This window comes from Leguminivora glycinivorella, chromosome Z (genome assembly GCF_023078275.1).
Source record: "Leguminivora glycinivorella isolate SPB_JAAS2020 chromosome Z, LegGlyc_1.1, whole genome shotgun sequence".
NCBI classification, from domain to species: domain Eukaryota; kingdom Metazoa; phylum Arthropoda; class Insecta; order Lepidoptera; family Tortricidae; genus Leguminivora; species Leguminivora glycinivorella.
The window spans coordinates 1,487,659-1,548,606 of NC_062998.1; the positions used below are offsets into that span (position 1 = coordinate 1,487,659).

The 60,948-nt window shown below is 39.6% G+C and overlaps 2 protein-coding genes across 3 annotated transcripts; one reads left to right on the forward strand and one right to left on the reverse strand.

The window, feature by feature from the left end:
• The first annotated feature begins 4,179 nt into the window (after positions 1 to 4,179).
• LOC125241905 lies at positions 4,180 to 9,687 on the forward strand. 2 transcript variants are annotated; one of them, XM_048150610.1, is made up of 2 exons: positions 4,180 to 5,724; positions 8,115 to 9,687. In XM_048150610.1, exons 1-2 carry the CDS (start codon positions 5,695 to 5,697, stop codon positions 9,522 to 9,524), a joined length of 1,440 nt encoding a protein of 479 aa, XP_048006567.1. In that variant the 5' UTR covers positions 4,180 to 5,694; the 3' UTR covers positions 9,525 to 9,687. The 2 variants fall into 2 exon arrangements, with proteins under 2 accessions (XP_048006567.1, XP_048006568.1); XM_048150611.1 differs by having other exon boundaries at positions 4,180 to 4,671.
• Positions 9,688 to 20,914: 11,227 nt separating this feature from the next.
• LOC125241608 (NK1 transcription factor-related protein 1) lies at positions 20,915 to 59,893 on the reverse strand. Its single transcript, XM_048150169.1, has 5 exons — positions 59,801 to 59,893; positions 29,411 to 29,633; positions 24,170 to 24,327; positions 23,251 to 23,440; positions 20,915 to 22,091 (listed from the first exon to the last, which is right to left on the reverse strand). Exons 1-5 carry the CDS (start codon positions 59,865 to 59,867, stop codon positions 21,947 to 21,949), a joined length of 783 nt encoding a protein of 260 aa, XP_048006126.1. The 5' UTR covers positions 59,868 to 59,893; the 3' UTR covers positions 20,915 to 21,946.
• Positions 59,894 to 60,948: the final 1,055 nt, after the last annotated feature.

The following is a 60,948-nucleotide window of genomic DNA, read 5'->3' on the forward strand; positions in this document are numbered from 1 at the left end:
GATGGCCTGCCGTTATATCGGTTATTTCGCGACCATGCTTACCTGCCTGGTTGCGTAGAAAATATGCCAGTCGTTAGAAATCCGTAACTAATGAAACGCATCTGTTCCTGTCATACTAACCAGTAAGAATAAACTAAAAAAATATATTATAGGACATTCTTACACAGATTGACTGAGCCCCACGGTAAGCTCAAGATAGCTTGTGTTGCAGGTACTCAGACAACGATATATATAATATACAAACACTTATAATATACATGGAAAACATCCATGAGTCAGGAACAAATATCTGTGCTCATCACACACACACGTTAAACTTTGGTTTGGCGAAATTGTAGCAGTAAGCATCTTTATAGTGTTATTAGAAATAAATTAAAAAAAAAAAAACAAATAAATACCCTTACCGGGATTCGAACCCGGGACAAATAGATACCATACGCTAAAGAAAAAGCGATCAAGCCCACTGGTGGCGAAGTCGGGAATCGAACACGGGTCTCCAGCTATCGCGGGCCTCGCGGCTTACGTGCTTGGTCAAGCACAAATTCCTCGCCCTTAGAGTTGGCAAAGACATATGTAACTCCGTATAGACGGATAAAGTGGAAGAAAAAAACGTACCTCAAAGCCCTAAGAGAAAAAGGTACGGTGGCCTAGATGGCGTTACACCTTTAGGGAACGCTCGGCTAGATGGCGCTGATATTAATATTTGACATTTTAACATATAAATAAATAAATAAATTAATTAATTAATAAATAAATATCAACCTAACAATATGGGCTAAATTGTCAAAACTGAGGTTCAAAAGTTTTAAGCTCGTGCCGAGAGATGGCAGTCTATGCACTGTGATTACACATTTTACTTTGACAATAACTCTCTAACCTTCAAAGATACCATACACTAGAGAAATTTCGACGGGTACCTCGGCGGTCGAGGTGGTGTAACGGTTTAGCACGTCAGCCGCGATAGCTGGAGACCCGGGTTCGATTCCGGGCTTCGCCACCATTGAGCTAAATCGCTTTTTCTTTAGTATATGGTATCTATTTCAGTTTATAATATATTTATCCTCTTGCCGCCCAATGTACAATCAGATGTACATTTGGTTTCAATGGAATTTTAACTTTCATGTAAACAAATAAAGTATAATTTCTTTTGTTTCTAAAATTTTTCGAACAAATGCAACTCAACTCAATTTTAAGTACAACTAGAATCAAAATTCCTTAGCAAAAATTTTGTATGGTGGGCGTTACGAGGTTAAAGTAGTGTTACTACTTAAAAAAAAAAACAAATCAAAAAATATTTAATAAAATATTTTGATTTGTTACATACTTCAGTAAGAATAACTTGAAGAAATAACTGCAATAGTCTACTGATTTTAACGATTGACATTATATCTTTCCTTCACACATAAGTTTTCCCAATAGGCTAGTTTCCTATACTTAACATAAAATATTTTATGCAGTGCACGAAATAAAGCACCACATAATTAGAAGAAAAATATGGACTGTAGTTATGTTTAAATATAATTTCTATTTAATAAGTCAAAGAGAAAGATATATAAAGTAAATGAATTGACCGTGACGTCACTACTCAGTTTTTCGTAGTAATTCCATATTATTAAATCGTTTTGACAGTTCTTAAAAAGAAGCTGATTTGACTAGTAGGAAAGTACCTATTCTAAATCTATAAACATCTCGACTGTACCTGCTGCTTGAATGTTAGTCTTAAGCTTGGCCAACTGTAACAATAACATTTGTAGTATGTATATTAATTAAAATCTAATCAAATATTGTTATACTCTTAATCAAATTCGAACGTATTAGTTTCTCGCTTTAGCATGGATTTACCCAAGTACCTTTATTTTGTGATATGCTTTTTCATACGTGTAACAAATGAAGAAATGACAACTGATTCAGATAATATAAATAAAGCTAAAATAACAGATACAGTCAACCAAATAAATGATCCAAATTTAAAAGAGAATAATAAAAATATCGAAGAGAAAAAGGACTTAAAAGGACCAGCCCAATTCGACATGAAAGACTTCAAAGTTTCAACATTAAAAAGTCATCATTTTGTTGATGAAAACATTGAACATTGTTTAGCTAACGTGGATCCAGCAAAAATAGAAGCGGTCAAAAAGAGTATCAGAAACCACGATGGTAACCCCGAATACGTACCTGCTAACGACGAAGAAATCAAAATAGCCAACTGTCTTAAGAAAGAAGATACAGAAAAAGATAAACCAGAATCTAACAATAAAATAGAAACTACAGAAACTAATGCAAATATAGAAAAGGCTACTAATAAGATGGAAACAAGTACAGAAACTAACGCAAATGCCGATACTACTACACCAGTAGAAGATGTTAAAGCTGCAAATGATACAGATAAGGTAAATTTGAATACTGTAGAAGAAGACACAGCGAATGATAAGGCAGGTAGAAGAAGAGAGACGGAATATCAATTTGATCCTCTGGATTATTATGACGAAGACTTGGTGTTCGATAATACGACTTGTCCGGATAAAGTAAATGTTATAGAGTTACAATTGGGCGAAGTGAGGAATTATGATCTGGAGTGTAGTATGATCACTCGTTGGACTGGCTTGTCTGGTGCTGATCAGATGTATCGGCGGTAGGTCCGAAATAAATGTAAACATATTTGTTGACACTTTTTACTTCTTTCATCATCATCCTTGCGTTATCACGGCATTCGCCACGACTCATTGGAGCCTGGGGTCCGCGTTGACAAACTAATCCTACCTCTACAATTTAGCGTGGGGGTGTAAATGGGGGTGGCGCGAGTCATCGGAATGCCAACGTGCATGGCGACCCGGATCAGACAGTACACCACATTGTCTTTGAGTGTCCCATCACCAAATTTAGCGGAGAATTGGCAGATCTTAAGACCCTGTCGACGACTGCAATCGAATATCTGCAGTCTGAATTTTTAAACATTTAAAAGTAGAGAAACGATATATGCCATACGATAAATAAAATAAATAAGCGTAGACTCTAGTTTTTAGAAAGCGACTGCCATATGACCTTCCAACCCGAAAGGTAACTAAACCTTATTGGAATTAGTCCTGTTTCCTCACGATGTTATCCTTCTCCGAAAAGCAAGTGGTAAATATCAAATGACATTTCAGAAGTGAGTTTGGAGAAACTCATTGGTAAGAACCAGGATTGAAAGTCGCATGCTCTCATTCCTAGGCCACCAGCGTTTTTCCTTCTGACATCCCGTCCGGCGGTCTGATTATCTGTGAGCTCCCTTATGTCGACGACGCACCTTTTTGGAAGGATTTACGATAAGATAAGAAACACTTTTTATATATTTGAATTTTATTGTTTTTTATACCTATGTTCTTTTTTACTTTTGACTTTTGATTTTATATTCATTCTGCTTCTGATTTTCTGTGAATAAACTACCTAAATTAAACCAGCGCCTTTTACATCATTATCATTATTTGGCCTATCTGAGCCGTAAATTGTTTAGGTAGTGAAATAATCTATCGTAAGTAGAATCGTAAATTCGTGCTTCGGAGTGATCAGTTATGGTGATTACAAGATCCTGCAAAGGTATGGGTAAAAGGAAAGATACTCAACAAGGTAAGACCATTGCGGAGAGTGAGGCCGGGCCGTCGTATGCCCCCACGCCTCCTCTTGTCGATTCGACAACCGCACCCCCGGCGCCTTCACAATCCCAACCCGCGAGTGTGACATCAAGATCTTCGTCCACGGTAGTAGTAGCTAGAAAGTTAGCGGCCGAGGCGCAGCATGCGCGTCGTCTCGCTGAGCTAGAGGCGGAACAAATACGCCGCCGCCGCGAGCACGAGGCCGCTGAACGCCGCCGCGAGTACGAGGCCGCTGAACGCCAAGCTGCCGAGCTAGACGCCCGCCGGCTGGCTGATCTACAACGAGTAACCGCTGATCTCGAATTGAAAGCGGAGATCGCCACCATCGAGGCTGACGCTAGTCATCACAGCTCTAGGAGCAGCCAAAAGGTAGAGCAATGGCTGAGTAAATCAGCTGCCTTCCATCGCGAAGAAATATTAAATAATGATTTTTTCAGGAATGTGGAACCTAAAACCCCTTGCGCACATATCGCGTCCCCTGCGCGGACCGCGACTGTGCGCCGCAACTGTGGTGCCGCGTTAGAAGCGGCAACTCTCGAGCGCTGCGACCATGAGGTCGCGATGCCAGCGGCTCTCTCCGAGCGCCGCTACTGTGGCGGTGCCGCAACGCCAGCGGCCCCTCCTGAGCACCGCGACTACGGTGCCGCGATGACAGCGGCTCCCTTCCAGCGACCAGAGAGCGAAGTTCCGCAGTTGGTTCAAAGTTTAGGCGTTTTAGTCGAAAGTGTTAATAAAGGCATCAGTCACGCAATTAACCGTGTTCCCTTACCGCGCTTTGATGGAAAAAATCATATAGATTATCTTAGCCTGAAGAAAGCCTTCGAAAATACCCAAGGCTCTTACACAGCTGCGAATAACCTCGCACGATTGAACACGGCGCTGACGGGCGCCGCGCGCGAGGCAGTCGCCGCGCTGCTAGTGTCGGCGCGCGACCCTAACGTCGTGCTGCGCGCGCTCGACGCGCGCTTCGGGCGCCCAGAGATCGTGGTGGCGCACGAGGTGGCTGCGGTGCGGGCATTGCCGCGCGTGGGTGCAGAAGGTAAGGATCTAGCTGTGTTTGCCAGTAAAGTTCGCAACTGTGTCGAAATTATACGTTTGTTACATCACACAGAATATTTAGCCTCGCCTGAATTATTTCAAGCTTTGATTTCAAAAATATCACCACTGTTGCGAGCTAAATGGCTAGATTACGCCGTTCGGTATGAGGCTACAGGTTTGTCAAAGCTAGAAAATCTCGCTGATTTTCTAGCCAACGAAGTCGACCTGCAGTCTCGCTTCGGCTTACTCCCTGCTGAGCCGACTACTGCGCCACAAACTGTGGATAGTAGGCGGGCCAGAGATAATGTGCACGTTGCCGCTGAAAATCAATCTGTAAATTCAAATTCAACATCGCGGAATAACGCTAAATTGAATTCATCGGCGACTGCAACTAAAATAAAATCATGCGTCGTATGTGAAAAACCGCATGATTTAATTCAATGTGACGACTTCAAATCAATGTCAATCGATGACAGATGGACTTTGATTAAAAAGAAAAAAGTCTGCCATCGATGTCTCAAAGTAGGTTGGCATAGGTTTAATTTTTGTAAGGCGAAGAAGTCTTGTGACATTGACGGATGCACGTTCCGTCACCACGAGTTATTGCACAATCCGAATTACGAGCGTTCTGCAGCCGCGCATATTGAAGTGGAAGATGAGGAGCCGGCAGCGGGAACTTCTAGCGCCGTACCGCGAGCCCCTGCCGCCCACGCCGCAGCATCTCCTGTCACTAGCGAGTCTACATCATACGATGTCGACTCAAAGGAGATCCTGACTCATGCATCGACTTCAGTTGCCGCGGGGTCTTCAGCTCAGACGGTGCCTCCTCGTCCGTTATTGAAGATCGTAGCCGTAACAGTGTCCGGTCCGTTAGGTTCCGTGAATACGTACGCTATGTTAGACGACGGGGCTACGGGTTCGTTCATAGAACAAGATATCGCCGCGAAAATAGGTGCCATTGGGCCTCAGAGGCACATGAGGCTAGACTGTGTAGGCGGGTTAGGTAAGGATACGTCTGTGCAATATGTCGACTTCGAAATTAAAGGCCGCCATGGTAAGGATACGCACATTATCAGTAAAGCGCGCGCGATGAAGGGTTTAGGTCTCGCGTCTCAAACTCCCTATAGGTCTAGCGTGCTTAAATATCCTTATCTCTCAGATATCGCGGATGAGTTCTGTTATGGCAACATACAACCATCGATCATTGTCGGTCTCGATCATTGGTATCTTAGCATTCCTAGGGCTATACGCGAGGGTACTAAGACAGAACCGGTCGCTATCAAAACCGAATTAGGGTGGGTCTTATTTGCCTTCGGTTGCAGCAAAACCGCTTCAGTCGAATCTGTCAATCACGCACTTGTCAGCGAGCCCGCTGTCGCAGATGTCAGCGATCGTGCTGTTTTAGAGCAATTGATTCGGGAGCAGTATAATTTAGACTCAATTGGCATTTCGAAACGAGAAGCACGCAGCACCGATGACGAACGCGCTGTCCAAATTCTAGACCGTACCGCGCATCGCCTGCCAAACGGACATTTTGAAGTCGGTTTACTTTGGAAGTCGGACAATTTATCTGTGCCTGACAGTAGCAAGCTAGCCTTGTCTAGGTTTCTTAGTCTCGAAAAGAAAATGGCCCGTGACTTTCAGTATGCCGCTCGTTATCGAGAAAATATTCACGACATGTTGCGGAAAGGTTACGCTGAACTGTGTTCATCAGAGCCCAGCGCCAAGTTGCCAGTTTGGGTGTTACCACATTTCGGCGTAACTAATCCTAATAAACCAAATAAGCTGAGAGTCGTACACGATGCTGCAGCTAAAAGTCACGGTGTTTCACTAAATTCGCTCCTACTGAAAGGTCCCGATTTGTTGCAGCCTCTGCTCGGAATCCTGCTCCGGTTCAGAGAGGGGAAAGTCGCCCTGACTGGCGACATCCGCGAAATGTTTCCCCAGGTGAAGATCCGAGCAGAGGATCGCGATGCACAAAGGTTTTTGTGGCGCGACTCGCCCAAAGACCCCATCATGACATATCGTATGTCATCGATGATTTTCGGTGCCGCTTCCAGCCCTTTCACTGCCATCTTTATTAAAAACAAGAACGCAGTGGAATGGCAGGAGCGTTTTCCAGACGCAGCTCGAGCCATTATAGCTGATCACTATATGGATGATTGTATAATCAGTTTAAATGACGTTGACGAGGCCGCAAAACTTGCCGTCGAGATCAACGACATCCATAGAAATGCTGGCTTTGAGATGCGTGCTTGGACGTCAAACAATCCCTCTGCGCTACGTTTGCTGCCAAAAGAGAGCTTGGCTGACGTCCCTGTAGCTAGCAATGACGTAGATGTTGATCTTGGTCGACTCACTACACCTGTGCGGACACTTGGGCTTATTTGGCAACCCGTTTCCGATACAATCGGGTTTAATATTGGAATTAAGGGAGAAAGTATGTTGCCAAATAAGCTCACCAAACGAGAAGTGTTGGCACACGTAATGCGGGTTTTTGACCCTCTCGGTATTCTGGCACCAGTAGTGATTACGGGTCGCATCATGTTTCAAAATGCGTGGCGTCAGGGCATCGATTGGGATCAAGAGTTATCGCAAAGTGACAGCGCAGCGTGGAGACTCTGGTTTGAGGATTTGTTTTCAATCTCTGGTTTACAGATCCCACGCTGTTACTGCCTTAGCGAATGTCCAATTGATAAGTGCGAGCTTCATTTGTTTTGTGACGCAAGCGAGTCAGCTTACGCTGCGGTTGCATATTGGCGGTTTATTTTACAAAACGGATATGTGAAGCTAGCGCTTATTTGTAGTAAGGTTCGGGTAGCTCCTTTGAAGCAAATTTCTATAAATCGTTTAGAGCTACAAGGCGCTTTGATTGCAGCTCGTCTCGCTTCTACGATTTGCGAAGCACACAGATTGAAGCCCGTAAATCGTATATTTTGGTGCGATTCCATGACTGTTTTAGGATGGCTCAGAAGCGAGGCGCGCTTATTTAAGCCTTTCGTTTCACATAGAGTAGCTGAGATTATGGAGATAACGGACGTTAATGAATGGCGATGGGTGCCAAGTCAACTCAACGTTGCGGATGATGCTACCCGCATGAAACGAGTGACGTTATCCTCAGAATCGCGTTGGATATCGGGTCCTGAATTTTTGCTCTCTTCAGAATGGCCCAGTGAGCCCAGCTCCCCAGAGTATCCAGGCATGGAAGAAGAGAGCAAACGTGCAGCGCGCCCTGATTTAGTTCACCTCATTAGTGACGTTCAAAGGCGCCAGCCAGTTTCGGCCGATCCTAAGCGATTCAGTTCTTGGTTGAAACTGGTACGGACAACAGCCATAGCTCATAAGTACCTGACATTACTTAGAATCCATTGCTTATCTAGAAGGGGTCTTAATGTCAACAATTTAGTCCACTTGGAGGGGGGTGTGTGTACCTTTGTGTTTCAGCCGTCCAACCAATGGCAACAGTTTGCCACCCCCACCCCGCGCTCTGTGCGCGACTCTGTCACGGCACTGACCGCCGCAGACCTACGTCTTGCAGAGGTTCACATTCTACGCCAGTCGCAGTTGAACACATTTCCTGAGGAGATGGCCAGCCTAGATAGCCATCCCGCCCAGCTCTTGCCACGCACCAGCCGTTTATCGAAGCTTTCGGTGACAATGGGAGACGACGGACTTATGCGTTTGTCCGGCCGTATAGGAGCAGCGTCGTGCGTCCGTGACGAAATGAAAAACCCCATTGTGCTAGATGGCAAAGATCCAGCTGTGCGCCTGCTTGTCGAGCATCATCATCGCAAGGCTGCCCACGGGAACACAGAGACCGTAGTTAACGAGATGCGACAAGATTATCACCTTCTGTCCTTGAGAAGTACCGTCCGCAACATTGCCTACAACTGTCTATTTTGCCGAATACGCCGGGCTAAGCAGTTTCAACCCGTGACGGGAGATCTTCCAGAAGCTCGCCTTGGGCATCACAAACGGCCATTCTCATTTACAGGGCTGGATTACTTCGGCCCAGTACAAGTCTCCGTTGGTCGAAGGCGTGAAAAAAGATACGTCGCCCTTTACACCTGCCTCGTAGTTCGTGCGGTCCACCTGGAAGTGGTGGACAGTTTGTCAACTGACTCTGCTATTATGAGCCTCCGCCGATTCATCGCTCGAAGAGGTACCCCATCAGAGCTGTGGTCAGATAATGGGACTGCATTCGTCGGCGCTAGCCGTGAACTTCGACGTTTATATGACGATGCTACGCCACAGTTCGCTGCTACGCAGAAGATCAACTGGAGATTCATCCCGCCGTCGGCACCTTTCATGGGTGGAAGCTGGGAAAGGCTGGTGAAGAGCGTGAAGGCAGCACTCAAGGTTACCCTGACCGAACGAGCTCCAACGGATGAGGTGCTGAGAACCCTGCTGGCTGAGGCGGAGGCCCTGGTAAATTCTCGGCCGCTCACTCACGTTTCCGTGGACCCTCAAAGCGAAGAGTCCCTGACGCCCATGCACTTCCTGCTGGGTTCTTCATCGGGACGTCCAATACCAACGACATCAACTGAAACGGATTTACTGTCGCGATCTAGCTGGCGTAAGGCCGTCAGATTATCGGAGTATTTTTGGCGCCGTTGGCTAAAGGAATACCTTCCGACCTTAACACCCAGACGTGGTCGAGGTGAAGTTCCACAGATGGCAGTTGGTGACCTGGTGCTCATTGCGGACGGCAATACTCCCAGAGGTTCCTGGCCCCGTGGGCGCGTAACAGCAGTCTTCCCTGGTCCTGACGGGGTCATTAGAGTTGCGGATGTACACACTGCGGGAGGCACTTTGCGGCGGCCCCTGCGGAAGCTGGTGAAGCTCCCTCTTTAATAAAAAAAGGGGGAAATGTCGACGACGCACCTTTTTGGAAGGATTTACTTTTTTATATATTTGAATTTTATTGTTTTTTATACCTATGTTCTTTTTTACTTTTGACTTTTGATTTTATATTCATTCTGCTTCTGATTTTCTGTGAATAAACTACCTAAATTAAACCAGCGCCTTTTACATCATTATCAGTGATTGCTTAAATTAGGTATTGCTTTCAGTTTAAATGACAAATCGTAGCTTTTCATTAACACAAACAATCTAAACAGGGTGGGGGCTAGGCAATATGACAATCGTCTACAGAGAACGGAACGAAAAATTAGGACCAACTTAAATAATGCTTGAAAAACTTCCAAATATGGATTTAGTCAAAAATGTATTAATCCATATAGGAATAGCGTATTGTTTTTGGCACAAGTATGAAAAATGAACCTACTAAGGGGTTACTTTTCCGCGTTTCTACACTTTTACGAATAAGGTACCTACAGCGGGGCAAATCTCGACTGGGAGGCAATTGTAACTAATCCATTTTTTCCATTATTACACTACAATGTTGAGATCTACAGGTATCAACTGAACACGCCAACCATATAGAACCGGTGGACACTCTATTTAATAATGCAAACATTGTAAAACATGGAAAAAATGGACCAGTTACATTTCCTCTCCATATTTCATGAACTATTGATCCCAGATAAAAAGTGTACATACTTTTTTTGTAGAGAATTTTCTGAAGATTACTTGTGTCTTAGAATATTTTTGCTACGTGGCACAGTTTAAGAGGTATTCTCGAAAAACTAAAAAAAGGGACCTTTACACCCCCCTCCACCCGTTATCTCCACCCCCACCCCCGAGTACTTTGAGTATGTGGATTAAGACACCATTCCCTACAATTATACCAAAATTCGCTTATACACGAATTATTTCCGATGAGGTATGCTTCGTTGAGTGTGCTATTTAACCTAAAGATAATGATTGTTAGAAGTACATTGGCTCTATGCGCCAGAATATATGTATGTATGTATGTAAACACTTTATTGTACATAAGACAAGTTAGGACATAGAAATACAGTATAGTTATGGTGTACAAAGGCGAACTTATCCCTATAAGGGATCTCTTCCAGTCAACCTTTGAGCGAATTGAGAGGAAAACTAATTAAAACATGATAGACAAACGAACACTATGTACAGAAAAGAAAAATGTATAGTTCACTTATCACCCCAGTAACCCCAGTCCCAGTACCCCAGTATATAGGTCCATAACATACTAACGGCTCGGCTGTACATACACGCTATATAACCTTTCTACTATAACGACATTATTACCTACTTTAAAACATTGTTGTAAAACTGCCCTAAGATTCGTCAAAAATAACTGCCTAGTTAATCATTTCCAATTGCCCCATAACAACCGAAATTGATACCTTTTGTGTGCAAATCAAAACATCCAAAACGCGGGATTAAAATTTAAACAAGAGCTAAGGGCAATTGTCGCCGGCAATCAGAGGCGCATTAACATTCGGAGGGCATTATGTAGATTTGTGCCATTTGCTTCGCCGTCGGCGCTTGGCTGCTAGCTAGTTAGCGTTTTAAGCGCTGACTTTTGTAGTAAGTACTACAACTGACGGTCAAAGTAACAAAATAATGCATTATAATGCATTTACATTTCAAGCTGTGCGGCTTTGGAATTCCCTACCTCTCAATATTAGACGCGCTCAATCTCCTACTTCTTTTAAGACACTTCTCAAGCTTCACTTTTTATCTGATCAATGATACCTTTGATAGACTATAGAGGCATGTCATTTGTTATATATTATGTATTTGTATGTTTATGTATTGTATTTTATTTTTTGTGTGGGATCCGGTCACTTAGGGCCACTTTCATTTTTAGGCCAAGTTTTATGAACGGCCACTTCCCCGATAGGCCACTTCCTTTAAGGGCCACTTAGTGACAACGTTCCCCGAAGGGCCACATTTATCTAAAGGCCACTTCTTCTTATGGCCAATTCCTTTAACGGCCTGTTCCTCTTATGGCCACTTCCTCTCATGGCCTTTTCCTATGATGGCTACTTCCTCAAACGGCCTGTTACTCTTATGGCCACTTCCTCTCATGGCCTTTTCCTATGATGGCTACTTCCTCAAACGGCCTGTTACTCTTATGGCCACTTCCTCTCATGGCCTTTTCCTCTGATGGCCACTTCCTCAAACGGCCTGTTCCTCTTATGCCCACTTTCTCTAATAGGAACTTATGTATCTGACAACCTTCCTCGTAAACGCATTCTCAACAGGCTTTTTAATGACCACCACCACTAAAAACTCTTTATCATAAAAAAAATAAAACTGCCTTCCTGCCTATGGTTATCTGCGTATGGTTGGGTGGGGCAAACAGGCAATAGCAAGGCGAGGAACAGGGCTGGTACCGACTACAAAAATAATTGATTTCTTTACAATTTGGATGTTTAGATTATTGCAATCGGATAAGAAATCTGAATAAGAAATTTGAGGAGTTCCTTTCTGACCATCATTAGCAGTTCCACTGCACCAAATGTCACTGTTCCGTACGTAAATGCATGCTTTTCCTTTAAAAAAACAAAAATCGCCATATGTATGCCTTTCAGATTTGAGGAGTTCCCTCGATTTCTCCAGGATCCCATCATGAGAATTGGGTCCTGAGAAAAATGGGACCAATCTGTATGCATATACATTCAATCAAAAAAAATTTTTCAAAATCGGTCCAATAACGACGGAGATATCATAGAACAAACATTAAAAAAAAATAAAAAAAACATACAGACGAATTGAGAACCGTCCTTCCTTGAGAGATTTGAGGCGGCGGTTAAAAAGTAGCCAATCGGGGAATAGGACAAACTAGTAAATGTTGTAGTGGCCGATCGAGGAATTAGACAAACTGGTCATTTTAACGATGGTCGTTCCGGAAATGGGTGGCCCCACAAAGAATTTTCACAGTGGCCATTCGGTGAACTGGACGTAGAAAGAATTCCAACAGTGGTCTATCGGGGAAATGGTGGGACAAGGAAACGGCCGAACCAAGAAATGGCCCATATAGGAATTTGCATGGTGGTCGTTCGGGGAATGGGGCCAACAAAGAATTTTCACAGTGGCCGTTCCAAGAACTGGACGTAGAAAGATTTCCAACAGTGGTCTATCGGGGAAATGGTCGGACAAGGAAACGGCCGAACTAAGAAATGGCCCATATATGAATTTGCATGGTGGTCGTTCGGGGAAGTGGCCGTAGGTGACCGGATCCTTTGTGTGTAGTATATTGTTTTGCGTAGTATAGTTTGTGCTACATTTCCTCTTAGTCTACATTTAGTACACCTACTTACAAGGTTAAATTTATTATTCTCCACTATCTAGGTTGTCTGGAAGAGATCGCTCTTTAGCGATAAGACCGCCTCTTGTTTTACCTCTTAAGTTGTTGTTTATACTTACTATGTTGTTTCCTGTGTTGAGGTGTGCAATAAAGAGTATTTGTATTGTATTGTATTGTATTGTATAATGTAAAGGAATATTAGTAATATATAAAGGAATAATATTACTTTTGGTATCAGGTTCTTTCTGAAAACGTGTAAAAGGTGTGTGTAGTCATGCCAATCAGAGTCAATTTGACTGCTGCGGTGTTTGGATAATAAGCGCTTTTAAGCGCTGAGTATTATTGTAAATATACAAGTAGGTAACTACTTAGGTAGTAGCTAGTGACGGAAAGAAGTAACATAATCTTTTTTCACAACAGCTATGGTGTTTGTTTCGTTTTGTGGTTTTATTTTAACTATGTCGCAGTCGGGGTTTTTTTTTTAATTTTTAATTTTGTGGTTAGGTTTAGGTTATAAATCATGGCAATCAGAACCGCATTTAACATTCGGAGGGCATTATGTAGATTTGTGCCATTTGCTTCGCCTCTAGCGTTTGACTGCTGTGTTGTTTGATGATAAGCGCTTTAAGCGCTGAGTATTACCGTGGGACCCAGTCAATCTGTGTAAGAAGTCCTATTATATTTATTTATTTATTACTAGCGTTTTCCCGCGGCTTCGCTCGCCTACTAACCATTTACAGTTAGCTACAGATCGTGGGTGGTGATATAATAAGGTCAACTAATGTTTTATTAGTCATATAATTTTGCTTCATAGTTAAGTTGGTAATCCGTTGACGTTCAACTGCTAATCGGTTTGTCCTAAAAGCGCTGTAAGTATATTTTTTCGTACAAATAACCTAACCACAAAATTAAAATTTTGAGTAAAAAACCCCGATATAGTGGACCGATTTTCATTAAACATAGCTAAGAACACTCCCGACTAACTCAGCTTTCAAACAAAAAAAAACTAAATCTAAATCGGTTCATCCGTACGGGAGCTACGATGCCATAGACAGACACACACGCACAGACAAACAGATAGATAGATAGATAGATTTATTGGTACTAATCATACACCGTCAAACACTGTTACAATTATGTAAAAAATAAATAAAAAATACAATCTTTCAAATAAAATTCCAATAAAATGATGTCTAGTTTTATCAAAGGAACTTGATGCTATTTTATACATTAAAATATAATAATAGTAATGATCAGAAAAGTGATATCAATACAATAATTACAACACAATTCGAAAATCAATGAAATTACAATTAAAAACAATAATAATAAATAAGAACACGTCAAACAAGATACGTCAAACTTAAGTATCCTAACAAAGGTTTTATTTAGGATCAGTCCGGTTATCTGTTTCTCACTTGCACCACCGAAAATGGAGGGGTAACCCGAGGTTAACCCTCCATTTTATATGGAACTAGCTTTTGCCTGCGGCTTCGCACTTACAAAGAGACAAAAAGTAGCCTATCCCACTCTCCATCCCTTCAACTATCTCCACTTAAAAAATCACGTCAATTCGTCGCTCCGTTTTGCCGTGAAAGACGGACAAACAAACAGACACACACACTTTCCCATTTATAATATTATAGTATGGATTTGACAGTTGACAGCTTAATAGTGGCCTTGAGTTAAACGGGTGGTACAAGTGGCCCTAAGAAGTAAGGTCTAATAGTTAACAACAACTTCGCCTTCCTTAAAACAAATAACTCTAGTATGGGGTTCTTCAAAAAAAGAGTGTACACGTTTCTAATGGGTCGGCAACGCGCATGTGACACCCCTTGAGTTGCAGGCGTCCATAGGTTACGGTGACCGCTTTCCATCAAGCGGACCGTATACCTGTTTGCCACCGACGTAGTATAAAAAAAAATGTTGTCTTTGGCAGTGCGTCAGCAGCTTAAAGCGCTGAAAGGGGAGAGCGGGGTAAGATCACCCACAATCTGGCGCCCTACTGTATATTAAAGGCCCGTAATTGAGCTGTTTCTGGCGTCTCCTCAATTGCCCCTGATTAGCGGCTTCTATGCGAACGCTGTTGTCCTTTAAGTCAATTTGAAAGGGAAAATTTTGATTGAAATGACTCCGACATTTTAGATAAGCATAGATAATATATCTTGGAGCAAGAATATTTATTTTCACCACACCAACTGGTAGAGGCTTTCCTTGCTATTCGAAAACACATAGCAAAATTGCATTTTATCCACAAGGGGGCAAAGTAATTTCATACAAATTTTAACACGATGTCTTAATCTGGCTGCTAGATTTTTACCTATAAATGATGATTTTGAATCATAAATATTGAATAAATTGATGGATTTGATTTATTTTGATGTTTTATAGTCAGTATTTTGTTCACCGTGTTGGTGTGGTGAAATTTAAACGTTTTTGTACAATAAAAAAGTACAAGGTGGACTTAATGCCTTACGGCATTCTTTAACAGTCAACTATATGGAAAAACAGAAATATACATACATATTACACACTTTTTATCTTTTTAACCCCCGACGCAAAAACGAAGGGGTGTTGTAAGTTTGACGTGTCTGTCTGTCTGTCCGTCTGTCTGTCTGTCTGTCTGATGTCTGTTTGTATGTCTGTCTGTGTGTGTGTCTGTCTGTGGCATCGTAGCTCCCGAATGGATGAACCCATTTTGATATAGTTTTTTTTTTCTGAAAGCTGAGTTAGTCGGGAGTGTTCTTAGCCATGTTTCATGAAAATCGGTCTACTATGACGCGGTCGGGGGTTTTTTCAAAATTTTAATTTTTTGGTTAGGTTATTATTTTTGTTCTATCACTACCTGTGAGTTCCTGTAATTGGCTCTTTGTTTTTTTATGTTTGTTGTGTTATCTGTGTAGCTGCTGGTACTCTTAAATAAATAATAAATATAATATATTATAGACAACAGATGACGCTGCAGCATGCGTTTGAAAATTATCTTACTTATTAGAATACCAACGTATTGTAAAATACGACCAAAAAGAGGGTTTAAATGTGGGCAAAGAGGATCGAGTATTACAGAGAGTTACTGTCAAAGAAAATGTGTAATAATCACAGTGCATAGACTGCCATCTCTCGACACAAGCTTAAAACTTTTGAACCTCAATTTTGACAATTTGGCCTATATTGTTAGCTTGGTATGTATTAAAATGTCAAATATTAATATTAGCGCCATCTAGTCGAGCGTTCCCCAAAGGTGTAACGCCGTCTAGGACACCGTACCTTTTTCTCTAGGGCTTTGAGGTACGTTTTTTTCTTAGACTTTATCCGTCTATACGGAGCTACATATGTCTTTGATGTGGGTGGGCTACTTCTAGTACAGCCACCGGCATAAAATCGCCGTTAATAGAAATTGTCAACAATGTAAACAAACTATTATATAAAATATCAATATTTTAGCACAATTTTATTATTTTAAAGGTTGAGGATCATAAAGTGATATGAATTGTTTAAATAACACATGGATTTAGCCAGTATATGATGAGTTAGAATGGAAATTAAAGACATTTTGACTACAAGGTTTGTTTACATTGTTCACAAATTCTATTGATGGCGACTTTAAATATGTGATGATTTCTATATACCTTGTCACATTAAGGTCTTGTTTGAAATGACATACGAAATTATCAAACGATTAAAAGCGACAAGGTACAGAAATCATCACTTATTTATGCCGGTGACTGTACGTTCTTCACTTTCCTCAGACACCCTATAGGTATAGGATATGCAGCAATATTAACTCCTAGCTTTTTCCCGCGGCTTCGCTCGCGTTAGAAAGAGACAAAAAGTAGCCTATGTCACTCTCCATCCCTTCAACTATCTTTACCTAAAAAATCACGTCAATTCGTCGCTCCGTTTTGCCGTGAAACACGGACAAACAAACAGACACACACACATTCCCATTTATAATATTAGTATGGATGAGAATACTCGCAAAATATAAAAAAAAAATAGGCTGTTTCATTTTGGATGTCTGTCATGACATTTTGAATGAGAGAATTTTTTTTTCACGTCTTCGGGTTGGCATTGCAGACATTGCTTTGTTATGATATAATCTATACCTAACTATGGGGTTTCAGTGGGTAGGTAATGGTGATACCGTGAGCTGTATAAGTGCATGGCGAATTTATCAATGAATTCATTCTTAAGAGCGTTATAACATTTCGGCGTCGGGCGAAATTAGGTATTTTACCCGCCGCGCGAGCCCAATATGCCGACCCTTTCTAGCACGTCTTATCACTCGCTCGCACTACAATAATGGGCAAAACAATCTTGATCCTTCCTATGGAATTTTCATAACAACCACAATCTACTATCTCGATATTTTAAACTTTTGATTTCTAATAAACATTACTTTGTACGAAAATACTAGAATATAGCGCAAAATAATATTAATTATGTTAAAATTTATTTAAAAATTTAAAGTAATAATTATAAACTATGACAAGATCTTTGACAAGAGGTGGTACTCAGGGTCTGATAATGGAGCCAGATGGTGGTCACCAGTACCGATGAACCATGGAACTAAACCAATTCGTATTTAGGCTCATTGGAATCGTCTCAATAAGATCTTTGACAAGAGGTGGTACTCAGGGTCTGATGATGGAGACAGATGGTGGTCACCAGTATCAATGAACCATGGAACTGAGCCACTTCGTGTGTAGGCTCGTTGGACTCGTCTCAACAAGACCTTTGACAAGAGGTGGTACTCAGGGTCTGATGATGGAGCCAGATGGTGGTCACCAGTACCAATGAACCATATGACTAAACCACCTCGTGTTTAGGCTCGTTGGGTTCGTCTCAATAAGACCTTTGACAAGAGGTGGTACTCAGGGTCTGATGATGGAGCCAGATGGTGGTCACCAGTACCAATGAACCATATGACTATACCACTTCGTGTTTATGCTCGTTGGGTTCGTCTCAACAAGACCTTTGATAAAAGGTGGTACTTAGGGTCTGATGATGGAGCCAGATTATGGTCACCAATACCAATGAACCATGTGACTAACCACTTCGTGTTTTTTAGGGTTCCGTAGTCAACTAGGAACCCTTATAGTTTCGCCATGTCTGTCTGTCCGTCCGTCCGTCCGTCCGTCCGCGGATAATCTCAGTAACTGTTAGCACTAGAAAGCTGAAATTTGGTACCAATATGTATATTAATCACGCCAACAAAGTGCAAAAATAAAAAATGGGAAAAAATGTTTTATTAGGGTACCCCCCCTACATGTAAAGTGGGGGCTGATATTTTTTTTCATTCCAACACCAACGTGTGATATATTGTTGGATAGGTATTAAAAAATGAATAAGGGTTTACTAAGATCGTTTTTTGATAATATTAATATTTTCGGAAATAATCGCTCCTAAAGGAAAAAAAAGTGCGTCCCCCCCCTCTAACTTTTGAACCATATGTTTAAAAAATATGAAAAAAATCACAAAAGTAGAACTTTATAAATAATTTCTAGGAAAATTGTTTTGAACTTGATAGGTTCAGTAGTTTTTGAGAAAAATACGGAAAACTACGGAACCCTACACTGAGCGTGGCCCGACACGCTCTTGGCCGGTTTTTTATGTTATTCACATATGCGAGTTGATTTTTTGGTGACCACCATCTGGCTCCATTATCAGACCCTGAGTACCACCTCTTGTCAAAGATCTTATTGAGACGATCCCATTGAGCCTATACATGAAGTGGTTTAGTCATATGGTTCATTGGTACTGGTGACCACCATCTGGCTCCATCATCAGACCCTGAGTACCACCTCCTGTCAAAGGTATTGTTGAGACGAACCCAATGACCCCAAACACGAAGTGGTATAGTCATATGGTTCATTGGTACTGGTGACCACCATCTGGCTCCATCATCAGACCCTGAGTACCACCTCTTGTCAAAGGTCTTATTGAGACGAACCCAACGAGCCTAAACACGAGGTGGTTTAGTCATATGGTTCATTGGTACTGGTGACCACCATCTGGCTCCATCATCAGACCCTGAGTACCACCTCTTGTCAAAGGTCTTGTTGAGACGAGTCCAACGAGCCTACACACGAAGTGGCTCAGTTCCATGGTTCATTGATACTGGTGACCACCATCTGTCTCCATCATCAGACCCTGAGTACCACCTCTTGTCAAAGATCTTATTGAGACGATTCCAATGAGCCTAAATACGAATTGGTTTAGTTCCATGGTTCATCGGTACTGGTGACCACCATCTGGCTCCATTATCAGACCCTGAGTACCACCTCTTGTCAAAGATCTTATTGAGACGATCCCATTGAGCCTATACACGAAGTGGTTTAGTCATATGGTTCATTGGTACTGGTGACCACCATCTGGCTCCATCATCAGACCCTGAGTACCACCTCCTGTCAAAGGTATTGTTGAGACGAACCCAATGACCCCAAACACGAAGTGGTATAGTCATATGGTTCATTGGTACTGGTGACCACCATCTGGCTCCATCATCAGACCCTGAGTACCACCTCTTGTCAAAGGTCTTGTTGAGACGAACCCAACGAGCCTAAACACGAGGTGGTTTACTTACATGGTTCACTGGTACTGGTGACCGCCTTCTGGCTCCATTATCAGATCCCGAGTACCATCTTGATGTGTCTTATCATCTTGACCGTATTGTAATTTTCACATATTTATCATCAGAACGTTGTAATATACTTTAACATTCAAACATAACAAAATATTACAAAAGCAAATATTTACGGATCTAGGATCAAATTCGTTGGTCGCTGTTTACACACACACAATGCGAGGATAGCCCGTGTATAAACAAGGTGTCCGACCCACACAACGATAAATATTCTCGACGTTCGCGATGAAAACTCGGAGAGCGAAGCGACATACGTCTGACCTCCACGAGCTCCGACGCGGCACTGAAATCGCAGGCGTCCGTCGCCGGTAAAATAGCGACAGGAAGGCTAGTTTTCAAAAAATTGGCAAAAAATCATTATAAAATATTATAACGACAACTGGATAACAGAAATTTAAGCAGATTGTGCAGATTATTTAAATACTAAAATAACTTCGATAACATGTAGATTTTCGGAGAAATGATCACTTGTTTCGATGTATTTTCAAGACATAATTGAGTTCGTTTTACTCTCAATTTCTCAATTTCAAAGGATTAAATGATAAATATTGTTTAATGGGCCTAAAGTACAAGATATTAGGAACTTAAATTTACCGCATTTATGAGAGTGAGCTTATCAAATTGTACATAATAAGAGCTCCGAAATCAGTGCTTCACGCGGTTTTTCCTAAACGAGCATCAGAAAAAAAATCATTACCAATTGAATAAGCTTTTTCTTTCATATGTTTTTTGTTTAACCTACGGTTAATAACATGTTCTAACTGCAACAATTACTTTTACTGTCTTTTAGTATGGGTAAAGTGTACAATTTTATCGTTGAATATTGCGAATTTTACAATATATCGCCATTTTTTGTCATAGCGCTCTTAATTTCTGCAATTTTTCTACATACAATTTCGCAGCTAACTGTACTCCCTGTAGGTAACAATATGCTACTTTTAATATGTATATTATTATACTATTCAATATATAAAAATAACGACCTTTTCTTATTCATTAGAGGATATAATAATATACAAGGAAAACAACAATTATTGAAAACCATTTTAATTCAAAATTTCTATGCCTATTTCTACAATTTTACAATGAGATCTACTTACATTTTTCAAAAACGCTACTTACAACTAAGATAATAACCTACGCTAGTGCAAAATCGACCTAAAGTTTTATTCTTATTATTATTTACACTTAATTGCAATAAAATCGGTTCATTAATTATTTAATAGGCATTGTCAAAATGTGCCTATGTTACGAAGATAAGTTTACTATTACCTATTACATAAACATTTTATATTGAAATAAAACTTAGCTCTTTCTTTTGGACTTACAATATTTTTGAAACCAAATTATACGAGTATGTTACCTGAGTACGTAGCCGAATGGCACAAACGCTCACGAAACAAAAAGATCGCTCTTGCGTATTGGCGCTACAGAGCCAGACTACCTTTCGCGGCGCTTCGTTTTCGTTTCTCGTCGCAGAAATGCCATTCGACTACGGCACCTGTACTATTCTTTCATTCAGATGATATATCGGTATATGATATATTCAAGTTATATTACTACTGAATTAATATAACTAATTACATTTATAATATACATATTTCAGGTACCTACTTGACTAGACTACAGAAAAAATTAAAATTATTTAAACAAAAATATGATATTGCACAGAAGGCTTGAAACTCTAATAAAGTCTGACCAGAAATTTAATATATGACTATCGTCAAAAGGGCGCTGTTATTCGAATATAAGTACTATAATGTACGTTTTAAAATTAAAATACTATAAAATGTCATTTTTATAACAAGTAATTCACGTCCTAGCTGTAAGGAGCAATGTGAGACGGTATGACCTTTACTAGACTAGAATGTTTTTCACTCATATGACAACGTTGTTTTCCGTGTGTCCATTTTGACCCATGTTCTTGTTTAACCCACCTCACTTTACAGTCAAACTAAAGACTATCATAACTTTTTGACGTGTTAGAATATGTTACTCGATATCTTAAACGTCATAACTGTGTATGGAGAAATTAAACAGCACCACCAAATTGTTACTTGAACCGAGAATTACATAGATTTTTGCGACTTTTATGCTTTCGAGCAACGTATTCTAACAGACTGGCCACGACATTGGTCTAAGGCGACCAGTGGCAACGGCAAGCGATAAGTCACAAAACAACAACCCAGAGACGCGTAAGGCATGCTACGACCCTCGCGCGAGTTTTACGGGCTTATTTTGCTTGCGGTACCCCTATATAATATTATATATAGGGGGTATCTCAAGGCGCGGCAGGTGAAATGTGACGATTTCTAATATTACAAAGGGCTCGTCTAAATCAAATAATTCAAGTCATGAATCATAAAAACCGAAGTTTGACGCATATGAGAGCCGAAAGCTGCCGGAATCACCCGATCGGACCCCTGGCTCATGTTAGAAGTCCGTTCACATGTGACAGTGCATGTAGGCAGGGTAGGACGGGAGGAGTGCGCACGCGAGAGGCAGCGATCGGACGTCCCTCTCGCCCCCGCCGGCGGCTTGGGCACGGAGCTGTTCCAGGCGCAGCTGGTTCTGACGCTTCCATTTTGTTCTGGAAGGGGAATGGTGGTTTGAGTTTGTGGTCTTGTTGTGTGGGTTAGGGAAATATACCTAGCAGTAGAGACGAAGGCGCCGACACACAGTTTTAGCAAAATAATGGGTGTCGGTTGAACACAAACAAGACAGACGCGAAAGACTTGAGGTTTCCCCAAACCTAGCTCTAGCCAAGCAAAAATCGCTCGTGAGTGTGAAGACGCTTACGCGTCGGAAAGCCGAACGCATGCGTATACGCATGTTCAATTTAAGTAAACTAGCAAGCGATTGGGAATGGTCCAGTACTTTTGCGTCTTTCACTTCAGATATCCAAGCTCTGCGTGAGATAGAAGTCAGAAAAACAAAGGATTAACTCACCGTCCAGGTTTTCAACTACATCTTGCTTCGACTGAGCGTGTCAGGAATATCACCACGATCAGCTACGGCTCAGATACTTCATTTTAAGGTACCCAAGCGCGAAGAAAGAAAAGACAGGTTTATTAAAGGTTGACTCACCGTCGGTTCTGGTTTTAACCTGTGTCTCGCTGAGACTGAGCGCGTCAGTAACATCCCCGCGGTCAGCTACGCTCAGATACTTCTGACAGCGGAACATTCGCTCGAGATAGGCGAGCTGGGCGTGAGTGAAAGATCCGAACGTTCACGAAAGAGAAGACAGGTAGACAACAGACTTACCGTCTGTTCTGATACCATGTTTTAACCTGTGTCTCGTTTAGACTGAGAGCGTTAGCAACATCCCCGCGGTCAGCTACGCTCAGATACTTCTGACAGCGGAACTTTCGCTAGAGCTACGCGAACTGGGCATGAAAAAGAATGCAGCCAAGGATATACTCACCGTCTGTTCTGATATCAGGTTTTTACTTGCGTCTCGCTCAAACTGAGCAAACAGCAACGTGTCCACGGTCAGCGACGCTGAGGTACTTTTACAGCGGAATTTTCGCTCAAAACAAAGAGGCTTTACGCGAGACGGAAGACAGCTAGACAAAGATTGACGTGCCTTCGGTTCTGATACCAGGTTTTAACCTGTCTCGCTTAGACTGAGCGCGTGAGCAACATCCCTGTGGTCAGCTACGCTCAGATACTATACTTCTGACAGCGGAACTTTCGCTAGAGCTACGCAAACTGGGCATGAAAAAGAATGCAGCCAAGGATATACTCACCGTCTGTTCTGATACCAAGTCTTCACTTGCGTCTCGCTTAGACTGAGCGCGTCAGCAACATCTCCACGGTCAGCGACGCTGAGGTACTTCTGACAGCGGAACTTTCGCTCAAGATAGGCGAGCTGGGCGTGCGTGAAGGCGGTGCGACGGCGCCGGGGCTTGCGGGAGGAGCTTGCCCGGGGCTGCCGGTCTAAGAGAAACGAGATGAATATTAGTATTAAGTATCTGCTTTGCTTTCAACCGTATATCTAACTAGAGGCCTATTTCATAACAATTTACAACTCATATTACAAGCGGTAGTCACCATCCATTTCCAACAAGAAAGAGAGTTCCACTTGTGATACAAGGTGTAAAATTGCTTATGCAACAGGCTCCAGGCTGGCAATTCATTTACCATTGAAAATTTCCAAGTACTTAGACGAATACGAGGTCAGATGGCAAAACGCCTCCCAATAAAGAATGCAGATCAAAGTAAGAAAAGAGCAAACCGGGTCAACAGAATCTGTGCGGACTCTTGTGTGCGTAGCCGAATGCACAAACGCTCACGATAATATCTCTTTCGTATAGCTATCTGTCTCTATCGCTCTTGCGTATTGCCGTGACAAAGACTACATTTCTCCGGCGTTTCGGTGGCGTTTCGCGTCGCAGAAATGCCATTTGGCTACGGGGCCTGGACACAGAGAAGGATCCAAGAAATTTGGCGCTGCATTGTGTGGACCCTGAGCCAATGGAGAAAGAAACTAAGTATGTATGGCTCTCACCTACTGACTCCTGGGTTTCCCTCTGAGACCCACCAGATATGGCGGACGCTAAGCCATCCAACAGTTGGCTCTGAAAGGAGCCCTTAAACAAGTTCAGGAACCAGCCTTATTATGCGGTCTCCTACAAGCCTGTTATGAGTGCCATATAAACTGCTCACCTGCTGACTCCTGGGTTTCCCTCTGAGACCCACCAGCCATGACTGACGCGAAGCCAGCCAACAGTTGGCTCTGGAAGGAACTCTTCGACAAGTCCATGGATCTTCCGTAGATGCTGTCTGATATCACGAAGTTTTCGTCCTCTTTACCCGCTTCAGGCCTGATAAAGACAAACAGAGTTAATTTCCTCAATTCTGAAGAATTCATACCCGGTGAAATTATCACAGATTCACAGACGCTTAATGATGAACGTTATTATAGACGGTCAACCAAATCTTGGCACTAAAAAAGGTGCGAAATTCAAATTGTCTATGACTATTTTAAATGAAAATGAAATGAAAATGAAAATGAAATATTTATTTTTCAAGTAGGCATATTACAATGCGCATATGAACGTCAAATAAAGCTACGCCGGCTCTAACCCTACGCCTCAGCCTCGAGAAGATTTCAGTCCCCCCTCAGTTGGGAGGGGGGTATCCACTATGGGACCGGCAAGAAACTCGGCGGGCAACTTCTTTTCAAAACATTACATCTTATAATTAACATGCATTAAATAACAACATACAATTTAACAGCAAAAGTATTCATCAAAGAATATGAACAGACTAGGTACTCTATGGAAATCAATTTCAATAAATTATATTATTGCTTAATAATACGTCGTTCTTCTTCAGAGAAAACATATCAAATTGTCATAGAAGAAAAAGATAATATGAATCTCAATATCATTAAATATGTAATTTACCTACACAACATAAAATATAAAATATTTGATGTGCTTTCTTATCTGAACTGTGTCCTCTATACATAATACAATTATTTTAATTGCTATTCGTTTTTTGTAGTTTCTGGTTCGGGCCATGCATGTTTGTCTGTCAAATAGTCCTCGACTCTGTAATAAGCCTTTAACATCAATGATTTTTTTAAGTAGTTCTTAAGAGCTGGGAGGGGTAATCTCAAAGCAGTGTCAGGTAACTTATTATAAAAATGAATGCATTGCCCAACAAATGACTTCTGTACTTTACGGACACGAAACTTCTTTATGGCAAGCTTATTTTTGTTTCTAGTGTTATAATTATGGATATCAGAATTCTTAGTGAAACAGTCTAAATTCTTAACAACATAAATTATACTATCATAAATGTATTGGGAAGCTACAGTTAAGATATTAATTTCTTTGAAGAGTTCTCTTACTGATTCACGTGTTCCTAAGTTGTAAATAGAACGAATGGCTCTCTTTTGTAATACAAAGATAGTCTGTATGTCAGCTGCTTTGCCCCAAACCAGAATACCGTATGACATTACACTGTGAAAATAACTATGATATACTAGGCGAGCTGTCTCAACATTAGTCAGTTGCCTGATTCTCCTAACGGCGTATGCGGCTGAACTTAATTTGCTTGCTAGTTTCTTTATATGAGGACTCCATTGTAGATTTTTGTCCAATGTTAAACCAAGAAACAGTGTTGTATCTACCATCTCTAAGCATTCATCATTCAAAAGTATTTTTGTATCGATTGGTTTAACATTCGGCAGAGAAAATCGAATACATTTGGTTTTCTTAGAATTAAGAAGTAAATTGTTGACAGTAAACCACTGCAGTACATCAGCTAACGTGCTATTAATTACATTGTAATCCGTAGATTTTCGGTCAACATTAAAAAGCAGTGATGTATCATCAGCAAAAAGTACTATTTCACAAAAGTTTTTCACTATACATGGCAAATCATTTATATAAACCAAAAACAGGAATGGACCTAAAATTGAGCCTTGTGGCACTCCTAATTGGACTACAGTCCCGCTAGAGCGAGTTTTGTTAACAACTACTGTTTGTGTTCTATTGCTAAGGTAAGAAGACATAAAGTTTAGGGCATTTATAGACAAACCATAGTGTTCTAATTTCAAAATGAGCGTTCCATGATCCACACAATCAAAGGCTTTTGAAAGATCACAAAATATGCCAATTGCATTACAAGAATTTTCCCAAAAATTATATATATGTTTAATGAGTACCGAAGCAGCATCGGTCGTGGAACGGCCCCTTGTGAAACCGAACTGTTTGCTTGTAAGTAATCTATGTCTGTTGAAGTGTCCCAGTAGATCATTTAACATTAGCTTCTCAAAGACTTTACTTAGTACAGGAAGTATTGATATGGGACGGAAATTGGTTATATCACTCGAATCACCCGATTTAAAAAGCGGTATGACTTTGCTACATTTCATAAGATCTGGAAAGGTGCCTTGTGAAATTGAAATATTATATATTACGGCCAAGTAAGGTGCTATTATATCTATGACATGACTAATTACTTTAACTGATGTTCCCCATAAGTCTTCCGTTTTCTTTAAATTGAGTGACTTGAATGTTTTAACAATATTTACAGAGTCTACTTGACTAAATTCAAATGAATTATTACATTTCTTAACATTAGCACAAAGTAATGAATGGACTTGAGCCGCAGAAGAATGTAAACATTTTGTGGTGTTAACGGCTATATTTGAGAAATAATCTTCGAATGCCGAGGCAACATCGCTGTTCGACACTATTTGTTGATTATCTGATACAATGTTGACTTGACAATCGCGTGATTTACATTTACCAGCTTCTTTATTTATAATACTCCAAGTTGTTTTCACTTTGTTGTCCGACACTTTCAATTTAGAACTAATAAAGTTTTTCTTGGCAGTTAAACACACTTTCTTGAAGATTCTTGAGTAGTTTCTTACATAGTCCAGGAATTCTGAATTCTTGTTCAGCTCTCTCTCACCATAAAGTTCATAAAGTCTTTTTCTACTTTTGTGAATACCTACAGTAGCCCATTCACTAAACTTTGTTTTAACTTTTGACCCACTAATAGATTTCACTTTGAAATTGTTATTAAATTGATTAAGAATTACATTGAAAACATCTTGATACAAATGATTACAGTCATAATGCGAAAATGGTATTATAGACAAACTATGTAGAATTTCATTTTTGAATGATTCCAAGCGAGATCCAGTAATGGGTCTATATGTTATTGTTTGTGGAGTATCATGAATAACGTTTAAGAAAGCTGCCCTTTGGCCGCTGTGATCGGAATGAAAACAGTTAAATAATTTCTTATCTATACATTCACAGTTACAAAAAATATTATCTAGGCATGTTGCACTAGTCACACCTACCCGGGTAGGTTCAAGAAATAAATTAAATAAATTAAATGATTTAAACAAACAGAACATTTTAACAGTATTACTAGATGACTCGAGCAAGTTAACATTAAAATCTCCACATACAATAACATGTTTTTGGCCCTTGCATACTAAATTCAGAACATTTTCCATTGTAGATTCAAATATGCTGAAGTCAGCTGATGGTGGTCTATAAACACATACAATAATATATCTGTCTAATTCAACACATGAAATTTCTATAGTTCTTTCTATGGAATATTTTACAACATCTTTGCGCTCTTTACACTTCATACAATTTTTAACAATAATAAGGGAGCCACCATGAGCAGCAGATTTTCTGGCAAAAAAACTAGCTAATTTAAAATTAACATAATCAAATATCAACTGTTCTTGTTTCAACCAATGTTCAGTAATACACATAACTTCAACATTATTACTATCTAAAAATAATCCTACTTCTAATTCTTTGCTGGAAAAACCCTGAATATTCTGGTGAACAACGTTCATATTCAGGTGTTTTTCCGCTGTCTTACAATCTAGTTTAAATGAGGCATGGGGTCCTTGGCTTTGTCAGCTGACTGAGACTTATATATAACACTATTACATCTATTTGGCTCAATATTGAAGGCCAATAACTCCACTAAATATACAAATAATTTCTTTGGCAAAAATACCTTCCGTGGAGCTAGCATGAAGCGCTCAATGAATTTATTTAAGTCAAAGAAATGGTACTTTTTATTAACAGCTATGGCATGGTACATTAAAGAATTATAGTAAGCTATCTTACAATTATAGTCATATGATACATTTTCTGCATAAGGTAGTGCACATAATATAATTTTCCCCACACCAGATTTTTCAATAACATTTAGTGTGGACATCAATTTATCTATGCTAAGCTTATCTACATTAAGACTATTTCCTAATAAAATTACTAATGTAGTACTGCTATCATAACATCCCTTTGAAATAAGGTCACATAAATGAGACAAAGTAATGTTTTGATAACAGTAATTTGTCACTTGTTGCTCTAACTGGTAGCTTAATAATGGGCCCATTCCTAACCCAATCTGATCTGAAAAAACAACAGTCTTACTGACTGCTCTAGGGGGCTGTTTAACTACTGCCGCATGCCTAGTTGTGTCGTGGGCCACATCGGCTTGAATAATCTTTGCTGGTGGCATTTGGCCACAATTACAATGTTTTCCATTTAATAATGCCTTACACCGCTCCTCCAAATCTCTATTTTCTAGCAGCAATTTATTAAAAGCCTGTATGTGCTCCTCAACTTGTTTTTTAGTAGTCTCATACATGGTGGATACTGCCAAAAGCTCATCATTCAGCCTGTTAATGTCGGCATTTAATTTCAGAAAATTTGATTCCTTTACTTCCAGCTCTGAATGACAGTCTTGAACCCTATTTTTCATAACTGTTAATGTATGTTTTAATTTACTATATTTTTTAATACATGCCTGGCCTTTGATCAGCTTTTGGGTTCTCCTAATATACCTATTAATCCTATTAATCTATTAATATTTAATTTTTAACCCTCGACGCAAAAACGACGGGGTGTTATAAGTTGTGTGTGTGTGTGTGTGCTGTCTGTCTGTGGCATCGTAGCTCCCGAACGGATGAACCGATTTAGATTTCGTTTTTTTTTTTGTTTGAATAGTTAGTCGGGAGCGTAATGTTCTTAGCCATGTTTCACGAAAATCGATCCACTATGTCGGAGGTTTTTTCAAAATTTTTATTTTGTGGTTAGGTTAGTTAAGTGCGATAATTCCGTCAACGTCAAGGTTTATCAAGGCGTTTTATGCACTCTGCATGACTACATTTTTCAAATTCGCCACCTTTTTTTGGTGCCAAAATTTGGTATGTTTAAAATCAAATTAGATTACGTCACTACTTTGAAAAAAATCTCGTATCTCACGCTGCTCCTCAAAGTTAAAATGCAGTAAGTCTATATGCATTCCATACATACTTACTACAATTTTCTTTTCATTGACAGACGAAGATACAAGTTTTTTTTTAAAGTAGTGACGATATGTAACTAAAAAAACTGTACCCACCTGTACATATGAAACAGATCGCCATTATACAACTTCAAACCCTCGCTCCTCTCAAACTCCTCCTTGAAATACTCCGCCCTGTTGAAATCGACGGGCGAGGACCTCGCCGTTTCGGCCTTGTCCTTGTCGTACTTGGAGGAGGCGTCGCTGCGGTTGTCGCCGACGGATATGTCGTCGTCGTTTTCGGACGCTTGGCTAGCGTCCGGGTCCTCTGTGGCGCCATCTAAGGAATAAATATTGAGCTAATTTAATGGTTAATTATCCTGTCGGGCTATGATGTATTAGTAGGAGGTAGGGTATAGCGAATGATATTCCGCTTTGTGTGGTACCTAGGGCACAGCACAGCGGATATCATCTCGCTCGAATCTAGAGCAGAGCCCAACTGGGGAAGTACCTCCGCCTTACAGAAGACCGCAGCCAAATAGCACTAGACCCTACTCATAGTGCTGCCAGAGCTCAACGAGGGTGCGGTGTGCTGATGACGGGAGGACATACGGAACTAACTTGTTCCGTTTATTAGTCGTCGGCAACCCGAACCCTCCTTATTAGGCTACTTAGAACTTGTACACTCCTTTTTGCTGTGTACTTAAGCCATGTACAAGTTTCTAATGGGGTGGCAACGCGCATGTGACACTGTTTGAGTTGCAGGCGTCCATAGGTTACGGTGACGGCTTTACATCAGGCGGGCCGTATGCTTGTTTGCCACCGACGTAGTATTAAAAAAAATAAAAAAAAGATGGACGGCTGTCTATCATTTGTCACCATGTCTGTCACGTTCTAACAAGTATGTATGTGCGAAAGTGACGCATGATATGGCAAGTGACAAAAACACAATCATACTCGTAATAGACGAACGCGACCACTGAACATTACTGGATGTGAGTTATTTCATCCTCTTTGCGTTATCCCGGCATTTGCCACGGCTTATAGGAGCCTGGGGTCCGCTTTGACAACTAATCCCAAGATTTGGCGAAGGCACTAGTTTTTACGAAAGCGACTGCCATCTGACCTTCCAATCTGAAAGGGTAAACTAGACATTATTGGAATTAGTCCGGTTTCCTCACGATGTTTTCCTTCACCGAAAAGCGACTGGCAAATATCAAAAGACATTTCGCACATAAGTTCCGAAAAACTCATTGGTGCGAGCCGGGATTCGAACCCGCGACCTCCGGAATGAAAGTCACACGCACTTACCGCTAGACTACCTGGATGTGAGTTATTTATAGTTAGTAAAGTTATCAACCTACCTATACATATTACTATTACTTAATTAATTTTACATGAGTTAACCGATTTTACATGTTTAATATGTCAGTGTCTCACTGTAGTTTTATTATTAAAAGTAACTGTACCTTTACACAGGAGTTATCCTTATTGTTGAACGAATTTTAATAAAAATTGTAACAAAACACTTTTTCAAAAATTAAAAAAACCTAAAATAAAGATTCCAAATACGGATAAAAGGAATGTTAAACCGCATCAATGGCAGAAATCCAAAACCGTTCTCAACCCTCATTACTTACGTAAACTCAAACGTACCCGCCCTCATTCACCGTGTTTATAACAGCGCCATCTAGCTCAAAAGCGCGGTACCAACAACAAAGGACCGACACTCGAGCACAAAGGCGGGAATTTAAAAAAGGAACGACCATAGACACGGTTCTCTAATTAAGCCCGCGGGCGCCCTGAATGGTGTTTTACTCGCATCTTGTATAGCGTCTTTTAATTTGTGGAAAAGTGTAGCACAGCCTGTGTGAGTAATGGTCTTTATAAAATCTTTTATGAGCTTTAGACAAGGATAGCATTCGTTTGCGGGACATCGCACTTCATGCGATGGAAAGAGACGAGGCGAAACACTCTGTTTCCTTCTAGTGAGAAACGAAGATAAAGCTTTGGTAAGGGGAACCAAAAAGTACTTAATTTGTGGCGTAAGTACAGTAAAAAAGTCAGTCGACCAAATTAATGGAGGAGGGATTAAATTTCTACATGACTGAGTTTATTTACATGGTAGGAACATTGCCATGCGATTTTATTTTTAATGATAAGGATGTATCAATTGACCTAATGCCTTGTAAATTATGAAGTAAATTCCAAATAAAAACGTGAGTCTCTATTACTTAAAATTATTTAATTGGTAACAATAGTTGTATCGATACAATCAAATGAAAATTACAAGATCAATAGTGACAAATATATCCAACGTAACTTTTTTATAATCTTAATTGGCGCCAACGCCAACTCACTTTTTAATTAAAAAGGTGTCTAACCTTTTTAATTCTTGTTGTCAATGAAATTGCCTAAACTCGTAATAAAGTAAAAACAGCTAAAATAGCATCATTAACAATATTATAAATATGCTTAAATTAATATAAATCTAATTTATTGAATTAATTAAACATTTGCAATAGTATCTTATTTTTTTTAAAAGCAACACTTACAACAATGGCATAGACTAGACTTTGATATCTTCTGCTAATAACATTGATCTCTATTGTTAAGACATTAAGGTTGTTTTCACAATGACTCAAAATAATTATGAATAACATACGTTTTTACAGATAAATAATGCAAGATCTATACTCCCAGAACATAAATTCCACCAAATCTTAACATGTTATTTTCATGAATCTTACAATTACTTGTTGGTCTTGAGTCAGGCCTCCTGACTTTAATGACAAATATATGACACAATTACCGAAGGCTTGTGGCGCCCTCTACCATCCCTGAGGTTAAACAGTATGGTTCGGCTTACTGGAAAATCTTTATTAGGTGTAGGTAGTAATTTAGTTAATAAAGATTCACAACCATCAACCATCACAATTTCGCGAGCGTATTATCCATACTTCCATACTTAATATTATAAATGGGGAAGTGTGTGTCTGTTTGTTTGTCCGTCTTTCACGGCAAAACGGAGCGACGAATTGACGTGATTTTTTAAGTGGAGATAGTTGAAGGGATGGAGAGTGACATAGGTTACATTTTGTCTCTTTCTATCGCGAGCGAAGCCGCGGGCAAAAGTTAGTTTATTATATTTATTTAATTATTGTCATTAATTAAATGGGTTTAAAAAGTGTACATAGGTTCTTAAGTACGATATTAAGTGTTTGCAAAGTCTTTATGAAATGAAAAGAGTTGTGAGGTGCAACGGACGCACGGCCGGTCTCCATCCTTACTTGGTGGATATTCCACGAATCCGCACGAAGCGCTTTGCTTCTTCTTTTCTTATGCGCACTGCCAAGGAGTGGAATTCCTTGCCGTCGGCTATATTTCCGAGCTCATAAATAACCCGGCAACCTTCAAATCAAGAGTGAACAGGCATCTTCTGGGCGAGCTCACTCCATCGTAGACCACGTCTTTGCCTTTGGCTAGTCTGTGGCCAAGAGTAAGCCCATTTATAATAATAATAAAAAACCGGTCAAGTGCGAGTCGGACTCGCCCACCGAGGGTTCCGTACAAACTTTCAAACTCTCCAGTTAAAATAATCTCATGTTTTCACATAACTCTAACAACTTGACTAGAAGACAAAAGTATAGGTACTAATGAGTATTATTGTGTATAGCGCCATCTCTCGGTGAATTCGCTAACTAATTTGCGCGACCATAGTATGTTGGTTTTTCAGGGATTATTCTTTATAATGTTAACCGATTTAAACAATTTTTACTTTACTGGAAAGAAGATGATTTAGGTAACATCTCGTATTAATTTGAAGTACTATATACATCCGCAAAGGTGGGTAAATTAAAAGTAAATATCTGAAAAGTTTTTGTGAATGAAAAAAAAAAAGTTTTCAAGATACAAATACGATTATATTTTTCCTGTAATCTAAATATATAAAAGAAGAAGCTGACTGACTGACTGACTGACTGACTGACTGACTGACTGACTGACATATCAACGCACAGCCGAAACTGCTGGTCCTAGAGATTTCAAATTTGGCACGTAGGTTCCTTATTAAGTGTAGAGGAGCACTAAGAAAGGATTTTTCAAAATTCACCTCCTAAGGGGGTCAAATGGGGGTTCAAAGTTTGTATGGGGAAACAAGATTAGTTTGACTATTTTATTCGAAACTTCACAGGAAGATTCCTTAAGACATATGACTGAATACGTGTTTCAGGTTTTTTGAAAATTTAACCCCTAAAAGGGTGAAAAGGGGGTGATAAAGTCAAAAAATCAATATGGGTATCGTTTTTATGGTTTATCGGGTCGCTGATCACGATAAATACAACGTTTTTAAAATCTAACGAGGCGGAAGTGAAATAGCTTCTCCCCTGTTGTGGTGCAATGGGGTTTAAATATCAAAAAAATATATAAAAGAAGATATTGACTGACTGACTGACATATCAACACACAGCCGAAACCGCTGGTCCTAGAGATTTCAAATTTGCCACGTAGGTTCCTTATATGGTTTAGAGGAGCACTAAGAAAGGATTTTCCAAAATTCACCTCCTAAGAGGGTCAAATGGGGGTTCAAAGTTTGTATGGGGAAACAAGATTAGTTTGACTATTTTATTCGAAACTTCACAGGAAGATTCCTTAAGACATATGACTGAATACGTGTTTCAGGATTTTTGAAAATTTAACCCCTAAAAGGGTGAAAAGGGGGTGATAAAGTCAAAAAATCAATATGGGTATCGTTTTTATGGTTTATCGGGTCGCTGATCACGATAAATACAACGTTTTTAAAATCTAACGAGGCGGAAGTGAAATAACTTCTCCCCTGTTGACCCTGTTGTGGTGCAATGGGGTTTAAATATATAAAAGAAGATATTGACTGACTGATTGATATATCAACACACAGCCGAAACCGCTGCTCCTAGAGATTTCAAATTTGGCACATAGGTTCCTTATATGGCGTAGAGGAGCACTAAGAAAGGATTTTTCAAAATTCTCCTCTTAAAAGGGTGAAATGGGGGTTCAAAGTTTGTATGGGGAAACAAGATTAGTTTGACTATTTTATTCGAAACTTCACAGGAGGATTCCTAAAGACATATTATGACTAAATACATGTTTCAGGTTTTTTGAAAATTTGACCCCTAAAGGGGTGCAAGGGGGGTAAAGTCAAAAACACAATATGGGTATCGTTTTTATGGTTTATCGGGTCGCTGATCACGATAAATACAACGATTTTAAAATCTAATGAGGTGGAAAAGAAATTTTCTCCCCTGTTGTTGTGCAATGGGGTTAAAATATCCAAAATAGCCATAAGTATAGCTTTAGTTTTTATCTTTACTTCTGGTTCAAGAGATTTCAAATTGACACGGAAGTTCCTTAGAGGAGCACTAAGAAAGGATTTTCAAAGTTCACCTCCTAGCATGATAATTTGACAGGGGCAAGGACAGGGACAGGGCCAGGGACAGGGACAGGGACAGGGACAGGGACAGGGACAGGGACAGGGACAGGGACAGGGACAGGGACAGGGACAGGGACAGGGACAGGGACAGGGACAGGGACAGGGACAGGGACAGGGACAGGGACAGGGACAGGGACAGGGACAGGGACAGGGACAGGGACAGGGACAGGGACAGGGACAGGGACAGGGACAGGGACAGGGACAGGGACAGGGACAGGGACAGGGACAGGGACAGGGACAGGGACAGGGACAGGGACAGGGACAGGGACAGGGACAGGGACAGGGACAGGGACAGGGACAGGGACAGGGACAGGGACAGGGACAGGGACAGGGACAGGGACAGGGACAGGGACAGGGACAGGGACAGGGATTGGGATTGGGGTAGGGATTGGGATTGGGATTGGGATTGGGATTGGGATTGGGATTGGGATTGGGATTGGGATATGGATAGGGATAGGGATAGGGGTAGGGGTAGGGGTAGGGGTAGTGGTAGGGGTAGGGGTGGGGGTGGGGGTAGGGGTGGTAATAGGGATAGGGATAGGGATCGGGATAGGGATAGGGATAGGGACAGGGACAGGGACAGGGACAGGGACAGGGATAGGGATAGGGATAGGGATAGAGATAGGGATAGGGATAGGGATAGGGATAGGGATAGGGATAGGGATAGGGATAGGGATAGGGATAGGGATAGGGATAGGGATAGGGATAGGGATAGGGATAGGGATAGGGATAGGGATAGGGATAGGGATAGGGATAGGGATAGGGATAGGGATAGGGATAGGGATAGGGATAGGGATAGGGATAGGGATAGGGACAGGGACAGGGACAGGGACAGGGACAGGGACAGGGATAGGGATAGGGATAGGGATAGGGATAGGGATAGGGATAGGGATAGGGATAGGGATAGGGATAGGGATAGGGATAGGGATAGGGATAGGGATAGGGATAGGGATAGGGATAGGGATAGGGATAGGGATAGGGATAGGGATAGGGATAGGGATAGGGATAGGGATAGGGATTTTATTTTACTTTTATTACGCGGGCGAAGCCGCGGGTAAAAGCTAGTATTTAGCATAAAATCAATGTTTCCTAAAATTTTCATAATTTTTCTTTGGTAAACTTCGAAGATAAGGGGGGGGAACGGTATTTTTTTTTACATTATCCGTCAAAATTCTTTTTTTTTTCCACAACAAAAAAATTATAAAAAATAGTTTATTTACGTTCAATTTAAGCTCTTTCTAACGATACCCCACTTGACCTAGTAACTTGTAATTTACAGTTTGCCCCCTTTTCATTTTGGCCATTTTCTACAATTAAAATTAATAAATTTAAAAAAATTATACGTTCTATTTGTAGAGGTTCACAATGTTCACAAATATTCCAAATTTCAAGTTGATAGCACTAGTAGTTCTCGAGATATTTAGGAATGTGACAGACGGACAGACAGACGGACAGAGTCGCACCATAAGGGTTCCTGTTGTACCTTTTTGGTACGGAACCCTAAAAAAACAAAGGAACCAATACATTCGAAGACACCTCTCAGTGTTACGGCGTTTTCATATTATCCGATCCGACATTATCGAAAATTGTGCCTTTAATGTATAGGATATTGAATGTGATAACAAAAAATAAAACCGCCTTCGAAAAAAGCGTGTTACAAAACACGGAGAAACTAAAAAGCCAAAAATAATAAACCTTCGAATTCAGATTTCTTATCGGATTGCAATAATCTAAACATCCAAATTATAAATAAATCAATTATTTTTGTAGTCGGTACCAGACCTGTTCGTCGCCTTTCTATTTCCTGTTTGCCCCACCCAACCATACGCAGGCTGGCCCCGACTCCAAAAATAATTGATTTATTTATAATTTGGATGTTTAGATTATTGCAATCCGATAAGTAATCTGAATTCGAAGGTTTATTATTTTTGGCTTTTTAGTTTCTCCGTGTTTTGTAACACGCTTTTTGTTAGATTTAAATGTAATGTGTATTTTTATAATATTACTATTTGCATGTTACCTATTATGTTACTGGCTTACAGCAAGCATGTCTATGCTTCATAGTATTTGAATTTTATATTTCGCCTGTTCTTATTTTTGTCTGCATGACAATACCATGTCACTTGATTTATTTGTTTACTGTAGGATGCACGTGCATCCTAGATAAATTTAATATATTTTAATTATACCTAAACAGTCTCGTGTTATTTAACCATTGCGTACTCAGAAAGCTGCGTTACAATGGTTATGGGCCCAGAGAGCCCTAGGTATATTTAAAATTGAAGTCGAGTCAGTTTTAGGTCAACGTATTTTGTGGTACGTACGGTTGACACGGAAGTGAAGGTTGGCGTAGAGAGGTCAACAGAATGAGTACTACTGTGAAAATAGAGCCGCTTACTCAAGAAAATTATGAAACGTGGAAAATTCAGGCTGAAGCGGTTCTTATAAAAAATGATGCATGGAGCTACGTGGATGGAAGTAGCGTAAAACCCGCCGAGGTGGAGGAAGCACGGAAGTGGAACATTGGAGATGCAAAAGCTAAGTCCGATCTTATACTTGCTATCAGTCCTAGTGAATTACGTCATCTGCGTGATTGTAAGACGTCGCGAGAGGTGTGGCTGAAACTGGAGAGCGTGCATGCTTCCAAAGGACCCGCTAAGAAGGCGACGTTACTGAAACAGTTGTTGCTTCACAAAATGCAGGAAGATGGTGATATCAGGGAACATGTTATGCATTTTTTTGACGTCAGAAATAAGCTGGCTGATATGAAGATTGAGATGAATAATGATTTAATCTCTATCATGCTTCTCTATAGTCTCCCACCAAGTTTTGAAAATTTTAGATGCGCTATTGAATCCAGGGATGAGTTGCCAGATCCAGAGGCCTTAAAGATTAAAATTATTGAAGAGTTTTCTTCAAGGAGACAAAATGGTTTAGACGATGGAGCATTTATTGTAAAAGGAAAATATCCTAAGCCGTTGAATAGAGCAGGTGCCAGTAGATCTTACTTCAAAGGTAAATGTTGGAAGTGTCAAGATTATGGTCACAAAGCCTATGAATGTAAGATAAATGACAACAGGGAACGATACAAAGACAGTGCCGATAAGTATGTGTCGAAGTCTAATCGCGATGAACAAAATTATAATTATGGTCTTGTAACTTTTAATTGTATTTCAGACAATAAAGCTGCTGCGTGCTATGGGAATGAGGGCTGGATCATGGACAGCGGGTGCACCTCGCACCTGTGTAATGAGGCTCCTAAATTTGATAACTCTTTTACACCTTTATCCGGTAAGCTTAGCCTAGCCACAAATTCGTCAGCTAATGTAAAAGGTAAGGGCACAGTAAGGTTACTTACATGCAAAAATAATTTACAAACACTTGTGGAGTTAAAAGATACATTATTTGTTCCGGATCTAAGATGCAATTTGATTTCAGTTGCAAGAATTACAGATAGGGGCTATAGAGTCATATTCGATAAGTATGCAGCTCACGTTGTGAATGACACTGGCAATACTGTCATGGTCGCAAATCGTTCGGGTAACCTTTATCATGTCGAAGAACGGCTCGGGACTGCTTCAGCAGTTATTGGTAAGAATGATGATGTAAAGTTGTGGCACGAGCGTTTGGGACATTTAAACGTAAAAGATTTGGCAAGGCTCTTGAACAAAATTGGCATAAAATTTGAAATGACGGATTTAAATCAATTGTATGATTGTAGTATTTGTGCTAGTGGGAAAATGATTACGTCTCCTTTCCCGAGAGGAAATGGACCGTGTGACGAGAAGCTGAGGATTGTGTATTCGGATATTGTAGGTCCCATGCGTCATGAGGCTCTTGGTGGAGGAAAATATTTTATCACTTTTATTGATGATTCTTCTAGATGGTGCGAAGTGTTTTTACTAAATAAAAAGAGTGAAGCGTTAAAATTCTTCAAGATTTATAAGAATCATGTTGAAAATTTGACAGGTAAGAAAATAATATACTTCCACACTGACAATGCAGGAGAGTATTGTAGTAGAGAATTCGATGAATACTTGCGGAATGAAGGTATAATAAAAGGCTGACTATCCCTGGTACACCCCAGCAAAGCCCAGTAGCAGAGACGATGAACAGGACATTAACAGAAATGGCCAGGTGCATGTTAATATCATCAGGTCTCTCATCAGGATTTTGGGGCGATGCTGTACTGACTTCATGTCATATTAAAAATAGATGTCCAACTAGCAGCTTAGCAGGTGAAACACCCTATGAGAAATGGTTTGGTAGACCTGCAACAGTAAGTTATCTGCAACCTTTCGGATCTAGAGTCCACATTTTAAATAAAGAGGAAAACAAGGACAAATTTGCTCCACGCGGAATAGACGGTATTTTTGTGGGGTATCCAAACGACCGAAATGGTTACAAGATTTGGTTACCACAGGAGCGAAAATTTGTCGTATCTCGAGATGTCAAATTTCAAAAGTTCATTGAACAGACAGATGAGCATAAGTGTACTGAATTAGATCCCCTAGAAGTCAGAAATGAAGAGGTACAGATGGATACTAATAAGGGTTCTTCACCTGGTTTAGTTGAAATAAGTTTTTCACCCAAAGGTATTGCCACAGAATCAAATCCTCAGAATGATCCATTTGAAACACAAATAGAGAGTGTTCGGGAAGTTAGAAATGACGTGGATCAGACAGAGTCGCACGAAGATGACAACCAGACACCAACGGTTAATGTGGAATCAATTGTTGGTCCGTCGCATACTCCCGTCCAAGATGTCGGCTCCTGTATTGACGAAGTCAAGATTATGAAGAGAGGGCCTGGTAGACCGCGTTTAGAGAGGGGACGTATTGGAAGACCAAGAAAAATCTACCACATGAAAGAAGTGAGACAAGAAGTCGAAACAGAATGTAATGTAGAAGGATCGTCTGACGAATGTAATGTAAAAAGATCATCTGACTGTCAAGATTACGCTGGTGTAACTAAAAAGATGCCAGAGGTTGAAACAGAAAGTAGCTTAGAAGAATATTCTGACTGCCAGGAATTCGCTGGTGCTGCCCAGATAACTTTAAAACAAGCACTGTCAAGTGATGAAAAACAGAAATGGAATGAAGCCATTTTATCGGAGATAAAAAGTCTTGTAAAGAATGACACCTGGGATATAGCTGAGAGACCAGTCGGGCGAGCGATAGTAGGTTGCCGCTACGTTTTAACAACTAAATTAAACATTGACAAGACAGAGAAGAAAAAGGCAAGGCTTGTGGCGAAAGGCTACAGTCAAAAATATGGTATTGATTATCACGATACTTTTGCTCCGGTAGTCAGATTAGACACGATACGGTTGTTAACATCACTTGCGGTAGAATTGGATATGGAAATCCACCAAGTAGACATTAACACAGCCTATCTAAATGGTGCACTGGACGAAGAAATATATATGGAGATACCTGAATTGCTTAAGGAAAGTCTACACAAGGTCTTGGAGCTAGAGGAAGTAGGATCTGACACGTATGAACGAGCTAAGAAAATGTTAGCCGATATTAGCGCTGGGGGCAATGTCTGCAAACTTAAGAGATCATTATATGGATTGAAGCAAGCGGGACGCCAGTGGAATGCCAGGTTAGACGACCAACTTCGTCGCATGGGCCTGAGATCATCGTTAAATGAGCCATGCTTATATTATGAAGACATTGACGAAAACTCCAAACTTTTTGTTGCGGTGTACGTTGACGATATATTAATAGCTTCACAGAATAAAGTTTGCATAGAAAAGTTCAAAAAGCAACTGGCCAGTGAGTTTGAACTCAAAGACTATGGCATCGCAAAATATATTCTGGGTATTGACATTGACAGAAATGCCAAAGGAAAAATTAAGTTGTCACAACAAAAGTATGTTGAAAATCTTTTAAAGAAATTTGGTTTTGAGAATTGTAACGGTTCCGTGTCGACTCCAATGGAAGTGAACTTGAAATTTGAACCCTTTCAAAGTGACACGAAATCCGAAGAGCAGTATCCATATCGGGAATTAATTGGAAGTTTGATGTATCTCTCCGTTGGAACTCGACCTGATATTTCAAATACCGTTTCTAAGTTAGCACAGTTTGTGGAATCCCCGCATAAAGACGCATGGGTTGCTGCGAAACGCGTATTGCGTTATTTACAAGGGACAAAAGAGTATGGTCTCGTGTTTACAAAAACTGGTAAGTCGTTAGAGGGGTATTCTGATTTTGATTGGGGAGACTGTGTATTAGACAGGCGTTCATATTCTGGCTATGCTTTTGTATTAGGTGGTGCGTGTGTGGTATGGCGATCCCAGAAACAGAAATGTGTGACCACGAGCACTTCCGAATCGGAGTATGTTAGTTTAGCGTCAGCGATGAAGGAAGCGATGTATATGAACAGCTTGCTAACTGAAATCGGATTGGGTAAGTTTGCACAAGTAACCTTAAATGTGGATAATCGGGGAGCAATTTGTCTAGCCAGTGATCCAGTGTTTCATTCCCATATGAAGCATATCGAAATTTGCCATCATTTTCTTAGGCATGTCTTAAAGGAAAATCAGGAGATTAAGTTGGTGTATTTGCCAACTGAGTTCATGTTGGCAGATATATTAACTAAGGCTTTACCGAAAGTAAAGCATTACGAGTGTATGTCCGGTCTAGGAATATGTTCTTTGTTTTAATATTATGTTTTGTACTTCACTACCTTCTGATCTGTGTTGATAATAATTATAATATACACATTAAGAGGGCGTGTTAGATTTAAATGTAATGTGTATTTTTATAATATTACTATTTGCATGTTACCTATTATGTTACTGGCTTACAGCAAGCATGTCTATGCTTCATAGTATTTGAATTTTATATTTCGCCTGTTCTTATTTTTGTCTGCATGACAATACCATGTCACTTGATTTATTTGTTTACTGTAGGATGCACGTGCATCCTAGATAAATTTAATATATTTTAATTATACCTAAACAGTCTCGTGTTATTTAACCATTGCGTACTCAGAAAGCTGCGTTACATTTATTGTAGATAAGAAAAATATGTATGACTGTTTGTTTCTGAATAAAAAAAAAAAATATTTGCCAGTCGTTTTTCGGTGAAAAACATGGTGAGGAAACCGGACTAATTCCAATAAGATCTAGTTACCCTTCGGGTAGGAAGGTCAGATGGCAGTCACTTTCGTAAAACTGGTGCCTACGCCAAATTTTGGGATTAGTTGTCAAAGCGGACCCCAGGCTCCCATGAGCTGTGGAAAATGCCGGGATAACGCAAGAAGGATGATGATGCCATAGGATGATTTTGTTTTATATAGGATTTTCAATCTTCATACTAAAAGCGTACCTTCATTTTTTAGAGCCACCTATTAATAAATACTATCATAACTACTTTGGTGATGCCTACATTTTTTTTTTTTCAAATTGTGTATTGCCGTGATATCATGATATTAAAATAAAGAAGCATGTCATTTGTTCTTATAAAAAGTAAAAACACGAAAAAATATTTGGGGAAAATATGATTTTGGCCACTTCCAGGCTGCGAAACAGCACCATCTAGTTCAAAGCTTAAAAAGCTCATACATTTCAGGGGTACGCTTTTTAGCATGGGCTTTGTCTGTTCATATTCATTTTATTCATATTCATATTCATTTATTGTTTTAACTGTGTACAGTGAGATCGCATGCATACATAAATAATTTCAACAGTTTGCCCATTTCGGGCGTACAATATTATAATAACTTAAAACTAGAAAACATCAAACAGCAACTAAAGCGATACTTCACACCTGGACAGCTTCTAACACTCTATAAAGCTCAAGTCCGATCCTGTATGGAGTATTGCAGCCACCTGTGGGACGGCTCAGCCAAATACCAACTCGCTGCTTTGGACTCAGTGGAGCGCAGAGCCAGGAGGATGATTGGCGACAAGAAGCTAACGGCTAAGCTACAGTCTTTGGCCCATCGGCGGAAAGTCGCTAGTCTGTCGGTGTTTTACAGGTTGCACTTCGGGGAGTGTGCTCAAGAGCTACACGAGCTTATTCCACCGTCCCCATTCTACCATCGGACTCTTAGACGCACGGCAGGTCTCCATCCTTACTTGGTGGATATTCCACGAATCCGCACGAAGCGCTTTGCTTCTTCTTTTCTTATGCGCACTGCCAAGGAGTGGAATTCCTTGCCGGCGGCTATATTTCCGAGCTCATATAACCCGGCAACCTTCAAATCAAGAGTGAACAGGCATCTTCTGGGCGAGCTCACTCCATCGTAGGCCACGTCTTTGCCTTTGGCTAGTCTGTGGTCAAGAGTAAGCCCATTTATAATAAAAAAAAAAAGCAACAAAATAATTTTAACCATCTATATACATAAAATATTCATTTAAATTATAAAAACATTTAATTATTAGCCATTGTTTAAGCTCATTTTTAAACCCGTATTATATGGTCTTTACTCCTGCTAAGCACCTAATTAGATTTAGAGTCCTTGTATAGATTACTCATATGAGAGATAATTTCGACCTCGACAGCTGTGACCTGGGTGGCCGAGCGGATAAAGAGGCATTTCCCGCGATTGGAAAGTACGCTGGTTCGATTCCAGCCTCAGGCACCAGAGGACTTGGTCACTTTTTCTTTCATACATATACATACATACATACAATCACGCCTGTATCCCATGAAGGGGTAGGCAGAGCACATGAAACTACTCAAGTTTCAGTGCCACTCTTGGCAAATAAGGGCTTGACAGAAAACGAAATTGTGACTTTGCAGTGACAGGTTGCCAGCCTCTCGCCTACGCCACAATTTAACCCATATCCCACAGTCGCCTTCTACGACACCCACGGGAAGAAAGGGGGTGGTGAAATTCTTAACCCGTCACCACACGGACACGGACTTTCTTTCATATGTGTAATTTATTTCGGTTTTAATTAGATTTAATTAAGACCCCCACGTTCATTACTAGCAACCATATTAAAGTTACAAAACTATTCAGTCACATCTTGACCCGGTCTAGTTTCATTTTAGTTTATTCACAGTACATTGAATGTCTCATTTCGCACGAAATGGCTCGAAGGAAAGAAAAGGATGAGGATTTTTATAATGCCATCTCTTTCGTGACGAACTATTCATGTGTTTGTACTAATTCAGGGAGTTCTCAAATGATTTTAACTGTATTATTTATCTGTATTTTTCTTTTCTGAGACAAAAATAGGGGTGTAAGTATCTAGTAAGTTGAGTGGTTTGACTATCGGCCAGTATTTGAATAAACTTTATCGCATCGGGCCATTTTTTCAAAGTTGTCCACCTCACTTTTTTTGTAACATGGGTATTTTTTACGAGATTCAGAATCGTGAGGTCTTTCGATCTTGATAGGAGAAAAAAAATGTCCCAACATTTCCATACATTTTTCAGACCTTCCATTCCGTAACTGCCATACAAAATGTATGCTAATAAAACTAAATAAAATAGACTCGTATAAAACCCGTGAGCCTTATGATCCCGACACATAATACCGCCAAAGTCAAGAAATCCGTCAGTGAGTTGGGGGCTAAATCATTCAACGCATTACCTGTCGCAATCAGACCCTTTAGCACAACTTGCCTTGTCGCGCGAGTCCATACATCTAGCGCGACTTCTAGGATGGACTCGCGCGCGACAAGGCAAGTTGTGCTAGAGAGGCGGAAGTGCACCCAGCGACGTCACATTTTCCAGCAAAACACTATTACTAAATATGGCCTGTTTCGATGAATTTCTAGAAAAGGTGTCATCGATCCACACACAAACAATGTAAAAAAATGGTATTTAATTATTTTTGTTTATTGGCAATATTCATTCATTTTTAATGCATTAACGCATTTTCTAATGTATTCAGTGAATACAGTGTATTATATAATAAATTGAACTACTTATTTTTATTATTTTTATTGACATTTGACACAATGAAATGTAATATAACCACTGACTACACGTACTTACCAATAAAAAATATGAATATGAAAAGATGGTAACGGAATGGGCAAAAAACCTTGGAATCGTTTTTTTCTCCTATTAGGATTGAAAGAGCTCGCGATTCTGAGTGGAAACCACATAAAAAATTCCAAATCCAAAAAAAAGTGCGGTGGACAGCTTTGAAAAAAAATGGCCCCCCTTATTGCGCTTACAAATATTGCGAAAAGTACGGCCTTACATTATATCGTTTATCACCCGACCATGTTTGCCTGGTTGTCTAGTTGATAACGAAGCCGACGGTCCTGGATTCGAATCTCGGGCAACTATTTATTTTAGACAAACATTTCTTTGTATTAGTTGCTATAAATAGTATTTGCTTTTTCCCGCGGCTTCGCTCGCGTTAAATTCGAAAATTGTGGAATGCTCCATTCAAACTTCCACCCCCCATTCAAGTGGGGGGTCACAGAGAGACAAAAGTTAGCCTATGTCACTCTCCATCCCTTCAACTATCTCCACTTAAAAAATCACGTCAATTCGTCGCTCCGTTTTGCCGTGAAAGACGGACAAACAAACAGACACACACACTTTCCCATTTATAATATTAGTATGGATGTATGTACCTATATAAATAATTATTTAGTCCATGATCGAACTCAGAAAGGCCGTGCTCGGCTACAAGTATTTATATCTACTATTTATTCCCTTGTGAAGGCTCTCCACACGATCCCCGGCTCTCTACGTAATGACGTCTTGTGTTTAATCCGCCTGTCTAAACACGTATAACGATACCCTTAGGAGACTTGGGAGGAAGCTTTTTTAACTGATTTTAATGTCGGGAAAGGTTCAGTTTTCCCGGATCGGTGAAATTATTTTTATAACCGACTTATTAGTAATAATTGATTCAAGGTACACAGGACATCTGAGTTATTAATTTAGTCATACAACATCATAAAACGTGCTGACCATAGATGTCATATATACCATAGGTCAAGCAAATGTATCTACTTAGCGTGTCGAATTAACTCAGTGAAATCCACTGAGTTGTCCGTCTTTGATCGCAGCTTGCAGCTTTCGGGCGTCAATTTTTTTAAGTTGAAGTCAACCAAAACATAAAAAATGCCTCGTTACGTGATATTCAATTGCAACAACACAAAAATTATGAACAATCAAGAGCCTGAGTTTAAAATTACAGGCAAGAATCAACTTCAGTACAAAATTTGACACGCTCGGCCCCTATACAAATATATGAATTTGTTTCTTCTATCTAAATTAAGTTCTGTGGTGCTGACTGTGTTTGAAACTCGCATGACAAATACGAACGTTTCCGGATAAGTACGAAGGAAAACCTTTTTGCACTACATCTGTACTTGCGTCTAAAGCCCTTCATTACACTCATACAAACAGAGTTTGTTTATTCCTTTCGTTATAACGTTCATGAAACGACTTGTACATTTCTTGAGTATGGACATCGTATATTCTCTCGGAGGAAATATAGACTGGAGTAGCCTTTCAGTTACTTACCCCTCTGCCAAAAAACTTGAACAAATGTTCATAGAGTCACGTAAATACAATTTCACAATCGATTCATGCTCATTCACAGAATCGCCACGACACATACTGGTAATTAAAAATGCCCGCGTGTGCTGTGAACACTTGTAATAAGCGCTCAAATACCTCAAGTTTGAAAAAAGATGGCATAATATTCCATTTGTAAGTAATTTTAATATTGTTGTATTACTGTTTTTACTATCTAAATGATAATATTTTTGTCATACGTCATCGAATATCGATTTATGTGATCGAATGCAATCGATTTGAAATTTGTTGGTGGGTATCTACCCTCTTTACCCGCGATCTACCCTCCTTCGCGCGCGCGTCGGAGGGTAGATCGCGCGCTATCTATGCAGCTTAACATCCACCCACCTTCGTCAGTTTTCCGTGATCATGATTCATGCAACTGCGTCGAAATATCGGGAGCTCGACAAAAATCAAAAAGGTAATCACGCTCTATATCCCGGTCAATATAAGTCTAATGAAAATAACCGTGAATCATTCAAAACTCGTTTTAACATTTTCCGATCCGTTGTTGGATATCGGAACGATTTCATTGGAATAAATCCAAGATGGCGCCTGTAATGTATGGGATATCGGTTCGACTAATGTGAAAAATTAAAAACGCAATGACATACGGACGGACGATAACGCTAACGCGGCGACATATCATGTACAGTCAACCAATTGGAACCCTAGGCCACTCTACAACCATGTCAAATTGACAAGCATTAAGAGATTTCTTACAATCTGATTTATATCGTCACTATGACGTAGTTCTACAGTGGCCTAGGGTTCCAATTGGTTGACTGTACCTACACGGAAGTCACGGAACCCTGAAAGCGCCAGCTCCTTTTGAATGTCTGAATTATTCATCGGGGACCTTTTTTCTTGAGCCTTTTGTTACTCATTTTAAATTTCACAATTTCGTTCATTATTTTACAAAATGGTTTTGAACGTGACGTTAAATATTTTCTAACACGGCGGCCCCTAATAACTAAGTAAATAAATAACCTAACCACAAAATTAAAATTTTGAAAAAACCCCCGACCGCGACATAGACCGATTTTCATGAAACATGGCTAAGAACCTGACCTGTGTGGTGACGGGTTAAGAATTTCACCACCCCCTTTCTTCCCGTGGGTGTCGTAGAAGGCGACTGTGGGATATGGGTTAAATTGTGGCGTAGGCGAGAGGCTGGCAACCTGTCACTGCAATGTCACAGTTTCGTTTTCTTTCAACCCCTTATTTGCCAAGAGTGGCACTGAAGCTTTAGTAGTTTCATGTGCTCTGCTTACCCCTTTATGGGATACAGGCGTGATTGTATGTATGTATGTATGTATGGCTAAGAACACTCCCGACTAACTCAGCTTTCAGACAAAAAAACTAAATCTAAATCGGTTCATCCGTTCGGGAGCTACGATGCCACAGACAGACACAAACACAGACAGACAGACAAACAGACAGACACGTCAAACTTATAACACCCCGTCGTTTTTGCGTCGGAGGTTAAAAATGAACAAAATCATTCATCAAAATAAAAATTCTGATATTGCTTTAACCCTCACTTAACCGAAATAAAAAGTAAGGCAGTACCTACAGTTAAAAACAAACAACCTTTCAACTGCTACCTTAACTTTCGCACGTTATTCGTTAATACCTTTTCAATAAAACATATATTTCATTCTTTATATTCCCAATCACTTAAAGACAAAGCGAGGCATCCTTCAAACCTTCACGCACGTCAATAGTTCTTTAATTGCTTCAGACTTATGCCTATACACTTCCACAACTTTACACAAACACACACAACTCCTTCTTCGCTTAAAAAAAGGTTTATTTTCTTTTAAATCAACTGTAGATGTAAAATAGGGGAAATAACAAGACGCAGCGGGCCACCCTCGAATGCGCACGCGTCAGACACACGTTCGCCATTTTGAATTTTAGAAACGTCAGAATTGAAACTAAACAACATGGCGGATAAGACGTTTTTTTAGTTTTTGAATTGACATTGGAATGAATGGGATGCAGTGATCGTTGAATGGTTTGTTTTATTTGTTGGTGATCCGTTTGTATGAATAAAACTTGAATTAATATGGAAAATTGATTTGCTTTGATGGGCCGGATGTTTGTATGTTTATCTAATGCGAGCAAATATTTAATAGAAGTTTAGTAGTAGTGTATGAGAAATGGTAATGGCTAATAGAAACAAAAATGAATACATTTATTAAACAGTACATGCATACAATTTATTTGTTTTTCTAGGAAGCAAAACAAAAAAACTAAATTTTGTAAAATTCACCCTTTAAAATTCAATTTTCCGGGCAACCTACCTACATACGTATATATAGGTACAATGTATTTATCGCATCAGGTAGGCCTAGCACATGATTGCCGCGAGAGATTGTCGCCGCGAGATAAATGACACGTCTTCTTCTAACTGTATTAATGACATAAGGATGGGTAGTCTATCTCGCGGCGAGATACTCTCGCGGCAATCGTTCTTCAACAATCATATGAGCATTTATACCAGTTAGAGATGTTTCACACTACGGCCGATCCGGATCCGATATGAGTCAGACCCGAACCCATCAAAATGAGATCCGCAATAGTAGCCGTAGAACTCGAACTCGCAATTATGATCGTAATTTATGCGCTAGATCCGACGAATGACGGAAAGAAATAGGCTACTTGACCCTTTTTTAAAGTCTGTCTTATATGATAAAGTACTGACCAATTAAGCGAAATAAAATATTGCCATATTTTATTATAATTTAAAAACAGCAAAAAATATTTTAAAAGTATATTTTACGTTTTTACGTAATCAGGCGAAAACAACACAGTCATGTTAATCCATAAATTATCTGTGCATCAGGTCATTCTACTCGAAAACAAAATCTTCTGACTTTTTAAGTTTGAAGGCATAAACTTCAGTATGTCAGTGATTATTTTGACATGCAGTAAGGTTCGAATTTTCGGTGGCCAATATAATAAAAAAATACACACATTTTTAATCGAAAATACATAGTCATCATACACTTTTAATACCCAAAATGTATAAATATTGTTTTTTATGTCAAATACTACAGAAGACAATCATTTATTGTGCCAGATTCGACATGAATCTAGTAGCCTATTGGATGACCGAGATCGGATATATTGCGTGAAATGGTTACTACGGACCATATTTTCGCTCTTAGGGCCGGTTGCATCAAACCGTCTGTCACCGTTAAAGCGTTCGTTAAATTTTATTGTATGGAAAGTTCCATAGACGTCTGCTGCGTGACGATGATGTGTCTGTCAAATGCGGTTGATGCAACAGGCCCTTAGTCTGGTCAAAATTACATTTTAACCACTTCGTTTACGTACAAATAATGGTTAAACAAACAAGACATCATGAATTGCCACTAAAAACAATAATCACTGACATCTCACTCCCCGGCGGGGTCACAAATATTATCCTTTGAAATTCGTAATCACCCCGTAATGGGATGACCCCCGGCGCTTGCTTGTGCCGAGACCCCTGCGGCTAGACGCGGCACGAATAATCTTGATATTTTGAATAGAATTGAATGTAGAATTGAATAGAATTGAATGTACGTGGTCTGATGACATAACTGTCACCATGACCCATGATGTCTTAGTGGCAACAAGATGGCGCTCGCCGCTGCGTTTAGTTTTATCATTGCGCTGCGTTCACTATGTCACAGGTCCGCGTCGTACAGCTGCGTTCATGACCAACAACCCTCGGGTTAGCATTTTATGCTGAGTCGGGACCATTTCGTGGTAACTTACTCGTATATGTTTAATTTCTTTTATTTGCTGTTTCTGTTTTCTTACTTGTGTATTTTGTAGTTATCACGAATAAATAATTGATTGATTGATTGATTGATTGGTAGATATTCGCGGGAAAACAAACATTTCTAATTGTAAAGAAATAAAATCAAAGGCAATGAATGGTTGTAATAAGTTACTTATGCATAAATGGGTTTTATATTGTACCTACTAGCTTTTGCCCGCGGCTTCGTTCGCGTAAGAAAGACACAAAAAGTAGCATATGTCACTCTCCATCCCTTCAACTATCTCCACTTAAAAAATCACGACAATTCGTCGCTCCGTTTTGCCGTGAAGGACGGACAAACAAACAGACACACACACTTTGCCATTTATAATATTAGTATGGATAATGAAGTAACTTACTGCTAACTAATTACGATACTAAATTGTATCTTATCATTGAGATAGAAAGGCGTTCGTGTCAGAATAATTTATAATTACGATTGTATTTAAAATATTGACATGTAATTCATTTATTACTGCTAACTACAAGTAATAGTAGTACTATCTAATAGGTAATAGCACCAGAAGGTAGCACCACATGCACGTATAGTAGAACTTTACAAAGACTTTCTAGGAAAATTGTTTTGAACTTGATAGGTTTAGTAGTTTTTGAGAAAAATACGGAAAACTACGGAACCCTACACTGAGGTTTTTGTTTATAATTTCAACAGTGCATGCATGTATTACAACTATCATAACCAATATGCCGCATCAAAGACATATTAAATGCGACAGTGTCACCCAGTATCAAGATGTCTCAGTCTTTAGTTAAGGCGCCACAGGACAATCATGCCACTTACAACTAAACACTCGATGTAACGAGCCCATTGTACACTCGTTTGCTGAGGTTTCATGCTTTAATTTGACATTTTAACTTATCAATCAGGGACTTAGTGGTAATACCTACTTATTTAAATAAACTAATGGTTCTGCGAGCTGCAGATCTTTGCGACATGCTTAGAAAACGGAAAACAAAAAATGCTCAAGTGTCATTATCACAGTCAAGTCACTGTAGTGTTAAACACTATAAACGCTTTTGGCACTTAAGCAAAACTGACTCTACAAAAAATACTTTATCATAGAAACTGTTAACAAGATTTCACGAAAATCGATTGAGAAGAGCGACCTGTAGCGGTTCTCTTCTACAGGTCGCAATTGAGTAGTGAGTCCCACAAAAGGCTTGTACCCACAACATATATATATATATATATACATAATATACAAATGCATAGGTACGTAGAAGACGTCCAAGATTCAGAAATATCTGTGCTAATCACACAAATAAATGTCCTTACCGATATTAGAACCTAGGATCGCTCAGCAGGCAGGGTCACTACTCGCTAGGCCAGACTTGTCGTCAAAATAACCTGTTTAAGTGGTTTCCATTCGTGATTTTTTAAAGCTCAGAATCGAAGCGCGGTATAGCTCTCCATCGGAAATTTTAAAAAACACAAGCGCTTTTACTAACTGTTAAGGCACTGGTCCCACCGCGACTTAGTAAATTATGAGCTTTCGGATACAATAGTATTTTATACAATCGTGATATAATACAAAGCTTTTCAGTCGAGTACCATGTTTAGGCCACGAAGCTTGCTGAGTGGCCTAATAGTACGGTATGGGAGTGGAAAGCTTAATTATATCACTATTGTATACTTAAATTGTGTAATTATATCACTTTTTCTATGAGTCATCATCTTCATCATCAATGGACGAAAAATATCATCATTCAAGTTAAAATTAATGTTAATAGCGTCGTTCACCGTTGTATCAACATCGAATTACCTGGCAACCAATTGTTTGTAATAACCGTCTTTGATTGGTCGATAACGCGATAGATAAATAAAAACGTGTTTCAGATGCAGAAAAATTTGCCAGGTATCGCAAATTAGTAAAGAACTTGTACGAAGTTCTATTTTTGAAATTATTACAGTTAACTAAAAGTGAACTGTAATGAAATATAATATTATAGTTGACTAAGTGTCAAAGACTATCTAACACTGAAAAGCCAGCACTTATAGTTTAGTCTGTGGTGTCCTAATTCAGAGATTAAAGTCGACGAGTAGAAAAAGATAATGTCTCCCGCGTAAATAAGAGACACGGCGACGTTTATAGTTACTCGCCCAGCGGTGAGCTATCAAAATCGCCGTGTCTCTTTTATTTGCACGGGAGTGCTTATCTTTTGTTCGTTTTTATAGCCGATAGCTCATAGCTTACTAGCTTGCGATGGGTCCAGTGCCTAATTAATAATTATTTACCCCTTCATTAACCAACCTAAGTATTTATAAATAGTTTGTCGTAATAATATAATTATATCAATTCATAACATATTTAACAAAACGTCTCCATCAGTCTTAAAACCCAGGTTTTTCGAAGACGCCAAACTTTTGTCCGCCATTTTGCGCTCTCCGCTGTAACGAGGCTAGTGCCAAAGGATCGTAAGCTCCATACATTTCGTATGCACACATGACTTTTTGTTTCACGTACGTTCTGTATGGACTTTTGACGTTTTCTTGGACACTCGAGTGCATTGTTAGTTTTGTAGTTTTCTAAGTTTTCGCACGTACCGAGAACGCTCGAGTGACTGTGAGAGGACTGTATGTGTTTGAAATAAGGTTTATTATAAGTGTATGAGGTATTTTGTGGAAAGGTAAAGTGTCTGTTAGTTAAAATGTACTTGGACGCTTCAAGTGAGCGAGCCTTGGGTGTGGTGAAAATTTCTTATTATATTTTACTAGCTTTTCCCCGCGGCTTCGCTCGCGTTAAATTCGAAAATTGCGGAATGCTCCATACAAACTTCCATGCCCAATTACAGGAAAGTGGGGGTTAGAAAGAGACAAAAAGTAGCCTATGTCACTCTCCATCCCTTCAACTATCTCCACTTAAAAAGATCACGTCAATTCGTCGCTCCGTTTTGCCGTGAAAGACGGACAAACAGACACTTTCCCATTTCTAATATTAGTTTGGATTAATGCATTAAGTACTACGTAACTGTGCCCAAACTAAGCGTTTTGTATGGCAGAAAAAATATTACTTAGGTAAATAATTGGTCCAGAAAATCTATAACTCAGCGTTATTTACGTAGCACAGCACTTGGTTCGCAAAAACATATATTTTAATAGGGCATTTTCGCGAGAAAAACCACCAAAAATATTTTTTCTAAGGTATACCTTAGAAAAAATTACCTATAGGTCAATTTTATGTCTTTCCTACTCAGAATCACGAGATCTTGATCTAATAGGACACAAAATAAGAGACAAAAAAATGGTCGCAAAATTTTCTATTATTTTGCATACTTTCCACTTTGTAACCGCTGTACAAAGTGTTTGAAAAAATGGTAACGAAATGGAAAAATTAAATTTAGAAAGCTTTTTTCCGCCTAGTAGGATCAAAAGAGCTCGTGATTCTGAGTAGGAAAAACATTAAATTTACCTATTTTAGAATAGATAACTTTTTGAATCTTTTCGCGAAAATGCCTTCGAAAATCAGCCTTCATTGAATGTCATAGCTGGGCAAAGGCCTCCCCTGTTTTCTGTCACTTGGTCACGTCACTCGGTCACGTCAGTGCATGCTCCCGTCGGTCGTCACAAAATGAGTCCTGCCGGCGTATCATGCTTCCAATTTTATCACTTTTCCACGTGGATAAGACGTCTGTCACGCTTTGGCAAGTATGTCAGTGTGAGAGTGACAGATGTCTTATCCACGTGGATAAGTGATAAAATTGGAAGCATGATACGCCGGCAGCAGGGCTAAGATCGACTGATGTCTATCATTTGACGCCATATCTGTCACGTCTAACAAGTTTGTGTGACAATGAGGCATGATATGACAAGTAACTAGAATACGAGCATGGTACTGTGACAGTTCGTTTCGCCATAATGATTAAGTATTCTCTGCCTGCCTTGGTATCGGCTACTAAGGGAAATTAACATACACGGGTTTAACAATCCATACTAATATTAATAAAATAAAATAAATAAATAAAAATAGCCTTTATTCTACCATAATTAACATTAATTTCATGTGCATGCATCATCTTCAATTTATTTTTAATTTGTAACAATCATTATTTCTATATAATTAAAATTTGTAAGATAAAGTGTGACTAGTACTTTTTTTATCATAACGATTCAATCAATCAATGTTCCATTATATGACAATTCTTTGATATTAAATTAAATTAAAACATTCTTACGATTCATAAATATTTCCATTATTATTATAAATTCGATGCCACCTTAACAACTACTTTATATTGAATAAATTAATAATTAATCTTTTATAATTATGGAATTGGTTCTTTTGGTGGGGTCCATTCTATGATCCATACTAATATTATAAATGGGAAAGTGTGTGTGTCTGTTCGTTCGTCCGTCTTTCACGGCAAAACGGAGCTACGAATTGACCTGATTTTTTAAGTGAAGATATTGAAGGGATGGAAGTGACATAGGCTATTTTTGTCTCTTTCTAACGCGAGCGATACCGCGAGCAAAAGCTAGTATTCCTTAATTAGCACTTGGCACCCTTTTGCAACGTCCTTAAGCCGGAATGCATATACATGTGACACATGAAAAACTAAACAAAATTCACCGTAGCTGATGAAAAATGCATGGAAACTAAAAATTAGCATGCCAGATAAAACAATTAGGTCCTAATGTATGCGACCGTGTAAGGGCGACCGCACACTTGCAAATTGGCGGCTTATTAGGGCTCCTGTACACTTGAACACGTACGTGATATGCTGATGAGGGTTGAAGGGTTTTCGGAGCGCATAGTTATGTTAGATGTAGGCAGGATCGGGCAATGTAGCATATACAGTATGGTTGCTGTAGTTTCAACAAGAGTATTACTCTGGCGCTTTCGCTATCAATTTAATTTGTATTAGTGCGTTTTCACATTATCCGATCCGATATCGGATGTCGGACCGATATCCCATACATTACAGGCGCCATCTTGGATTTTTTCCATTGAAATCCTTCCGACATCCGATATCGGATCGGATAATGTGAAAACGGCCTTAAGGTCAAGCGGGATGACTCATCGTTCTCCTTGCGTTATCCCGGCATTTATCACGGCTCATAGGAGCCTGGGGTCCGCTTTGACAACTAATCCCAAGATTTGCCGTAGGCACTAGTTTTTAAGAAAGCGACTGCCCTCTGACCTTCCCACCCGAAGGGTAACTTGGGTTTATTGGAATGGGTCCGGTTTCCTCACGATATTTTCCTAAGCGGGATAACTGCGACTACTTCAATATAAAGTACAACTTTGAGTGCCTAAAACTACTATCTACTTACGGGAATTTTACTTACAATTGATTGCCTTCACATTGTAGATTAGTTATCTAGGTTTTTTTTTATCCAAAAATATAGATTCCGTATACTTTAAAATGCGATTTTTATCAGATGGCAGAAATAGTTATAATTACCCCGCCGAAAGGGAATTCCAACTATTTATATAAGTTTCTTTACGGTGAACCCATCTACGGTGAAATGATGAAAGAGCTTATACACTATCTGGACATTGTATATGGTACCTACTACAGTAAATGATATAAAATATGGAAGATACTTCGATTAGTTACAACTGCTTAGTTTTCTATTGATTTTATTGTAGGTATATTTAAAATACAAAAATTGCTATCAAAAATATTTTGTATAACGTTGAGAAGAATGTTTTAACAATAGAGCGTTTTGGAAAACCAATATTGAGAGCGATCGCACTCAAAAATACAAAACATCACTCGCTAAAAACATTGTATATAAAAACGAAACGTTTCCATTTCTATGTCATTTCCTCTCACTGGAAATAGTAACCGGCGGTAAAATATTGAACCAATTTTAGGATTCCGTGTCCGGAAAATGCCGACGGAATATTGGGACGTCGATTGGGCCACGCAGGAAAGTGGCTTATCGTTTGAATAACTGCGTATGTAGTATAAGTATAAATAACTTAGTACACAGAGAAATTTGCATTGTGAATTTAACAAGTTCGACTTGTTGCGGTTTATCCGTTTGAATCAGCCAAACGTATGTTTAAAACAATATGTGTCAGGTTGCTTTTATAAAATCGACTTGTTGATTCAAATATATTGCCGATTCAAATGACAAGTAGCTTCTTGTTTGAACCAAAGAGTGCTCTTTGGGCGCTATTTTAACCAAAAAACTTGTTGAACGAACATGAAAACTGGTTGTATTTTCTCTCAGTGTAGATACGTTAGCCTTACCGACGGGAGTTACAAACATGGTGATTTTAAGTTTCTATATTTTACCCTATATAATAAAATAGTTATACAGCCTATCCTTATGTATGGCTGTGAGGCCTGGTTACTAACACTGAAAGAAGAAAGTCAGCTCCTGGTAGCGGAGAGAAAGATTTTTCCCAAGATCCTGGGACCTAGTCAGAGAGACGATGGCACCTGGAGGGTCCGGAAAAATGCCGAGATCGAGGAGTTAGTGGCCGAACCGAATATCATCGGCGAAACGAAAGCCCACACAGACTTCGCTGGTTCGGTCACTTACTTAGAATGGGAAACGATCGGGATCTCAAGAGAGCGTTCTTGGGTCGACCAGTGGCCCGTTTCTCGAAAGGTACAAGTCTTGTATTACACGTGTGTTTCCATGACAACCCATACGATTTGACAGTTCGCGCACTTGTAATACAAGGCTTGTACCTTTCGAGAAACGGGCCCCGCTGGTGGCCGTGGGGCGGGTCGACCCAGGTATCGCTGGGAGGACAGTGTGGTGGCGGATCTGCGAGGGCTTCAAGTCAGTGACTGGCAAGAGGCTACGCAGGATTAGGACAGGTGGCGATTTCACCACACCAACTTGTAAAGGCATTCTTGATAGGTTGTATTTTGTCCACAAGAGTGTAAAGAAATTTCATACAAATTTCAACTTGATGCCCAAAGGTAGATTGTAGAATTAGTCAGTCTCGGAACTAGGGTTACAAAAAAACACGGTTTTTTTTCTGGCTTGAAAATTTGCAAAGCAGTTAATACTTTTGTACGGATTTTTGGACTTTATGTTAACTTTTAAACTACTTTAATTCAATACCATTCATTTCTAGTTTTATAAAAGTAACATTTACGAAATCTGTAATTAGTGGTTATCGCTATTTACTGTTGGCAAACGTTAAAAACCATTATTGTCGTATTATTTATTCATCTAAAACAAAATATATTAAAAAAGAAACAATGACGCTCGGTTTTTTTATCATTTTTTTTTTTCACAATTCTGAAAAAAATGTTTTTTTTTTCTATTTGCAACTCTACTCGGAACGCTCAAGATTCTACACCACTTCTGAACCACTTGGTTCGCTCGCGGTTCAATATTGGAATTTTTTGCTTGCTCGTGTATCAATATTGACACGTATGCTTAAACAGCAACTTTGACCCCTTGTAAAACAAATAACTATTTCTCAAACATGCAATGAAATATTGTCTTTACGTTCCTTAAAATGGGCTGGGAAGTATCGCTTTTTGGGCGCAACAACTCGAGAGGACTGTAAAGGGATTTCATATTATTTTTTAGGCCTAGGCCTGCAAAGTAACTTTTTTTATTTCAGAGCTATTTTAGAGCATTTTTTTTTTATTTCATTGTATGTTTGAGAAAAGCACTATACATGCCTCGGCGTGAAAACGGATACCCGGCCTCGTATCCCTATCCGGCCACGCACGCACGCGCGCTCGGCCGTATATACCCACTTGGCCGGAAATCCTCATTTTCCCGGCCTCTGATGATGTAATGTACTATTTCTCAATATCTTTCACCTTTCTTAACGCACAATATTTGTCTATAAGTATAAGTATATATCTATGTTGTTGTGTTGTTTCCAGGTCTTGGGAGGTTATATTCTAGTCGTGTCACCGCCAACCAGGCCCCGTAGTCGAATGGCATTTCTACGACGCGAAACGAAAACGAAACGCCGCGAAAATAGTCCGGCTCTGTCGCGCCAATACGCAAGAGCGATAGAAATAGATATCTACGAGCGTTTCGTGAACGTTTGTGCCATTCGGCTACGCACACAGTACGGGCTACGAGCTACGCTTGTAGCTTCTAGCGTCTACGAACAGAGAGCGTAGCGTCGCTGGTTGAAATGTGTTTAGTAGTTTTGTTGCAAGGGGTTGATATACCGGAATTTGACGAAACCGTATAGATTTTTGGATCATAATTATATTAGAAAAGTAATAGTTGTATTTTTATTTTGAGAATCTCGCTATATATAAAAGACTTCGATGAAATTTTCTACACGTAAGTATAGGATTTTCGAGTGTGAAAAAATCAGTCTAACTAGTGATTATGCATGAAAAACACACACGTTTGTGTTTTTTTTTGTGTTTTCCGAGGAAAACCTCCCATAATAACATTTAGCACCTCAAATGTACATTTTGTAAAATCTAAAGTACGGATTATACAGTGTATAATGAATATAAATTGCGTTTAATGAGTATTTTTATCAATCACCCGTTGACCAAAAACGCTGTACCGGGTTTGTAGAACTCATTATAATTATCCGTTTCCATTGTTTTATTTCATAACTGACTATCGCGGTAACTGAAGCCATTATTATATAAAAGTTACTGTAAACATTCTCATCTTTCAAACTTTTCTAACGTTAAATGAACCTAAAACTACATACAACATACATACAATCACGCCTGTATCCCATAAAGGGGTAGGCAGAACACATGAAACCACTAAAGCTTCAGTGCCACTCTTGGCAAATAAGGGGTTGAAAGAAAACGAAACTGTGACATTGCAGTGACAGGTTGCCAGCCTCTCGCCTACGCCACAATTTAACCCGTATCCCATAGTCGCCTTCTACGACACCCACGGGAAGAAAGGGGGTGGTGAAATTCTTAACCCGTCACCACACAGGCAACCTAAAACTAATGTATAATTTATAACTGTCAAGATTGTATTATAATACTAGCTTTTGCCCGCGGCATCGCTCGCGTTAAGTTCGAAAATTGCGGAAAATGCTCCATACAAACTTAAACCCCCCATTTCAGGGAAGTGGGGGATTAAGAGACAAAAAGTAGCCTATGTCACTCTCCATCCCTTCAACTATCTCCACTTGAAAAATCATGTCGATTCGTCGCTCCGTTTTGCCGCGAGAGACGGACAAACAAACAGACACACACACTTTCCCATTTATAATATTAAACAAGTATGGATAGTAGTCTAAAAAATGCATTTGTTATGTACCATATTCTAATTGAACCACGGAATAGATTGTTAAGACATAATAAGTTTATAAATCTAATACTTAAATTATAAATTGGCATTCGCTGCGCTGCAGAAATGGAAAACAGGAAATATGTAATGTAGTGTATCCAAAAATGAGTAACATAATACAATAATATGCAATAAATACCATTCATATCGTTTATTTACACAACACATTGAAATACGAGTGTATACCTATGTAAAACTTAATTGTAGGTACACTAGGAGGTACATGTAACGGACAATACTAATACCGACCTAATCTAGTCACCGTTTTAGGGTTCCGTGGCAAATTGCAAAAACGGAAACTTTACAGTTTTTTAAACACATTATTTCCTATCCCCCTTATTCATAAACGTACTCTAAAGTTATCAAGCCGATAAAATTCGTTTTTTCCCTTTTCGACGTATTGGTGTGATAGAAAAGGACAAACGAAATTTATGGTGTGTAAGGGAGTAAGTGTTTATAAAAAAATAAAAATAAAACTCACCTGGCACAGGCCGAAGGACGTCCCCCAACAAATCTTTAATCAGAAACGATTTGTGGCTATCCTGCATTCTGCTTACTAAAAACTAACTTCAAAAAAACAAAATTACATTGTCAACTATAATCTTCAATGTCAATGTCTTATATTTTTTATAAATATAAATAGTGTGGTTAAATAGTTTAAGGAATATTAAATTGATTTGTAAAATCGCAGAATGCACGCGACCCCGCGTACCCGATCCAACTGTCGGCCATATCAAAAACGCAGCCGACGCGAAAAATCTTTCCATTTAGCAACGCCCCTAACAGACGTTACATACATTTTCTTGCGGTTTTGGCCCAAAACACCGCTTAAACGGGCCTTAAACCGTCCTTAGCATGCGCGGGGCTCAAGGGCGGGGCGTAGAACTCCACCCTTCGGGAACCAACCAATAGCGAACCTCCAAAGTTTTGCGCTCGAGTGATTTTTAAGTATGCATTCATGCTATATCGAGTTGGTTAAAAGCTGTTCGGGTATAAATCGAAAAGTTAGGGACCTGTACCAATTAAATTTATAGAGGGTCGAGTTTTGCGGAATAAAATATGAGTTTTAAATTGTCTATGATTGGGAGCGAGCTTCGAGAGCGTTCGAGGGCTTGGGAGGTTAGACAAAGCGATGTTTTGCTCTTTGCGTGTGCTGCGTAGATTAGGGTATGATGTGCTTCTAACAGTTAAGGGCTTTTGGAACAAATCTGCCATGTCTAGGTCGATGAAAGGATTTCGTGTCCGGTATACCTTATGTTAAGGATGGTAAATTATTATAATTTGACAAATGGCTTGTTTTTTAATACTTACATATTTATACTGGCTTTTGTCCTAGACCTCGTCTCCTTGAATTTATTTGTTATCTTTTACTGTGCTCTGAAGTGTTCGAAACTTGAAAAGAGACAGTTACTTTCACATGTGTTCAGTTATATTAAGGTCGGTTGCACCAAACCGTCCGTTATTTTGTTGTATAGTAATTTCCATAGACTTCTGCTGCGTGTTACGTATAATGTCAAAGTGACACATTTTTTGCAGACTTAATTTTAATGGCACAAGCTGACTATCAGTCCGTCGGACGGCAACGGCTAGTTAGATGTAAAAAAATACGGTATAACTCGGAATAACTTG

Excerpts from the sequence above, each read along its gene's own strand:
- LOC125241905 (XM_048150610.1), top strand. The coding sequence starts at position 5,695 with ATGTCGACTTCGAAATTAAAGGCCGCCATG. Across the intron at positions 5,725-8,114 it reads CGAAATTAAAGGCCGCCATG|CCGTCCAACCAATGGCAACA; the intron begins GTAAGGATACGC and ends TTTGTGTTTCAG.
- LOC125241608 (XM_048150169.1), bottom strand. The coding sequence starts at position 59,867 with ATGCAGGATAGCCACAAATCGTTTCTGATTAAAGATTTGTTGGGGGAC. Across the intron at positions 24,328-29,410 it reads GATCTGTTTCATATGTACAG|GCCTGAAGCGGGTAAAGAGG; the intron begins GTGGGTACAGTT and ends TGTCTTTATCAG. Across the intron at positions 23,441-24,169 it reads GGAAACCCAGGAGTCAGCAG|ACCGGCAGCCCCGGGCAAGC; the intron begins GTGAGCAGTTTA and ends CGTTTCTCTTAG.